Source organism: Aegilops tauschii, chromosome 5 (genome assembly GCF_002575655.3).
Source record: "Aegilops tauschii subsp. strangulata cultivar AL8/78 chromosome 5, Aet v6.0, whole genome shotgun sequence".
Lineage (NCBI taxonomy): Eukaryota > Viridiplantae > Streptophyta > Magnoliopsida > Poales > Poaceae > Aegilops > Aegilops tauschii.
In genome coordinates this window covers 479,779,369-479,843,364 of record NC_053039.3, presented here as the reverse complement: position 1 = coordinate 479,843,364, position 63,996 = coordinate 479,779,369, and the positions used below count along the sequence as shown (strand labels likewise).

At 47.1% G+C, this 63,996-nt stretch overlaps 4 protein-coding genes across 5 annotated transcripts; 2 read left to right on the top strand and 2 right to left on the bottom strand.

The window, feature by feature from the left end:
• Positions 1 to 19,023: 19,023 nt before the first annotated feature.
• On the top strand, positions 19,024 to 32,863 carry LOC109734274 (serine/threonine-protein kinase TOUSLED). The gene is made up of 17 exons (XM_020293483.4): positions 19,024 to 19,044; positions 22,145 to 22,807; positions 23,068 to 23,157; positions 23,278 to 23,484; positions 24,389 to 24,439; positions 25,002 to 25,109; positions 25,192 to 25,236; positions 25,467 to 25,579; positions 25,890 to 25,956; positions 26,512 to 26,581; positions 26,957 to 27,054; positions 27,131 to 27,310; positions 28,943 to 29,153; positions 29,939 to 30,203; positions 30,605 to 30,659; positions 31,894 to 32,055; positions 32,356 to 32,863. Exons 2-17 carry the CDS (start codon positions 22,169 to 22,171, stop codon positions 32,449 to 32,451), a joined length of 2,457 nt encoding a protein of 818 aa, XP_020149072.2. The 5' UTR covers positions 19,024 to 19,044; positions 22,145 to 22,168; the 3' UTR covers positions 32,452 to 32,863.
• LOC109734263 (uncharacterized) lies at positions 19,071 to 20,103 on the top strand. 2 transcript variants are annotated; one of them, XM_040390889.2, is made up of 3 exons: positions 19,071 to 19,389; positions 19,479 to 19,707; positions 19,815 to 20,103. In XM_040390889.2, exons 1-3 carry the CDS (start codon positions 19,086 to 19,088, stop codon positions 19,906 to 19,908), a joined length of 627 nt encoding a protein of 208 aa, XP_040246823.1. In that variant the 5' UTR covers positions 19,071 to 19,085; the 3' UTR covers positions 19,909 to 20,103. The 2 variants fall into 2 exon arrangements, with proteins under 2 accessions (XP_040246823.1, XP_020149061.2); XM_020293472.4 differs by having other exon boundaries at positions 19,090 to 19,389; positions 19,482 to 19,707.
• On the bottom strand, positions 20,047 to 22,015 carry LOC109734262 (uncharacterized). The gene is made up of 3 exons (XM_020293471.4): positions 21,457 to 22,015; positions 21,266 to 21,347; positions 20,047 to 20,509 (listed from the first exon to the last, which is right to left on the bottom strand). The coding sequence occupies exons 1-3, from the start codon at positions 21,955 to 21,957 to the stop codon at positions 20,346 to 20,348; spliced, it is 747 nt and encodes a 248-aa protein (XP_020149060.1). The 5' UTR covers positions 21,958 to 22,015; the 3' UTR covers positions 20,047 to 20,345.
• A 5,881-nt stretch (positions 32,864 to 38,744) lies between the features above and the next one.
• LOC109734276 (uncharacterized) lies at positions 38,745 to 41,574 on the bottom strand. The gene is made up of 6 exons (XM_020293489.4): positions 40,871 to 41,574; positions 40,631 to 40,776; positions 40,301 to 40,544; positions 40,084 to 40,188; positions 39,818 to 40,000; positions 38,745 to 39,702 (listed from the first exon to the last, which is right to left on the bottom strand). Exons 1-6 carry the CDS (start codon positions 41,390 to 41,392, stop codon positions 38,986 to 38,988), a joined length of 1,917 nt encoding a protein of 638 aa, XP_020149078.1. The 5' UTR covers positions 41,393 to 41,574; the 3' UTR covers positions 38,745 to 38,985.
• Between the last annotated feature and the right edge of the window lie 22,422 nt (positions 41,575 to 63,996).

Below are 63,996 nucleotides of genomic sequence, written 5' to 3'. Positions count from 1 at the left end.
ACCCTAGCGTCACCGGACCTTAAGTGTGTAGACCCTACGGGTTCGGGAGACATGCAGACATGACCGAGACGCCTCTCCGGTCAATAACCACCAGCGGGATCTGGATACCCATGTTGGCTCCCACATGTTCCACGATGATATCATCGGATGAACCACGGTGTCGAGGATTCAATCAATCCGTATGCAATTCCCTTTGTCAATCGGTATGTTACTTGCCCGATATTCGATCGTCGGTATCCCAATACCTAGTTCAATCTCGTTACCGGCAAGTCTCTTTACTCGTACCGCAATGCATGATCCCGTGACTAACGCCTTAGTCACATTGAGCTCATTATGATGATGCATTACCGAGTGGGCCCAGAGATACCTCTCCGTCACACGGAGTGACAAATCCCAGTCTCGATCCGTGCCAACCCAACAGACACTTTCGGAGATACCCGTAATGCACCTTTATAGTCACCCAGTTAAGTTGTGACGTTTGGCACACCCAAAGCACTCCTACGGTATCCGGGAGTTGCACGATCTCATGGTCTAAGGAAAAGATACTTGACATTGGAAAAGCTCTAGCAAACGAAACTACACGATCTTTTATGCTATGCTTAAGTTGGGTCTTGTCCATCACATCATTCTCCTAATGATGTGATCCCGTTATCAATGACATCCAATGTCCATAGTCAGGAAACCATGACTATCTGTTGATCAACGAGCTAGTCAACTAGAGGCTTACTAGGGACAGGTTGTGGTCTATGTATTCACACATGTATTACGATTTCCGGACAATACAATTATAGCATGAATAATAGACAATTACCATGAACAAAGAAATATAATAATAACCATTTATTATTGCCTCTAGGGCATATTTCCAACAGTCTCCCACTTGCACTAGAGTCAATAATCTAGTTCACATCACCATGTGATTAACATTCACTGGTCACATCACCATGTGACCAACATCTAAAGAGTTTACTAGAGTCAACAATCTAGTTCACATCACTATGTGATTATCACTCAATGTGTTCTGGTTTGGTCATGTTATGCTTGTGAGAGAGGTTCTTAGTCAACGGGTCTGAACCTTTCAGAACCGTGTGCTTTACGAATATTTATGTCATCTTGTGGATGCTACCACGCGCTATTTGGAGCCATTTCAAATAATTGCTCTACTATACGAATCCGGTTTACTACTCAGAGTCATCCGGATTAGTGTCAAAGTTCGCATCGACGTAACCCTTTACGACGAACTCCTTTCCACCTCCATAATCGAGAAAATTCCTTAATCCACTAGGTACTAAGGATAAGTTCGACCGCTGTCATGAGATCCTTTCCCGGATCACCATTGTACCCTCTTGACCAACTCAAGGCACACTACATGTGCGGTACACAGCATAGCATACTATAGAGCCTATGTCTAAAGCATAGGGGACGGCCTTCGTCCTTTCTCTATCTTCCGCTGTGGTCAGGTCTTGAGTCTTACTCAATACTCACACCTTGTAACACAGCCAAGAACTCCTTCTTTGCTGATCTATTTTGAACTCTTTCAAAATCATGTCAAGGTGTGCTGTCTTTTGAAAGTATCATCAGGCGTCTTGATCTATCTCTATGGATATTGATGCCCAATATGTAAGTAGCTTTATCCAGGTCTTCCTTTGAAAAACTCCTTTCAAACAACCCTTTATGCTTTCCAGAAATTTTACATCATTTCGGATCATCAATATGTCATTCACATATACTTACCAGAAATGTTGTAGCGCTCCCACTCACTTTATTGTAAATACAAGTTTCTAACAAACTTTGTATAAACCCAAAAACTTTGATCACCCCATCAAAGCGTATATTCTGACTCCGAGATGCTTGCTCTGATCCATGGAAGGATCGCTGGAGCTAGCATACCTTTTAGCATCCTTAGGATCGACAAAACCTTTCTGATTGTATCACATACAACCTTTCCTTACGAAAACTGGTAAGGAAACTTGTTTTGACATCCATCTGCCAGATTTCATAAATGTAGCTAATGCTAACATGATTCCGACGGACCTAAGCATCGCTACGGATGAGAAAAACTCATCGTAGTCAACTCCTTGAACTTGTGAAAATACTCTTTGCCACAAGTCGAGCTTCATAGACGGTAACATTACCGTCCATGTCCATCTTCTTCTTAAAGATCCATTTATCTCAATGGCTTGCCGATCATCGGGCAAGTTCACCAAAGTCCATGCTTTGTTCTGATACATGGATTCTATCTCGGATTTCATGGCCTCGAGCCATTCGTCGGAATATGGGCCCACCATCGCTTCTCCATAGCTCGTAGGTTCATTGTTGTCTAGCAACATGACTTCCAAGACAGGATCACGCATTACTCTGAAGTAGTGCGCATCCTCGTCGTCCTACGAGGTTTGGTAGTGACTTGATCCGAAGTTTCATGATCACTTTCATAAGCTTCCCCTTCAATTGGTGTAGGTGCCACAGGAACAACTTCCTGTGCCCTGCTACACACTAGTTGAAGCGACGGTTCAATAACCTTATCAAGTCTCCACCATCCTCCCACTCAATTCTTTCGAGAGAAACTTTTCCTCGAGAAAGGACTCGTTTCTAGAAGTAATTACTTTTGCTTCCAGATCTGAAATAGGAGGTATACCCAACTGTTTTTGGGTTTTCTATGAAGATGCATTTATCCGCTTTGGGTTCGAGCTTATCAGCCTGAAACTTTTTCACATAAGCATCGCAGCCCCAAACTTTTAAGAAACGACAACTTAGGTTTCTATAAACGGTGTCGTCTCAACGGAATTGCGTGGTGCCCCTTTTAAAGTGAATGCGGTTGTCTCTAATGCCTAACCCATAAACGATAGTGGTAATTTGATAAGAAACATCATGGTATGCACCATATCCAATAGGGTGCAGTTATGATGTTCGGACACACCATCACACTATGGTGTTCCAGGCGGTATTAATTGTGGAACACTTTCCACAATGTCTCAATTGTGTGCCAAACTCGTAACTCAGATACTCATCTCTATGATCATATCACAGCCATTTTATCCTCTTGTCACGATGATCTTCAACTTCACTCTGAAATTACTTGAACATTTCAATAATTCAGACTTGTGTTTCATCAAGTAAATACACTCAGCATCTACTCAAATCATCTGTGAAGTAAGAACACAACGATATCCACTGCATGCCTCAACACTCATTGGACTGCATACATCAAAATGTATTACTTCCAATAAGTTGCTCTCTTGTTCCATCTTACTGAAACGAGGCCTTTCAGTCATCTTGCCCATGTGGTATGATTTGCATGTCTCAAGTGATTCAAAATCAAGTGAGTCCAAACGATCCATCTGCATGGAGTTTCTTCATGCACATATACCAATAGACATGGTTCGCATGTCTCAATCTTTTCAAAAATGAGTGAGTCCAAAGATCCATCTACATGGAGCTTCTTCATGCGTTCTACACCAATATGATTCAAGTTGCAGTGCCACAAGTATGTGGTACTATCATTACTATTTTATATCTTTTGGCATGAACATGTGTATCACTACGATCGAGATTCATTTTAGGTGCAAGACCATTGAAGGTATTATTCAAATAAACAGAGTAACCATTATTCTCCTTAAATGAATAACCGTTTTGCGATAAACATAATCCAATCATGTTCAACGCAAACACCAAATCTCAATAGTAGAGGGAGCATGCGATGCTTGATCACATCAACCTTGGAAACACTTCCAATACATATCGTCATCTCACCTTTAGCTAGTCTCCATTTATTCCGCAGCTTTTATTTCGAGTTACTAACACTTAGCAACCGAACCGGTATCTAATACCCTGGTGCTGCTAGGAGTACTAGTAAAGTACACATTCATATAATGTATATCCAATATACTTCTGTCGACCTTGCCTGCCTTCTCATCTACCAAGTATCTAGGGTAGTTCCGCTTCAGTGACCGTTCCCCTCATTACAGAAGCACTTAGTCTCGGGTTTGGGTTCAACCTTGGGATTCTTCACTAGAGCAGCAAACGACTTGCTGTTTCATGAAGTATCCCTTTTGCCCTTGCCCTTCTTAAACTAGTGGTTTTACTAACCATCAAAAATTGATGCTCCTTCTTGATTTCTACTCTCGCGGTGTCAAACATCGCGAATAGCTCAAGGATCATCATAATTATCCTTGATATGTTATAGTTCATCACGAAGCTCTACTAGCTTGGTGGCAGTGACTATGGAGAACTATCACTATCTCATCTGGGAGATTAACTCCCACTCGATTCAAGCGATTGTGGCACTCAGACAATTTGAGCACACGCTCAACGATTGATCTTTTCTCCCTTAGTTTGCAGGTTTAAGAAACTTGTCAGAGGTCTCATACCTCTTGACGTGGGCACTAGTCTGAAAACCCAATTTCAGTCTTCGGAACATCTCACATGTTCTGCGACGTTTCAAAAACGTCTTTGGTGCCACAATTCTAAACCGCACTGAACTATCACGTAGTCATCAAAATGTGTATGTCAGATGTTTCGTAACATCTACAGACGACGCTGAGGTTCAGCACACCGAGCGGTGCATTAAGGACATAAGCCTTCTGTGTAGCAATGAGGACAATCCTCAGTTTACGGACCCAGTCCGCATAATTGCTACTACCAACTTTCAACTAAATTTTCTCTAGGAACATATCTTAACCAGTAGAACTAAAGCGCAAGCTATGACATAATTTGCAAATACCTATTTGACTATGTTCATGATAATGAAGTTCATCTGATTATGAACTCCCACTCAGATAGACATCCCTCTAGTCATCTAAGTGAAACATGATCCGAGTTCAACTAGGCCGTGTCCGATCATCACGTGAGACGGACTAGTCAAGATCGGTGAACATCTCCATGTTGATCGTATCTTCTATACGACTCATGCTCGACCTTTCGGTCCTCCGTGTTCCGAGGCCATGTCTGTACATGCTAGGCTCGTCAAGTCAACCTAAGTGTATTGCGTGTGTTCCGAGGCCATGTCTGTACATGCTAGGCTCGTCAACACCCGTTGTATTCGAACGTAAGAATCTATCACACCCGATCATCACGTGGTGCTTCGAAACGACGAACCTTCGCAACGGTGCACAGTTAGGGTGAACACTTTCTTGAAATTATTATAAGGGATCATCCTACTTGCTACCGTCGTTCTAAGCAAATAAGATGCAAAAACATGATAAACATCACATGCAATCAAATAGTGACATGATATGGCCAATATCATTATGCTCCTTTGATCTCCATCTTCGGGGCACCATGATCATCTTCGTCACCGGCATGACACCATGATCTCCATCATCATGATCTCCATCATTGTGTCTTCATGAAGTCGTCACGCCAACGATTACTTCTACTTCTATGGCTAACGCGTTTAGCAACAAAGTAAAGTAATTTACATGGCGTTATTCAATGACACGCAGGTCATACAAAATAATAAAGACAACTCCTATCGCTCTTGCCGGTTGTCATACTCATCGACATGCAAGTCGTGATTCCTATTACAAGAATATGATCAATCTCATACATCATATATATTATTCATCACATCTTCTGGCCATATCACATCACATAGCACTTGCTGCAAAAACAAGTTAGACGTCCTCTATTGTTGTTGCAAGTTTTTACGTGGTTTGTAGGTTTCTAGCAAGAACGTTTCTTACCTACGTATGACCACAACGTGATTTGCCAATTTCTATTTACCCTTCATAAGGACCCTTTTCATCGAATCCGTTCCGACTAAAGTAGGAGAGACAGACACCCGCTAGCCACCTTATGCAACTTGTGCATGTCAGTCGGTGGAACCTGTCTCACGTAAAAGTACGTGTAAGGTCGGTCCGGGCCGCTTCATCCTACAATGCCGCCGAAACAAGAAAAGACTAGTAGCGGCAAGAAGAATTCGCAAACTCAACGCCCACAACTACTTTGTGTTCTACTCGTGCATAGTAACTACGCATAGACCTGGCTCATGATGCCACTATTGGGAATCGTAGCATAATTTAAAATTTTCCTACGCTCACCAAGATGCATCTATGGAGTCTACTAGCAACGAGGGGAAAGGAGTGGATCTACATACCCTTGTAGATCGCGAGCGGAAGCGTTCCAATGAACGTGGATGACGGAGTCGTACTCGCCGTGATCCAGATCACCGATGATCGAGTGCCGAACGTACGGCACCTCCGCGTTCAACACACGTACGGTGCAGCGACGTCTCCTCCTTCTTGATCCAACAAGGGGGGAGGAGAGGTTGATGGAGATCCAACAGCACGACGACGTGGTGGTGGATGTAGCGGGTCTCCGGCAGGGCTTCGCAAAGCTTCTGCGAGAGAGAGAGAGGTGTTGCAGGGGAGGAGGGAGGCACCCAAGGCTTAGATGATGCTGCCCTCCCTTCCCCCCACTATATATAGGGCCAAGGGAGAGGGGGGGGGCAGCCTTGCCCCTTCCTCCAAGGAAGGGTGCGGCCAGGGGGGAGTCCTTCCCCCCCAAGGCACCTCGGAGGTGCCTTCCCCCTTTAGGACTCTCCCTTTTTCTTATCTCTTGCGTATGGGCCTCTTGGGGCTGGTGCCCTTGGCCCATATAGGCCAAGGCGCACCCCTTACAGCCCATGTGGCCCCCCGGGGCTGGTGGGCCCCTTTGGTGGACCCCCGGACCCCTTTCGGCACTCCCGGTACAATACCGATAAAGCGCGAAACTTTTCCGGCGACCAAAATAAGACTTCCCATATATAGATCTTTACCTCCGGACCATTCCGGAACCTCTCGTGACGTCCGGGATCTCATCCGGGACTCTGAACAACTTTCGGGTTTCCGCATACATATATCTCTACAACCCTAGCGTCACCGGACCTTAAGTGTGTAGACCCTACGGGTTCGGGAGACATGCAGACATGACCGAGACGCCTCTCCGGTCAATAACCACCAGCGGGATCTGGATACCCATGTTGGCTCCCACATGTTCCACGATGATATCATCGGATGAACCACGGTGTCGAGGATTCAATCAATCCGTATGCAATTCCCTTTGTCAATCGGTATGTTACTTGCCCGATATTCGATCGTCGGTATCCCAATACCTAGTTCAATCTCGTTACCGGCAAGTCTCTTTACTCGTACCGCAATGCATGATCCCGTGACTAACGCCTTAGTCACATTGAGCTCATTATGATGATGCATTACCGAGTGGGCCCAGAGATACCTCTCCGTCACACGGAGTGACAAATCCCAGTCTCGATCCGTGCCAACCCAACAGACACTTTCGGAGATACCCGTAATGCACCTTTATAGTCACCCAGTTAAGTTGTGACGTTTGGCACACCCAAAGCACTCCTACGGTATCCGGGAGTTGCACGATCTCATGGTCTAAGGAAAAGATACTTGACATTGGAAAAGCTCTAGCAAACGAAACTACACGATCTTTTATGCTATGCTTAAGTTGGGTCTTGTCCATCACATCATTCTCCTAATGATGTGATCCCGTTATCAATGACATCCAATGTCCATAGTCAGGAAACCATGACTATCTGTTGATCAACGAGCTAGTCAACTAGAGGCTTACTAGGGACAGGTTGTGGTCTATGTATTCACACATGTATTACGATTTCCGGACAATACAATTATAGCATGAATAATAGACAATTACCATGAACAAAGAAATATAATAATAACCATTTATTATTGCCTCTAGGGCATATTTCCAACACAATATTCATGTGTGTGCTGATGTGTCTTTGTTTTCTTCCTACCAGGTCGCATGAGATTGTTCCGTCCTGATGGGGAATGGCTCGCATGCTTCTGTTCATGGTGTTGGCACGATAGATCTGAAGTTTACTTCGGGAAAGATCGTGCAACTGAAGAACATGCAGCATGTCCCCGCCATAAAGAAGAATCTCGTTAGTGGCTCCCTTCTATGTAAAAAAGGGTTTAAGTTAGTATTTGAGTCTAACAAAGTAGTCATATCTCGGTATGGACTATTTGTTGGAAAAGGATATGATTGTGGTGGTTTGTTCCGCCTTTCCCTGGAGGATTTCTGTAATAAAGTCGTGAACCAAATTCATTCTAATGTGAACGAATCTGAGGTTTGGCATTCCCATCTTTGTCACATAAATTTCGGTTGTATGACGCGGCTAGCTAAGATGGATTTAATCCCGAGTTTCACTTTAGCCAAAGGCTCTAAGTGCCATGCGTGTGTGCAAGCTAAGCAACCTCGTAAGCCTCACAAGCCTGCGAAGGAGAGACACCTGGCACTTCTAGAGCTCATACATTCAGATCTCTGTGAGATGAATGGTGTGTTGACTAAAGGTGGAAAGAAATACTTCATGACTCTGATTGATGATTCCACTAGATTCTGCTATGTGTATTTGTTAAATACTAAGGATGAGGCTCTACACTATTTTAAAGTCTATAAGGCTGAAGTTGAGAACCAACTTGAGAAGAAAATAAAACGAGTCCGGTCTGATCGTGGTGGAGAGTACTTTTCTAATGAGTTTGATTTATTCTGTGCGGAACATGGTATTATTCATGAGAGGACGCCTCCCTACTCACCCCAGTCAAACGGGGTTGCCGAACGGAAAAACCGTACTCTAACTGATTTGGTTAATGCCATGTTAGATACATCGGGTTTATCCAAGGCATGGTGGGGGGAGGCTGTATTGACATCTTGTCATGTCCTGAATAAAAGTTCCCACAAAGGATAAAGAGACTACTCCCTATGAGCAATGAGAAAAGAAAAGAACTACACTCTCTTACTTGTGCACTTGGGGCTGTTTGGCGAAAGTCAACGTGCCGATAATCAAAAAGCGCAAGTTGGGACCAAAGACTGTGGACTGTGTTTTTCTTGGCTATGCCAAGCATAGCGTTGGCTATAGATTTCTAGTGGTGAAATCTGAGGTACCTGACCAGAAGGTCGGTACAATTATAGAATCTAGGGATGCTACATTCTTTGAGGATATTTTCTTCATGAGAGATATGCAAAGCAATTCTAGACTGGAATCTGATGAGACTCCTGAACCTGCTATTCCGATGGAATATTATGAACATAAAAGTGATAAGAGTTCCACGGAGGATGACGAGGAAGCTCCTGTTAGGAGCAAGAGACAGAGGACTGCAAAGTCCTTTGGTGATGATTTCCTCGTGTACCTCGTGGATGATGATACTCCCAGCTCCATTTCAGAAGCTTATGCATCTCCGGATGCTGACTACTGGAAGGATTCGGTCCGTAGTGAGATGGAATCCATCTTGGCTAACGGGACATGGGAGATCACTGATCGTCCTTATGGTTGTTGACCATTAGGATGTAAGTGGGTGTTCAAAAAGAAGCTTAGGCCCGATGGTACTATGGAGAAGTACAAGGCTAGGCTTGTGGCCAAGGGTTATACTCAGAAAGAAGAAGAGGATTTCTTTGACACTTATTCACCTGTGGCTAGACTGACAACCATTCGAGTGTTACTCGCTTTGGCTGCCTCGCATGGTCTTCTCGTTCATTAGATGGACGTTAAGACGGCTTTCCTTAACGGAGAGCTAGACGAGGAAATTTACATGCAACAGCCGGATGGCTTTGTAGTAAATGGTCAGGAAAGAAAGGTGTGTAAGCTAGTGAAATCTTTGTATGGCCTGAAACAAGCGCCTAAGCAATGGCATGAGAAGTTCAACACTACTCTGACATCTGTTGGCTTTGTTGTGAACGAAGCTGACAAATGTGTATACTATCGCTATGGTGGGGGCGAAGGAGTTATGCTGTGTCTGTATGTCGATGACATACTGATATTTGGGACCCACCTCAAGGTCATTGAGGAGGTCAAGTCTTTTCTATCTCACAACTTTGAGATGAAGGACCTGGGTGTGGTTGATGTTATCCTGAACATCAAGCTACTGAGAAATTGTGAGGGTGGAATTACACTTTTGCAATCCCACTATGTTGAGAAGATTTTGAGCCGTTTTGGATATTCGGACTGCAAACCTTCTGCAACACCATATGATCCTAGCGTGCGGATTCGAAAGTTCGAAGGCACGGCTGTAGATCAATTGAGATATTCTCAAGTGGTTGGTTCACTGATGTACCTAGCATGTGCTGCTCGTCCTGACATCTCATTTGCTGTGTGCAAACTGAGCCGGTTTGTTTCCAATCCGGGAGATGTGCATTGGCATGCTGTTGAGCGAGTGATGCGTTATTTGCAAGGTACTGCGAACTATGGAATTCACTATTCTGGGTACCCGACGGTACTTGAGGGGTATAGTGATTCGAATTGGATATCTGATGCTGATGAGATGAAAGTCACAAGTAGACATGTCTTCACACTTGGTGGTGGTGCTGTTTCCTGGAAGTCTTGCAAGCAGACGATCTTAACCAGATCGACTATGGAAGCAGAACTCACAGCATTAGACACATCATGCGTCGAAGCAGAATGGCTTCGAGAGCTTTTGATGGATTTGCCGGTGGTTGATAAACCAGTGCCGGCTGTCCTTATGAACTGTGACAATCAAACAGTGATTGCCAAGGCTTAGAGTTCAAAGGACAACATGAAATTCACAAAGCACATAAGAAGAAGATTGAAATCTATCAGAAAATCAAGAAACTCTGGAGTAATAGCGTTGGATTATATCCAGACGGCTAAGAATCTGGCAGACCCTTTTACGAAAGGGCTATCACGGATTTTGATAGAAAATGCATCGAGGGAGATGGGTATGAGACCCACGTAAGTTGCCATGGGGGTAACCCAACCTATGTGATCGGAGATCCCGTGAATTAGGACCTGGGAAAACAATCCAACGGTCAACTGAGGAGAGTATTCTTAATAAACCCACTCCGTTGGAGATGCAATAATACTCTCAATTCTATAAGGCAGGCTGACTTTTGTCTTAATGTGTTCCAAAGCTTATGTAAGCAAGATGCTAACCTACAGAGCATTTTTTGGAGGAACACACCTATGTGAGCCCGACTGCTGGTCACAGTCTATGAGATTGGGTAATCTCTAGTAAGCTCATGAGAAGGTACGGAGTATGACTAATAAGCTCCACCCGTGGGGTTTAGCCTACGGCAGCCATGTATCAGCTGACAATAGGCGAAACTTCTGCACGCCAAACTGACAATTCAAGGCATAGTCCATTGTTCAGTTGTGAAGAAGTCTAATCCTGTTGCTCTAGGTGGAAGTTCAACTTAACAGTCTCCATTGAAAATTCTGGTATATCAAACATTGTTTGGAACAGTTAACAAACTTATGTGCCTCGAGATCTGGTGGGGGATTGTTGGATTATGGATGGGCTTAGGCCCATATAAGACACTAATCCCTGGTTAATCTTGAGGCCCATGTATGAGATGGCAGGTGGTGGGAAGTTTAGTCCCACCTTGCTAGTTGAGGAGAGTTGAGACCCCTTTACAAGGGCTGCTCTACCACTTGCCATTGGGAGCTTGAGAATAGGAGTGGTACACGCGCGCTCCTCCTGCTACGCCGCCCGCCTCGCCTCGCCACGCCACGCCACAACGCGCGCGCGCCGCGGGTTGCGGGAATGAGCCGAAGCTTATTTTTGCCGCTCAGGAACGAATTAATTAATCAGGGATTAATTAACGAGTCGCTAACATGTGGGCCACTGTCCAAGACATTGGACTGTGGGCTGACTTGCGTTGCCGAGATTCGTCGACTCCCTTGCCGGGAGTGCGACCCTTGCCGGGACCCGCGTTGCCAGGATTCGTCGACTCCCTTGCCGGGAGTGCGACCCTTGCCGGGAACAACGACTCCCTTGCCGGGAGTGGGTCGACTCGGTCGTGGGCCTTGGCAAGGCCCACGACTTTCTTCCTTACGGACTATATAAGAAGGCTCTGATCAGTGAAGTAACGCAGTTCGGTTCACTCACTCCCTCTCGCGTGACCTAGCCGTCATCCACTGTTCCTCACTCTGTGCTGCCTCCGGCGATCCCATCCCGACAACCGCGTGCACGGCTGGTCGGGAGAGCAGGTGCCTCCGGAACCCTGTCGTTTGAGATCCTGCCCGGGAGAACGACAATAAGGTTTCGGGGAGCGTCTCGACGCGACTGCTCCCGATCCGTCCCCAACTCCGTTCGCCTCTGCTTCCACTACTTCCTCTGCATCGACACCATGGCCGACGACGCCGCCGCTAAGAAGAAGGCCACGGACGACGCCGAGGCTGCTGCTGCCGCCGCCGCATTGGCCTGGCCAACCGGAGGGTATGATCTGTTCATCCCTCGTTTACTCGTACTTATGCTAGCCGTATATGTGCTGCTCATAGAAGGTTCGATTCTATTTTCTGTACGTGCTAGTATGCTTAGGTATCGCTATGAGATGCATACCTTTTATGTCTGTAACACCCCGGATGTAACTTTCCATATTTGTAACTCCAACTCTTGCCATTTTCGGCTATGTGTTATGTTATTCCCTTCGTGGTCGGGTTTTGTCTTTCGTTTTGTATTTTGTTCATGTCATGCATCTCATATCATGTCATCATGTGCATTGCATTTGCATACGTGTTCGTCTCATGCATCCGAGCATTTTTCCCGTTGTCCGTTTTGCAATCCGGTGCTCCCACCTCCTCCGGCGCACCCCCTCTTGTTTCTTTTCGTGAGCGGGTGTTGAACGTTCTCGGAATGGACTGAGGCTTGTCAAGTGGCCTTGGTATACCACCGGTCAAGTTTCGTTCCATTTGGAGGTCGTTTGGTACTCCAACCGTTAACCGGGCAACCGCAAAGTCCGTTTGTGTGTGCAGCAAAAACCCCTCTCTAAACAGCCCAAAACCCCTCCAAGTCATCTCCATGCTCTAGGTCGTTCGATCACGATCGTGTGGGCGAAAACCGCACTCAATTTGGAGCCTCCTAGCTCCCTCTACCTATAAATATGTGTCTCTCCCGAAACTCTCGCGCAGATCAACCCTAGCCCCGCTCCCTCTCCGCCGCCGGACGTGTCCAGTCCGGCCGGACGAAATCCGCCGCCGCGCCCGACCAATCAGAGGGCGCCACGTCAGCCTCCGCCGGCGCTCTCTCTCTCCTCCGCGCCGCGGCCCGCCAGGCCCGCCGCCGGCCCCCGAGCCCGCTCCTCCAGCCCGCGCGCGCCCCGCCTCCTTGCGCCTCCGCCTCCGCGCGCCGCCGCCTTCCTCTCCGCCGGCGCCGCCGCACTCGCCGCCGCCTCGCGCCTCACCCCGCCGCCTCGCCGTCGCGCCCCGCCGCCGCGGACGCCGCCCGCGCGCCCGACGCCCCTCCCCGTCCGGCGCCTCCTCCTCTCCACGTCGCCGGCCGCCGTCTCCCCGCAGCTCCGGCGAGTTCGGCCGCCTCGATCCCGATCCGATCTGGGAAAGAGCCCACGGTTGACTTTTCTCTTCTCCCCAAAAATCAGTCTTTATATTTTTACAGTATATTGCTATGTTCATCGCATCATAACTCTCTGCATATAGCTCCGTTTCACGCGTGTAATATATCAAATTGTTCGTCTCATGATACTCTTCATTTTGTTTCATTGCACCATGTTCATTTGAGGCCATCTTGATGCCCAAATCTCTGGTGCAAGAGTGCTAGTTGCTGTTATCTGCTGTTACTTATCAGAACTTGAGGATTTGTTATTTTTGTATCATTTAATCTGTGCATCTTATGGGCATGAGCTCTACATGTGTTTTGTTGTATGCCATGCCATCTTTACAGAGGTGTATGTCATGTATTTTTGTGATCTCTGTGGTGACTAGCACAAGCATGCAAACTAGGCTTCGTAATGTTTCTGATTTCAGGGACTCCGTAGTTTCTCTAAGTTTTTGTCTGCTGTTATTTTGTTGCTATGTATCCATGTGGCTACAGAGAGATCCATGCTTATTTTCGAGATGTTCAGTAAGGATGTTTTGTAGATATTGTTGTAATTGATCCATTCATGCCCTTGTTTGCAATTATGGAGTGCCATAGCATGACTCAATCTTGCTCTACTTTTACTATAAAATATTTCTGGCAGATTCTTAACATGATAGTCAATTTTGCTAAGCTTGTTGTAGTTGTTTCATCCATGCTATGCATTTGATCTTGCCATGGATAGCTTCATAAACATGCCTTCTTGCTGTAGGTATGCTTGTTTTGTCATGCATTGCCTTGTGGTGAGTGCATCAAGATCACCAAGATGCCTTCATATTATTGTTTCTGCCATGCTTTGTTTTCTGCCAAGTCTGAAACCTATTAACGAAACTTTCTATGTTTACATGGTTGCCATCCTATCTTCGGGTCCTTTTTGGCTTATGGTCAGTAAGGGACTTTTGTCATATGCATTTAGTAGAATACTGTGATGCCTTGTTTTTCCATGTTAAGTTCCTGTAGCATGTTGATTTCGTGCTCTGAACATTGCTACCGGATGCTGTTTCAGGCATGTCCAGTAATTTCACGAAGTCTGTGAACCTAATATCTTTTGCACTTTTGCCATGCCTGTTTGAACCTGCTGTGGTGTGAACTAGCCGTAGCTCAGTGTTCATCTTTTGTCAAGCATCTCCTGTAGATTACTTCCATATGCTTTGTTGCTACGTTGGAGTGCTGTAACATTGTTACTTGTTGCATTCTAAGTGCTATCATGCTGTTAATCGCAGATTCAAGTCATTCTTGTTTTGCTTGCCATTTGCAAACCGTGCATCCGTTTCCGGTGATCTTTATATCGATTTCGACCGAAATCATCTCATCTTTCCAGTGGCATGCTTGGTTTGCCAAGTTACTGCCTTGTTCATCATTTTTCTTCCGGAGCACGCATATGCATCGCATATCATATCTTGCATATCATTCATGTATTGCATCATGTTGCTTGTGCATTTCCCGTGGTTGATTGTGGTTCCGTTGCTTGTGCTCTTGTTTTGGGTAGAGCCGGGAGACGAGCTCGTGAACGAGGAATCTGTTGAGTACGCTTACGAGGATCAACCTTTCGACAACTCTGAGAACCTTGCAGGCAAGATGACCACCCCTCGAAATCACTTCTATCTTTGCTTTGCTAGTTGTTCGTTCTATTGCCATGCTGCGCTACCTACTTCTTGCTATATCATGCCTCCCATATTGCCATGTCAGCCTCTAACCATCCTTTCCTAGCAAACCGTTGTTTGACTAAGTTACCGCTTTTGCTCAGCCCTTCTTATAGCGTTGCTAGTTGCAGGTGAAGTTAAAGTTTGTGCCATGTTGGACATGGATATGTTGGGATATCACAATATCTCTTATTTAATTAATGCATCTATATATTTGGTAAAGGGTGGAAGGCTCGGCCTTATGCCTGGTGTTTTGTTCCACTCTTGCCGCTCTAGTTTCTGTCATACCGGTATTATGTTCCTTGAGTTTGCGTTCCTTACGCGGTTGGGTGATTTATGGGACCCCCTTGACAGTTCGCCTTGAATAAAACTCCTCCAGCAAGGCCCAACTTTGGTTTTACCATTTTCCACCTAAGCCTTTTCCCCCGGGTTTTCGCGAGCCCGAGGGTCATCTTTATTTAAACCCCCGGGCCAGTGTTCCTCTGAGTGCTGGTCCAAACTAGAGCCCTTTGCAGCGCCACCTTGGGGAAACTCGAGGATTGGTTTTAGTTGTACGGACTGCTCATCCGGTGTGCCCTGAGAACGAGATATGTGCAGCTCCTATCGGGATTTGTCGGCACATTCGGGCGGCTTTGCTGGTCTTGTTTTACCATTGTCGAAATGTCTTGTAAACCGGGATTCCGAGACTGATCGGGTTTTTCCGGGAGAAGGTTTATCCTTCGTTGACCGTGAGAGCTTATGATGGGCTAAGTTGGGACACCCCTGCAGGGTATTATCTTTCGAAAGCCGTGCCCGCGGTTATGAGGCAAATGGGAATTTGTTAATGTCCGGTTGTAGAGAACTTGTCACTTGACCCAATTAAAATACATCAACTGTGTGTGTAGCCGTGATGGTCTCTTCTCGGCGGAGTCCGGGAAGTGAACACGATTTGAGTTATGAATGACATAAATAGGAGTTCAGGATCACTTCTTGGTCATTGCTAGTTGACGACCGTTCCGTTGCTTCTCTTCTCGCTCTCAGTTGCGTATGTTAGCCACCATATATGCTTAGTGCCTGCTGCAGCTCCACCTCTTTACACCATACTTTCCTATAAGCTTAAATAGTCTTGATCTTGCGGGTGTGAGATTGCTGAGTCCTCGTGACTCACAGATTCTACCAAAACAGTTGCAGGTGCCGACGATGCCAGTGCAGATGATGGGATCGACCTCAAGTGGGAGTTCGATGAGGAACGTGGTCGTTATTATGTGTCTTTTCCTGATGATCAGTAGTGGAGCCCAGTTGGGACGATCGGGGATCTAGCATTTGGGGTTATCTTATTTTCATTTGGTCTTGACCGTAGTCGGTCTATGTGTGGATTTTGGATAATGTATGAATTATATTTATGTATTGTGTGAAGTGGCGATTGTAAGCCAACTCTCGTTATCCCATTCTTGTTCATTACATGGGATTGTGTGAAGATGACCCTTCTTGCGACAAAACCACAATGCGGTTATGCCTCTAAGTCGTGCCTCAACACGTGGGAGATATAGCCGCATCGTGGGTGTTATGTCATGCTTACTGTTTACTCGTGGATAAGTCTAATCGAAAAAGTGCTAATATTTCCAACATAATCTTGATTAGTGAAGTTTAATCTTGGCGAAAAACAGGTACATCTCAAAGATACATGACCAATACAAATTCTCTTTGTTGAAGAAGAATATCCCAAAGTTCATATTCATCGCATGTAATGAACGACATGCCACTGCCATGAGCAAACTAGTGTTCAGAAGCAATGCCGTGATATAACTTCCTCCAGGTCCAAAATTTCATCCGTAGGGTTTTCAATGTTTTTTTTTTCTGTTTTCGAAAAGGATGCATACGGTAATTTTGTTAAAGTTGATGCAAAGCAACCATCAACAAATTGAGTACAAGACTTGAATAACTATGAGGGACACATGATATGAAATCAACACCTTTGACCAAATCGATTTCTTCAGCAACAACGCCTTCAAGAAGGGATATACACCCTAATGCCGCTGCCACCATATCCAACCGGAGACGGCAAGGATTAGTATTTTCATCCTGATTGCCGAGACCAATCAATGAAGGACAGTACAATAGCAAGTAGACAACGCCTTCAACAAGGTAAACACACAAGTTTGTCGTTGTTGAACCCAAACATGAAGGCCGGAATAGGAGTTTTTACCCCGGAGAGGAAGTTGTATTTCAATCACCGTCTTGAAAATGGATCTTCCGCTAGTTGCGTCAGCCAACACTACAGGCTAGACCAGATCGGCACTCGGACGCGTGTCGCGTGAGACGTCTTCCCACCTTAAGCAAAGACCGTCAGTAGGCCGCTCATGATGGGAGCGCGGAACTAACCGATGCCACTCCACACCGTCGTGAATGAACCAACATCGGATGTTGCCGCTAACATCCATAAAGCTTGACATGTTGCAAAGTGTTTTCGACAAGTTTAAGGAGTCGACTACAATGAAATAATCACATCGTAGCGATGCTTAGAGCATCTATAGTCGGACGCCCCAAACCTGCCTCAAACGCGCGGGCGAATGACCCAGTCACGAAAATTCGACCCAGACGGGCTCCTCAAACGCCGGGGCTGACCGGCACCCCTCATATCCAGCCCAAATATGGGGTGGATATGGGGGCGCCTGGGCGTGTTCGCCACGTCATGCTGAAGTCGGGGTCCCACGGGGAATCGCCCGGAAACCGGCGGTCCGACGAACGTCTCCTCCGATGGGGGGGGGGGGGGTGTGAACACTGCATGACGCCGGTCCGGCTCGCCGCCCGAGGCCAAATCCGGCTATTTAAGCCGACCGGCGTCCCCCAAACCTAGCCCATCGACCTCCTCCCTCTCCGCACCGCCAACCCAAGCCCATCCACCTCCTCTCTCCCGCTTCGGCGCTCTTCCCATGCTCTCCGGTTTTGCCATGGTCCGAAGAAGATAACCAACTACGTTATGCTCATGCTGGAACGCCGGTACCAGATCGAGAAGGAGATCCAGGCGAGGCGCGCCGCCCGCATCGTTGTCGGGCTGCCTTCGGACTCGCCGGAGCTGGAGAAGGAGGAGGAGAAGGCGGAGGAGGAGGAGGAAGAAGAGGAGCAACAGCCGGCTCCGATGGAGATGGTGGAGCCGAAGGACGAGGAGGAGGCGGAGCAAGAGCTGGCGCTGGCTTCGGGCTTCAACATGGAGGACGCGGAGGCAGAGTTTGCCGTCGCCCAAGCGGACGAGATGGCGGAGCAGCGGGCCATCCTGGAGTCCATCTAGGATGAGGCCTATGTGGAGGCCATCCGACAGGAATGGGCGGCGACCGACGCCCTCTTTGACCGTGTTGAAGCGGAGATGGATGCGGAAGAGACCAAGGAGCCGGAGTTGCGGCTGCCGCCCATGCACCTGGCGTTGGGCACGGGGATAGTGGACATCTTTGACGAGGACTAAGCTAGTTGATCTATGTAGTATCTAGGATTTTTTTGCATGCTTTTGTATGGACTTAAGATTTCTAGTATGAGGTATCCGGATTCAGATGGGCAAATTTGAAGCTTGACCAGCCAGCGTCCGTGGATGCGCGGGTCCGGATTTGCCTCCTCCGGCTGTAGATGCTCTTAGCCGGCGAACGTTCGCCGTGGAGGATGACAACTGTGAACGTTTTCATGGCAGTTTCGGTTGTAGGGTTTGCAGTTTTTCAACTAGCATAGCAATCTGTGGCAGAGAGCCGGTTGCGAACGTGTTCGCTGGCAATTTCTTCCCGGCGAACGTTGGTTAGTTAGCATTCATTTTTACAAGAAAAATCATTACGGTTTCCGGTGGCCTGACAAGGCTGCTGGTGCTGGGCACTTGTGCGAATCCCGGGGCAGACCGCGAGCAGGGGACGCGCCAAGCTCAACGGCCCGCCCAATGAAGCCAAGATACACCGCCCGACCGCCGGACGCGAGCAGGAGTTGACGAACGCACGGCGGGAGCTACGGACCAAAAGCCACCGCGCCTCGCTCCCCATCCATATCCATCGATCTATCTCGTGCCGTTGATCCTCAAAAAAAAAAAAAAAGCTAGCGTGCGGCGCCGACCCCGCGCGCGCGCATATATACGACGGTGATGTGGTCGATCGAGGCAGTGATCGCTAGGCACGAAGCCGGTCTTGGCATAACCGCAAGCGAGCGCGTCGTCATGGAGGAGAGCACCGAGGCCTCGGCGACGGCGAGGGGCGTGGCGCCTGGAGCCGGAGGTGCGGAGGCCGCCCGGGCGGCGGGCACGATGAAGGTGGTGGTGGCGGTGGACGCGAGCGAGGAGAGCCTGCACGCGCTGTCGTGGGCGCTCGACAACGTCGTCCGGCACCACCCCGGCGCGTCCGTCGTCGTCCTCCACGCCCAGCACCGCGTCGACCACTTCGTCGCCCACGGTAAGCAATTAATCTCGCCGCGCGCTGACCGAGCGAACTCTGTCCCCGCGCGCGGCTCTGAAGGCTGACACACCTGGTGCGTGTCGAAGCAGGCCTGGCCTACGCCCCGCCGACGGCGTTGGACTCCATGAGGAGGGCGCAGGAGGAGAACTCCCGGAGGGTGGTGGCCCGCGCGCTGGACGTGTGCAGGCAGAAGCAGGCGAGCGCCACGGCGGCGGTGGTGGAGGGCGACCCCAAGGAGGCCATCTACCAGGCCGTGGAGGAGATGCGCGCCGACCTGCTCGTCCTCGGCAGCCGCGGCCTGGGCATGATCAAGAGGTACGTATGCACCGACCGCCATGGCCTTCCACATCGAGCTACCACTACTGACCGATTCTCTAACGTGAGCGGCTGTGCTAAAATCAATCGTGCTTGTGACTCTGCAGGGCGTTGCTGGGCAGCGTGAGCGACTACCTCGCCCATCACGCCTGCTGCCCCGTCCTCATCGTCAAGCCACCCAACAAGGCGCACCACAAGTGAAAGAAGCTCTACACAGGCTACGTTTTTGGGTCGTCTGCCAACTAGTAGTACCAGCAGCACCGGCTTGTTAGCGACTAGTGCTTCCAATAAAGATGCAGCGATGGAGCTCCCGTGTAGTATGTTCGGTAGGCAAGCATCTCCATCATGTGTAGCATGTTCAGAAGTTCAATCTCAATCATCAAGTTCTCCCAGGAATGTGGAAACGTTGTGACGAATCGTAGTGCCCCTTCAAGGACATGGGGGCTCAAAACAAGCAGGTTACATTTGCGAAGAATCTGGTTCACCTAATACGTGAGACTACACAGCTGCATCAAACAAAAAACATTACGTGCTAAATTCGTGTTTACCAGACTGAAGGATGCATCATCCGAGAGTATCCATAGGATGAACATCGCTGTCGCATTTCCACAAGCACCATGGACCACCTCATCAGAAGGCTAAATGGTGGCGCCATCGCTCCGATCCCAGCCACCAAGTCTGTCTACCGGGTCATAGTTCGTGAACAGCCGGAACACATTCCCCAGTTTGTTTGAGTGCTGAGGCTTGAAACCGCAGGGGCGCACGTTTAGGAGCTCCAGCGCGCGGTCCTTCTGAACTTCGCCTGGCAGAAGAAGTTTAAACCATATGCATTAGAGAACAAACAAAGTATTCGAAAAGACGAATTTCGGTACATATTGATATCTCACAAAACAACACTAGTAATGTTCTCAGCAAAGTTACAATCACGCTTACGAGGCATCACGGGTTCTTAAATTGTAAACTAGCGAGGATTACACATTCTGATGCTAATCACACATAAGTATACAATTGCATACAATTTTCAAGAGAGACCATTCGCATACAAGAAGAGGCACATCATGCATGGTTTCGAAAGATGAAAATAAACTGCTGAAGTTGTGCTAAATGCCAGAGTACTTGCAAGTTGCAACTACACTTGATCTACTGAGATGTAATACCGACTGTTCAAGCTTTTTTTGCCCACGAATACACAAAAGCTTTGCGTATCATTGCATTGATAAAGAGGAGTTTCACATAGGTCCTGTTACAATGCAAAGTGGGTTTGGTTTGTCAACAACAACACACCCAACCTACGAACACCTATGGCTATTCTCCGGGTATGACGAATGTTAAAAGTCTTATGAGTACTACTAGCACATGGATTGTTGATAGTAAGAGGTGATACCCTAAATCATACTGTTTTCCCTTGATTGCAAAACAGAATCCAACCAGCAAGCATACACAGTCGACACCCCTTTTTACAATGCCATGAAGTATCAAACAAGAAGGGATGCATTGGATTCTAGTTAGATCCAAGACAACGCTGATCCGAGGGTTCAGTTCACTTGAATTGAGTTACCTGTGAGTAACAGCAGGAATGAGCCTTCAGGCCGCGCGAGGAAGGAGACCGTCTTGGCAACCTTCTCCAAGCACTCCTGACTCTGCACCAACGACGAATCACCACAATTCATCCCCACAATTTAGTCAAATCTGTAACCTTGTTACCCCAGAAGCAGAACTAAGCAAATCAAAGGAGGTTGGAGACCATACCAGGTACGGAGGGTCGGCGACGACGATGCTGAAGGCGTGCTTCATGGCGGGCGGCAGCGCCTCCGGCTGGTTGTAGTCGTAGAAGGCGAAGTCGTCGCCGTACTGCCCGAACCGCTCGTCGTACTCGAGCAGCCGCGCGGGCACATCCGGGCTGCTCTTCCTGAGATAGGCGTAGAGCGTGGGGCAGGCGACGCAGGCCACGGCGGCGCCGGCGCCGGCAGGCAGGCCGGAGGCGAGGCGGGCGACCTCCTCGGCCAGCCCCCGGGCGGTGCGCTCGTCGTACCAGAACTGGCTCAGCCGCCAGTCCTCCGCGACCAGCTCCACCCATTCTGCTCCCCCCTTTTCCCCTTCGTCCCGCCCGTGCCGTCGCTGCTCCTCCAGGAAGTCCCGCAGCGCCCCCGCCGCCGCCGCGCTCAGCTGCGGCCGCTCGTCGTCTTCTTCCTCCTCCTCCTCCCCGGCCTCCCGCCACGCTCCCTCCTCCTCCTCCGCGCCGCTCGCCATTGTTCGCTCCGCTCTCTAGAGGAGGCGGCGCACCAGGGAAACTCTCACCGAGCAAACACAGTCGTCTCTCACACGAAGAGCCCAAGGCCGGTTTCCGGGCCTCGGTGGATACGGGCCGAGACGTCTGGGCCACGGTGGATGCGGGATTGCGGGCCGAGACGTCGGGGCCCAGTGGAAGCGGGAGCAGGGAAAATAAAAGCAGAGAGTGGCAATGGAATCGCAGGGGGGGACTGTGAGGGAAGCGAGGGGGGAGGTGGTGCGCCTGCCTGCGCCTCCGTTCCCGGTCGGGCGAGCTGCGAAACCCCAATCGCCTCCACATCTCGCGGCGGCGCCGCCCCGGCCCGCCGCCCTCAGCGTCCGCCGCGGCGGCCAGCGGGCCACCGGGTCGAGGGAGGAGAAGGGCGGCGGTTGCTGCGTCGGCCGCTCGCTTCCCGAGGTAGCATTCGCGCCCGCCGGCTCCCGTCCCGCGCGAGGCCACGGTAGATCGACCCGCGAGCTCTCCTTGGACGCGCCTGCTCCGTGCTCGCGCAGCCGCGGCGAGGAGGCGCTGACCGGCGCGTGCGTGCGGCGGCGGTTGCTTCTCCGGGAAGCTTCGGGGGCACGGCCCGATCCGGTTTGGGCAGAAGCAGAGGCAATGTCGGCCGCGGGGGAGGACATAGTGCAGCACCTCTCGTCGAATTCCAACCCGTCCTCGTCCAAGCTCGCCAAGCTCGAGGCGCGCATGGCCGGCAAGGCCGTCTCGGTGCCGCCCCCGTCGCCGCCGCACCACCCGGTGGTCTCCGCCGCCTCGGCCCCCACCTTCATGGACCAGGAGGAGCTGCCCGAGTCCTCCTCCTCTTCGGATGATGATGTCAGCCCTAAACCTCGTACTCCCCCTGTTCTTTCTCCCCCCCCCTCCCCCCTTTACTGCTCAAGCATTACATAATGTTTATCTACCTTCGATTACCTTGCCTGTATATTACCTATGCTGCTACAATCATCCTGGTTAGAACTATTTGTAATGTCTCTTTTGGTAAACCTGTATTGTAGCTAATTACAGGTTACTGATATTCCCATTCTTAATTTCATTTCATCTAACCTAGACTAATGTTTGCTGTATTTGCTGACCAGAATGGCGAGGAGTTCTTGATACAGAAGAACACACTGAAGCGTCCGAGATCCCCGGATGATGACCACGGCCTAGCTCTTGGAAATTTTGAGGTGTGATCTTCTGACATTAATTGACTAGAATTAAACACGGGCAATTCTATTTTCCACTTGCTTTCCATTCCTTGTAGCATAATTCTGTCTGGTGCATTCTTTCATGCTTGTGAATTCCAGGGATCAGCTAATGCGGCAGCAAAAGTATTAGATGTCACGGACACACGACTCCCTTCGGAAAACCCAAGCAGAAAAAGGCAGGGCCGTGGAAGGGGACGTGGTGGAACAGGACGAGGGCGTGGCTCAAAGACGGTTGATCAAACACGCCATACTTCGGCTTCTTCAGTAACTGTCTCAAATGGTCAACATGACAAATTAACCAACATGGTATGCTGTGCAATTTTATTCTCAAGATCTTGATCTATCTTCTACTCCCTCCGTTCCAAAATAGATGACCCAACTTTATACTAACCCATCAATGGGCAGTGGTGGGTAATGTACTATCTTGCACTTGAATGATCACGTCATTGCCTGCGCTCTTCTTGAAGAACTTTTTTAAGGCCATTGATCGGTGCAAGAAATAATTAATAGTGTAGAAATTGCTACAGCTTAGTTTGGTATTGATCAAATTATTAGATGTGTCAATGATAAAGAGCAACTAGCTTCTTTGATACAGATAAATTCTATCAATTGGAGAATGTTGAAATAGAGCCATTAGATTTTTGCTCAGTTGGGGTGCGGATTGCTGAAATAAGGGCACATCGCACAATAAGCACTTCAAGGAATTGAGTTTTACTAACTGACACAACTTATATTGGCAAATAAGGTTCACGTTCCATAACATATTAAAATTCCACATTAGGGCATCACTTTTTTTTTTGACTATGAATTAGGGCATCGCTTCATCACCAGGGATCTGGTAATCTTGTAGACTGGAACAAAATTGATTAAATGGCTGCAATCCTTGGCTGTATGATAATCTCCTAAGGCCATGTTCGTTTAATCCTCTCGCCACAGGGATTGAAGGGGATTGGGGAGGTTTGAGGGAGATTTTGACTTGCAAGGGATTTAATCCCCTTCAATCCCTTTCAAACCTCTCCAAACCCTGTCAAACTGAACAAGGCCTAAAGGATTGTACATTGCATGAATCAAGTGATACAAGGCTTGGTCGATATCGATGCATTTGAGGGCTTCATTTGTTGTAATCTCATACACATGTGTATACAATACCAGTACGCTATTTCCTTATCTGCTAAATTATCAGCTTACATGCCATTTACTCCATATACAGGATTCCCGAACAAGTGTTCTACCTGGGAATGATGACAGGACTGCTTTACACGTAAGACTTATTTATTTGCACCATTTTTAATGAGATGCGCATCATCTTGGTCTGCTAATGCTAATGCATCCTTTTATTTTCCTTACATACCATTTCCTGCCTGCTTCCGAATGTGTTTGTGGGCTTTGCTTGTACATACACTTGAAAATACTTCTGAGGGTGTTTGTACATGCACCCACGACCTTTTCTTCAAGAAAAAGTGTCTCTGTTAGTTCAATACTTCCACTTGAGTCTAGAATCTAGGCATCTTAACTAAATAAGTAATATTTCTGATGGCTTTCATATATGCATCCAGGCCCTTTCCTTCAAGGAGAAGTGTTTATGTTTGGTTCAGTACTTCTGTTCGAGTCTAGCACCTAGGCAACTTAACTACATAAAGTAATATGATGTGATTAAGATATCGTTGTGAAAGCATGAACAGCTTTGGTGAATGCTGTACTGGACAAGCCATATAGGGTATCAGTCAATCTGAGATATGAAGTATAGTGTACCATACAAACATGTTCTAGGATACTTTCTTTCCTTTTCAAATTTACATTCTTAAGCACTCCCAATTGAATAGGAAGAATTATCACTGTTACGTGGTAAAGTTGCATTTTTGGAGGAGGAGCTTAATAAATCGCGTCAAGAAGCAACGGAGCATCACCAACTTAGTGATAGGTTAGCTAAGGTAAGGATATACTCACTGCAAGCTTTCTTTGATCCTGACTTCCCTAGGTCACTGACTTGTTGCCTTTGCATCATTCTGCCAGGAATTGAAGGATTTCAAGGATCAAGATCAACAAAAGAAACCAAAGGTGTCACTTAGAAACCATTATTTATTACCAACCATATGTTTTGGCTACCCTTCATTGTTATTTATACATTGGACCATTTTTGTTCTGAAGATTTGGAACTTACTACTTAAGCCTATCATTATTGATAAAAGGAAACAACTCGCTTCTTGCATATGCAGGGATCCTGAAATAATAGCCATTATTATAATTATGCAGTATATATGCTTACGTGTCTATTCTCATTGATACAGCAAATGAAGGTCCTGTCTGATCTGCTCATAGCAGTATCAAAAGCAGAAAGGCAAGAAGCACGGATGAAGTTAAAGCAGGAATCTTTCAGACTCGGGAACATTGGTGTTATGAGGTAATCTTTCAATGATCCGAGTTTCAAACACTTTAAATGCGGAATAGAGGAAGGATATGTCTAGATTTCCTATTACCTGAAGAATAATACTTTGTATATGGGTCGTTGTTATACTGGCATGTATGCTGCGATATTGTCTTCCAGAAATAGGCCTAGTGGCATGACCTGTCAGTTACTTCATATATCCAGTATGCCTTCTAGTATTGGCAACTTCTCTGCAGTTTGCATGTTTTTTTCTCTAATATTTCCTGTTTTGAGTATGGACCATTTATTGCAACCTTTTCTTTGACTGTTCTCTGTCATAACTCAGAGCTGGGACTGTCATATCTGAAACATGGGAGGATGGTCAGGCAATAAAGGACCTTAATGCGCATCTTGTGAGTTTCTGCTGCTCGATAGATCTGTTTATTTCAATAAACTATTAGGCATAGTATATGCCATTGTAAAAGCTGATCATAATGTTAAGAACTTACTGTGGAACTGTGATCTGGGTGACCTGTCCAGTTGTTGATACCCAACCATTAACAGCTTTACTTCAGAAGGCATACCTGATGCTCTTATTAGACAACTTCTATTTCATTTGTCTTGTTTGCGATTTTGATGACATATTTGCAGGTCACCCAGATCTTGGTTTTTTACCTGATGCTCTTAAGTCATTACCATCCTAGCATCTTATATGACATCTTGATCTTGTTTAGTTGAGCATCATGTTCAAAAGGGAAACTTTGTTGTTCCTACTTTATTTTTATTGATCTGGCTTGGCTTGGACATGTAGTTTACATTTCATAAGCTTTGTCTATTAAGGCACATTGCGTAACTGGCAGCTCTGGTCACATGTTTTGCCTCTCATCTATATAATTCCAATTCTTGACATTCACATTAACATACCGTCCCTTTGTTGAATTGCTCATGTATGTTGGACCTTTATGTAGAAATCATTGCTGGAAACTAAAGAGGCTGTTGAAAGACATCGTAAATCTCTAAAGAAAAGACAATCATCTGGTAAGAGCTACTCTTTAAAAACAAAAATTGTGCTAGCTCAAATTCTTTATAAGTTGCTGATTGAACTATCTTGCACACTGAAGAAGATTTGATGTATGGGTATAGAACTTAAGTTCATTATCATTACTCCCTCCGTCCCAAAATAAGTGTCTCATGTCTCAACTTTGTATTAACTTTAGTATAAAGTTGTACTAGAGTTGAGAGTTGAGACACTTATTTTGTAAAGTTAGTACAAAGTTGAGACAGTTATTTTGGGACGGAGGGAATATTTTATATGAGGGAAAGCTCTTTCACATAAGCAAGAGATAAACAAACACACACGATACTTTTGTTGTCACTATTCTACACTCACTGCTTGATGTTCTACTATTGTAGATAAGGGTGACGGAAGTGATGCTGAAACTAGCATGTCCGAGGAAGATTTCCTCTTACAGGACGAGATATGTAAATCTCGGTTAACAAGTATCAAGCGGGTAAGTGGTTTCCTTTACTTGGTTATTAAATACACCCTCTTCCCGTCTTAACCTACTTTCCACAATTGAATTGCAGGAGGAAGAACAGTATCTGCGAGAAAGAGATCGATATGAATTAGAAAAGGGTAGGCTTATACGTGAAATGAAGCGTCTCAGAGATGAGGATGGATCCCGTTTTAATAACTTTCAAATTCTTCACCATCGATATGCTCTGTTAAATCTTCTTGGAAAGGGAGGGTTTAGTGAGGTGTACAAGGTATATTCTTTCTTCAGTTATATATTTCTTTTTAAAAGGAGGCTCTGAACCATTGTTTATCAATAATGCATCTTGAAATACAAATGCATTTTGCGTTAATAAGGTAAAAGAAGCGCTCAACTTTGCCATCATTAATTTAGATTTGTCTCTATATATGCTCTTATGAAGAGCTTCATTTTGGGTGGGCAGGGAGGCTGGGATCCTGGCCTATCCAAAATGGGCTTAAAAGGATAAAGAAGTATGCAAACCTAGTATTTAAATAGTACTCCCTCTGTTCACAAATATAATATGTTTTGGATATTTTAATATAAACTACATACAAACTGAAATGAATGAACAAACACACTAAAATGCTTCTGTATACATCCGAATCAGAAAAAAGTTAGAACATCTTTTAATAGTGAACGGAGGGAGTAGGTGAGAGAATCTGTATGGAAACAATTGGAGCAACACATCTGGCATTGAAATGTCCTTTGGCTTATGTTACATGGGAAAATCAGTACACCAGGTGCAATGCGGCAGCAGCCAGTGCAAGTGGCTGAGAACTGGATTTAATTTCCAGCTGCTTATCAGGTCCTAGTCTGTAGTTGGTTAGGGAAGGAATAAATTAGGTAGGTTAATTCAATTAGGAAAGGGAAGAATTAGGTGAGTTAAGATGAGTCTGATTCTTTTTAGGAAGTTGTTAGTTGGCCCAGTCTGTGTATCAGGCAATGCTATAAAAGCATGCCAACAATGAGATCTTTCTCTAATCCCTGCACTCTTTTCTCTCTCCTCCCTATCCATTGATCTCCTACTGAGCTGCTATTTACTCTACTGAAATCCTACCACGATGCCGTCCAAGCCTTGCAAAGGTGCTTCTTACCTTACCACAACTATAACCTTCGTTTTCTGATCCTTGCCTGTGGCAACTTAGGCCCTGTTCGGATCTAAGGGAGGAAAACCAAAGGATTGGGAGGAAATGAGGGAAAAGGAAAGGAAACAGGGTATCAAACACATGAATACATAGACCATGTAGGAACAATGGCTTAGGTGTACGGAATGCAGGAAAATGGAGTACAGGGGATCTAGATAAGTTGGTCCCACCTGATGATTTTTTCTATGTAAAAAAACTAACATGCTGGTTGAGAGTTTAGGTTAATGGGTCCCAGCATGCACAGATCCATCTCATTCTGAACTTGATGTTGGTCCCAACGTGTATGGTTGAGGTGCTCTGCCTCGGGCCAACGCAGAAAAAAAGAGCTGGGAGTGGATTCTTGGTTTTCTTCAAAAGCACAGGCCTAGAAAACTTTACAAAGGATTGGAAATCAGTGATTCCTGTGCTCCGAACGCAGCTACAGTGAAAAAACCTGTAGGAAACGATTCCTTTCAAGTTTCCTAAACTTTTCACAGGCTCTTATGTTCCTTTTCTGTTGAAAAATGTAAGGTGTTATAAAATAAATGCAGGGTATACCATCTTGTACCAGCTTCAGTGTTGTATTAATTTTGTTGCCAGAATATTACCTAGTTTTTTTGGCCTTCCTTTTGTGACGTCATTTCAATGTGTTTTGATATAGCATTCACATCTGTTCTGTAGAAATTTGAGTTTGGTTTGGTGGAATACCAGTAGTAACATGCAACTGTTCCTCTGTGCAGGCTTTTGACTTGGTGGAATACAAGTACGTGGCCTGTAAGCTTCATGGTTTGAATGCTCAGTGGAGTGAGGAGAAAAAGCAAAGCTACATACGGCATGCGATTCGTGAATATAATATCCATAAGACTCTGGTGCATACAAACATTGTCAGGCTATGGGACATATTCGAGATTGATCACAACACATTCTGCACTGTCCTAGAATATTGCAGCGGTATACTGATTTCTTAAATTTCTTTGACATTTTGACTGTCTAAATTTGGTTCTGTCATTTTTGTTTTGCTTGGAGTCTTACGTCACTCTGATGATGCCCAGTGCCTCATGTTTCCTTCAGTTTTGTAATGCGGAAAATGCTACTCCCTCCGATCCATATTACTTGTCTTAGACGTCTTAGATTTGTCTAAGACAAGTAATATGGATCGGAGGGAGTAGTTAGGTTTTGTGCCAGTCATGCATGGTGTAACCCAGATACATCTATCTATGATGAGCTCTTACTACATTAAACTTATTCCGGTTTTTACTATTTAGTCATAGTCGCCTGTAGGTGTCCTGGAGTTGACAGTGATATAAATGTTTAAATTTGGGAACTAAAAGGGACATCTAAACCATGGTTTCTTACAGTTACAGTCCACATTGCCATTTATAATCTTGTAACATATGGATCACCCATACCATATTATGAGCTTAAGAGGTATGGAAAACAACTGCCATATTTGATCACTACGTAAGAAGCATACATAATGCTATGGCCTATGATGATGACATGGAATTTGAGCTAGATTATTAGCAATTCTAGTGATCTATGGACTGATAGATCATGTCTCATATAGTAGATCAAAGTTTCTTCATTTCTGCTGTTCTCTTCTCAGTAGGCGCACAGTCCATTCTAGTTTTACATAAGTAGTTATTCATAATGATTTTACAACTGAAATCTAAAACTCTCATATTAGGAGGTTGCGGCATCTAATAATGTTATCTCCTTGCTCATCTTTTACCTAGGCAAGGATCTCGATGCAGTCCTTAAAGCAACACCAATTCTTCCAGAAAAGGAAGCAAGGATCATAATTGTTCAAGTGTTTCAGGGCCTTGTTTATCTTAACAAAAAGGCTCAAAAGATCATCCACTATGACCTCAAACCAGGCAACGTTCTCTTCGACGAAGTTGGTGTTACAAAAGTCACAGACTTTGGCCTCAGCAAGATAGTGGAGGATGACGTTGGGTCTCAGGGAATGGAACTCACTTCTCAGGGAGCTGGAACCTATTGGTGAGCGACTGAGTGCATTCACTTTCAAAGTTGATTTTTACGAGTCCAGATCATGTTTCTATGGAATGTTTTAGTTGCCGCCATTGATTTGCTGTACATGTGTACAATTGTATAACCTTCAAAATAAATACTCCCTCCGATCCATATTACTTGTCGCTCAAACAGATGTATCTAGTACGTCTAGATACATCCGTTTGAGCGACAAGTAATATGGATCGGAGGGAGTACTATTTGTTGCATGCAGCGCAACTGTTCTTGTGTTATCGCTATGTAAGCAGGTTGGATTATATATTTAATTCTTGTTCGTGTTATTGTGAATGCTGCACCAATGTTATTTCTTAATGACAGATATTTCTGTTTTAAAAATTCTTTCTTCCTTTCTGTTTTTTTTCCTTCTCCAGGTATCTGCCACCAGAATGCTTTGATCTCAGCAGAACACCATTTATTTCATCTAAGGTACTGATATTTGCCAGCATGTTTTACCTTCTAGTAAACAATAGTTGGTTCATCCTAATTCGGCGGTCTTCTATATTTGCTTTAAATGTGCCCTCAGCCACCAGGGATATATTTGTTTTAAATATGCCCTCAGCTGCCAGGGATGCATGTTCACCTGCTAAATATTTTAAAACGTCCTTCCTGATACAAGTGTTTGCATCTTGAATTTTGGCACAAGAATGGGTGAAAACTTTGGATCTGGAGTGAGCAAGAGTCCACTAGAGAGAGAGAGGGCGCTGCTGGCGTGGCCGATTTGCTCTCAGACAGAGGAGACGCAGAGTGGGGCTGCTGCTGGAGCTTGCCGAAGCTCACTGATTAGGAGGCTGCTGAATCTCCACGCGGCTGCTGGACCGGCGGTAGGGGTGGGGTTGGTTTTTGGGAAAGAGAAGGCTGATAGGGGTGACATGGTAGGAACATACAAGGGGAGAGATTGAGCTAGGCGGCACCGTACAAGGGAGCTGGGTGGGAGAGAGGCTGTGAGTGATGATTTAGAGCTGCTAGGGTTTCTGTTTTTTTTTGTTGAGAAACCGCTAGGGTTTCTGTTGGGTCATATAGGCCAGGCTGTTGGATCTAATGGGCTGGCTCAGGGATTCCTGTTGATCCTAAAATTGTCACATAAGGTCGGAATTTGATGCCGGGGGTATAATTTTTTGCTGTATCAGTATCATCTATTCTTATTTTCCCTCAACTCCTATTTGTCGCCATGACGGGTGCCATGTCGACATAGGGCCCTGGGCTCGAACTCGACTCAGCGACATGGAATCTTTGGCTGTTGGGAGGCTGGGTAATTGGGTCACCAGATGTGATGAGGATACTGGTCTGCTGGCGGAGTGGAGGTGAAGCAGTGGATTGATGTGCCGATTGTCAGTGATAGAGTTAGCTGGGGATTGCTGCCGAGGGTGGGGTTGAGGAGTATGGCTCCGGCAAACAGGTGGTGGAGGTGCCCATCCATGGGTTGGGAGGATGCAGCAGTAGGTCTGAAGTGGGAAGTGAAGGGTGACACTGAGAGGGGGAAGTGGTCGGGCAGATATGCATTTTTGGACAAAATTGGGGACATGATCCCTAGTTAACCCACTTTCTTCAAGTTTTGAACTCACTTATGAGCTTCCCAAACTTCTGGTTTAAATACCCAGTTATGGTAACTGTAGCTTCATTCTGATTGGTGTGTAAACTTTTTGTTGTTGCATTTATGCAGGTGGATGTTTGGTCAGCCGGTGTGATGTTTTATCAGATGCTATATGGGAGGCGTCCTTTTGGCCATGACCAGACCCAAGAGAGAATACTTCGAGAAGATACAATTATCAATGCACGCAAGGTGGAATTCCCTCCGAAGCCAACTGTATCAAACGAGGCAAAGGTATGCTTCCTGTTTGTTCATATGGCATATTTTACCTTCTGAGCCATCACTTGTAGTTCTAGTGATCCCCTTGCTAGATTATGTACATGTGACAGGAGACCACGAGTTTCATTTCAAGTTTGTTCTGTAGACTGCCATGAATTGTGTATAAACTGACGTGGGAATGTTGCTAATTTGGAAATATTTTGATCTTGCAATACAAATAACCACACATCAAACTTCTGTTGTATTAATGCGAAGCATTATTGCTCCCATCTCTTGTGAGTCAATTTGTGATTTTTTTACTTCCAACTTATGCAGGAACTGATACGCCGTTGCTTGACATACAATCAATCGGAGAGGCCAGACGTTCTATCAATAGCTCAAGATCCTTATCTCTCTTATGCAAAGAGGTAGACACTACACGTCTACACTACAAGACGAAGGATTTTTTGGAGGTTGGGCAGCCACTCCCAAATGGTGTAACTGTACATATTGTAAATTTCGGGTTGGTCTCGTAAACTGCGATGATCCAATGTCTGCTCTTTTCAGTTTAGAGGAAGTAGGGCATCGGTTTTGAGGGGCATGCACTTCTCTTGATGCTCTTGTGCCGCCCCTCCTTGCGTAATGTGATGTTTGTTTTTGCTAGACCCTGCTGATGGTTCCTTTAAAGGCTGTATTTATTCGTACGGTCCACTAGGGAATGTGCTCTGCCAATTCATCAGAGATAGGAGCCGTCGATGTTCACAAAAACCTTTGTGATGCACTATGTCCGCCCGGATATGCACGTTCTATCTCAGTTGTCTAAATTGGGTGTGGTCAGTTAAAAGCTTTGATCAACAACTACTTCCTCAGTTCGGGTTTACTGGGCCTCCTCTTATTCCGGTCAAAGTCTAACCATTAATTTAAGGATTTTTATCATTTATGCTACTGGTTATGTTTCGCTATTTGAACTGCTAAAAAATGCCATCACTTCGTTAGGCGTATTCTCAAAAATGCAACTAGCACTATTACTGTCAGCTTGAATCTCGTTTGCCATGTTACTGACCAGAAATGCCTATGGACAAACATGTCTGCTCTCCCTCTATCTCACAACAATAAAGCATGGGTCTCACTTGATCCCAATAGGGTTTTTATTTTTCTCTAAAATTATTTGCTTGCTTACTCCTGACAAGCGAGGCTCACACTTATCATTATGAGATAGAGAAAGCTAACATTTGGGTCTATGGGTATTTTTGTTATAATACACGGCCAACGGGTTTGACCTGACAATAACGATGGCTAATGACATTTTTGAGCAAACATCTAATGTAAAGATGGCATTTCTGAGCAAGCATCTCATGGAACGATGACATTTTTTAGCAGTTGTAACTTTTAATGCCAAAACTGAGCAGTGGGACACAAATAGTGACACAAATGATAAAAACCCTTAATTTAACTAATGAAATATAAATTATGTGTCACAAGTGGAAATCCCTTTTTGAATACAAATACAAATTCAATAGTATAATTTTCATAGCATATACCTTATATTTCATTAGTCATATAGATGATCAAAGTTTGACCAAAAATACGAGGGACTTGATAAACATGGATGGAGGAAGTGACTAAATAAGAGTGGCAAGTTCAAATTAAATGTTTCTAACTCTTAAACTGTGAATGTATTTTACGAAATATCTTCACATTTAGTTCAGTTTTGTGATGAGCTTTAAAACTGCATCCTATATAGACTGAACACTAGAATATCTTCGAGTGATTTCTGTTGTCTGAAATGTTACTAGAATATCACTTAATATACTGTATGTTGGTTGGTTTAAGAAATCAATGGATGCGTTTTGTTTTAGCTGTATTCATAGTGGAATCTTCAGCCTGTGTGTACATGTGTAAGAACTAATTGCTTGAAAACACTAGCATGAACACTGCTAAACCTTGTCTTATAACTGAAGTTACCACCATGATGGCGATATCATTACCATACCGTCAGAGCATCTCTAGCGGCTCATATATATGATCCTCTGAAAAAACATGCTCCCATATACTAGTATAAATCAGCCTTGACATACCACATGGCCCATTTGGTAAGCAACCTGAAAACAAACAAATAAATCAGCATTGACATCGTTGAAATCTAGACGATGCATCCACGCACATCGTCCAAACGCCAATTCCCTTTCCTCCCGCCACCATTCGGAGCAGGTGGAGCTCTGAGATGACGCCACATCACTCCGTGCGACTCCAGACAGAAGGGGAGGGGAGAAGCATGGGGCTGGCACGGAGACGAGGAGGGAGAGCAGGGGGCATTTATCCGCGCTGTCGGGGAGGGAAAGAGGAAGAGGCATGTGAGATGGCAAGGTGGGAGCAAGGACATCGACGGTGAGGGGCGAGGAGGACCTAGGACGGAGGATCGTCGCCACTGGCTATAGCCAGAGATACATGATGGTTGCGTTCAATATGCTTATATATGGGCCAGATCACAGTTAAAAAGAAGAAGGGATTCCCAAAGAAAAATCTTAGAGATTCATTGATAATCTTGCCAATCCATTGTAGAAGCTCCATTTTCTCTAAATAAAGATACCACTTTGTGTATAAAGTTCTCGTTGATGGGTCGTGTGGGGGCAGCAAGGTGCATTGTGGGACATGAGGGGAATCGAGTGCGACGTTGAGTTTGACCAGTCGGCGCTGGAGGCGAAGAGGGCGGCGCCCAACCATTGTTAGAGAATCTTCAAATGAACCATCGAAATCGTTCCTATATGTCCAAGTAAACAGGTTGGATAGTGTAAGGGCAAAACAACCTTTCAAACGGAGGCCACCCAAATCCCCTCCATTTATCTGGATTGCTAGCTCCTACGAAGTACTCCCTTTGTAAAGAAATATAGGAATGTTTAGATCACTACTTTAGTGATCTAAACGCTTTTATGTTTCTTTACGAACGGAGTAGATTGAACTCAACCTCATGCAGGTTGATCCATTTGATAGCTATACGAAGGAAGTGCCTGGCGTCTTGTTTAACTTATTGTATAAAATGTTTGTGCCGAAACTGTTGGGGAACGTAGTAATTTCAAAAGAAATTCTACGCACACGCAAGATCATGGTGATGCACATCAACGAGAGGGGAGAGTGTCGTCTACGTACCCTCGTAGACCGTAAGCGGAAGCGTTATGACAACGCGGTTGATGTAATCGTACGTCTTCACGGTCGACCGATCCTCAGTACCGAACGTACGGCACCTCCGCGTTCAACACACGTTCAGCTTGGTGATGTCCCGCGAACTCACGATCCAGTAGAGCTTCGTCAGCACGACGGCGTGGTGACGGTGTTGATGAAGTTACCAACGCAGGGCTTCGCCTAAGCACCGCTACGATATGACCGAGGTGGATTATGGTGAAGGGGGGCACCGCACACGGCTAAAAAAGATCAATGATCAACTTGTGTGTCTATGGGTGCCCCTTGCCTCAGTATATAAAGGAGGAGAGGAGGCGAGGCCGGCCGGCCCTAGAGGCGCGCCCAAGTGTGGAGTCCTACTAGGACTCCAAGTCCTAGTAGGAGTCCACCAAGAGGAAGGGAGGGAGAAGGAAGGAGATGGAGGAAAGGAGGAAAGGGGGGCCGGCCCCCTAGTCCAATTCGGTTTGGGCTAGGGGGGCCGCGCGCCCTGCCTTGTCCTGCCTCCTCTCTTCCACCACTTGGCCCATGAGGCCCAATACTTCTTCCCCCGTATTCCCGTAACTCCCCGGTACTCCGAAAAATACCCGAATCACTCGGAACCTTTCCGATGTCCGAATATAGTCGTCCAATATATCGATCTTTACGTCTCGACCATTTCGAGACTCCTCGTCATGTCCCCGATCTCATCCGGGACTCCGAACTACCTTCGGTACATCAAAACACATAAACTCATAATACCGATCGTCACCGAACGTTAAGCGTGCGGACCCTACGGGTTCGAGAACTATGTAGACATGACCGAGACACGTCTCCGGTCAATAACCAATAGCGGAACCTGGATGCTCATATTGGCTCCTACATATTCTATGAAGATCTTTATCGGTCAAACCGCATAACAACATACGTTGTTCCCTTTGTCATCGGTATGTTATTTGCCCGAGATTCGATCGTCGGTATCTCAATACCTAGTTTAATCTCGTTACCGGCAAGTCTCTTTACTCGTTCCGTAATGCATCATCCCGTAACTAACTCATTAGTCACATTGCTTGCAAGGCTTATAGTGACGTGCATTACCGAGAGGGCCCAGAGATACCTCTCCGACAATCGGAGTGACAAATCCTAATCTCAATCTATGCCAACTCAACAAGTACCATCGAAGACACCTGTAGAGCACCTTTATAATCACCCAGTTACGTTGTGACGTTTGGTAGCACACAAAGTGTTCCTCCAGTATTCGGGAGTTGCATAATCTCATAGTCATAGGAATATGTATAAGTCATGAAGAAAGCAATAGCAATATACTAAACGATCAAATGCTAAGCTAACGGAATGGGTCAAGTCAACCACATCATTCTTTAATGATGTGATCCCGTTAATCAAATGACAACTCACGTCTATGGCTAGGAAACTTAACCATCTTTGATTCAACGAGCTAGTCAAGTAGAGGCATACTAGTGACACTCTATTTTGTCTATGTATTCACACATGTATCAAGTTTCCGGTTAATACAATTCTAGCATGAATAATAAACATTTATCATGAAATAAGAAAATAAATAATAACTATATTATTGCCTCTAGGGCATATTTCCTTCAGAAACAAGGACACGAGCATTTCCAAAATGAAGTTGAAATGGTAGTTACAAAATATTATTAAAACATCAGAGAGAATATAGAGATGAATGAGTTATTGACCAGGAATCTAAAAAATTTGGAACCAAATATGAACAAGCTGCTCTTAACATTAGTACTATGACACTCGCATTTGCACTTGACGATCTGATAACAGTTATCACTGTAGTAGTACTGTACTTACTAACACTCAATAGCAGCTTTTGGAGACGAGCTCTATTTTTCTTTTCGAAAAGAAGGATAACTCTGTCCCTGCATTGAGCGATGCACACAACAATTTTTATAGAATTATTTAACAAGATCTTACAAAATAAATACATGAATCAACCAAAGACGTTTTTCTAGCGAAAATTGTCGTCCTACCTACAAGGTTGATGGTGTGTCCTGACCTAGCCGGGAGCACTAACTGGTCTAGGAGACCCTCAGCGTGCACCGCATGTGCACATTATAGAATCTGTCACTGCCATCTTTTGTCATCCCATCTTCAGGAGTAATCAATGCATTGACCTTGCCAGACCCTTCTGCCATCGACGCCACCATGATGTCAGACAACATCACTGACCACCCTCCTGCGCGCGCCCATCAAACAGTATCCAACACAGAGACCTCGCTGCACCTTGCCGCAAAGACTCGCCGCCGTCGATAGTGTAGATGGCACACCGCTCCACCTTGGTCACCGCACGAGAAGCATGCGGAGACCTGCGCCCAGCCATCGAATCCAAACACTTGTCCCTCCAGCCGATGTACAACCCCAAAGATGACGCCTCCATGGGGGTGAGGGCGCATCGACCTCACCTTCATCCGATCTGGAATCCAAATCTGGGGTTTCCCCCACGGCGCACAGGAACGCAAATCGCCCCACAACACCTCCAACGAGATAACGACGCCCACGGGCGCCGTCGTCGACAGTTACGGCTGAGGCCGAATCAAGCTTTCACTGGCAACCTCGTGCCCATCACCGGCTGGTCCACCAGATCCTCCTCCACCGTCATCCAACACACCCCATGGGGACGTCCCTGCCGCCGAAAACCGCCCACGACCGGAGCCGCAGCGGTGTCACGACCCAGAACCGCCGCCCCGCCTGGGTGAGTCATCGACGACGGAAGAATCTGCATCGTTGTGCCACCAACGCCGGAGGACGCCACGTCAAAGCAGGACACCCGTGCGAATATCCACCGCGACTGCGAAAGGAAGCCCGTCCCCTCCCCGCCAGCATCATCCGCTGCCTGGCTTTGCTCCGCGTCGCTCCGGCGGCGACAAGGAAAGGGGCTGCGGCAGCCCCTAGATTGGATTGGGAGGGAGGGAGGAGACGGAGCTTGTTTTTTGAAAAAATTGAAAAACATATTTTTAAGTGCCAAGAAATTCTGAAAAAATCATACACGTTCATATTAATGTGTTTAACATGTGTGTAAAGTATGATGATGGAATACATTATGGTAAGAGCTACACAAAAAAGACAAATTCATGCATTTTCATAGCAAACATAATGTATATCATCTTCTAATTTTACACACATATACTATACATCTGTATGAATGTGTGTGATCCTTCAAGATTTTTTTTGAACTTGAAAATGAGGTATTAAATTTAAAAAAAATAAAGGGCTCCATGGAGCTCGTCCTCCATTTAGCATTTTCACTTGTAACAATATACTCTCTCCATTCCTAAATATAAGTCTTTTTAGGCATTTCAAATGGACTACAACGTACGGATGTATGTAGACATATTTTAGAGTGCAGATTCACTCATTTTGCTTCGTATGTAGTCACTTGTTGAAATATCTAAAATGACTTATATTTGGGAACGAAGGGAGTATGACCCTAAGTTTTATGATGGTAGTATTTTCTTTTTGCGGGAATGGTAGTAACTAATTGTCATGATTTTTAGTATCATCATACTACTAGTAATGAGGATACATTTACCATAGCTTCAGTATATTTTAGTATTATCATAATAGTGAGGATACATTTGCCACAGCTTGCGTATGTTTTAGTACCATCATATAATAGTGAGGATACATTTACCACACCGCTCCGTCTGGTGAAAAGTGATGAATATTACCACCATGGTAACTTGTTCTATAAAGAATGGTAACTCGCGCAGTGCCACGGTAGAGCCATGGCGCGCAGGAAGCAAGGTCCACGGTTCTTGACCGCCATCACATGCTGCTGTGTAGCGCCACCCCGTCCCCTTGCGAGGTCCCCTCGGTGGTGAGGCCGAATCCGAGCGGGAAGAGCGGGTCGTAGTGCGCGTCGCCGACGTTCATCGGCAGCTGGTCCACCGACTTGAACCACGTCCGCGCCAGCCTCCCGGTGAACCCGTAGTCGCCGAACAGCGCGTCGGTGACGCCCTGACCCTCCGAGCCGGGGAGCCACGCCGCCACCAGCGCGTCCGATGCGGCCAGGAGCGGCTGCGCCACCATTGGCCGGCCGCTGATGAGCACCGTCGCGCACCGCACGGCGCCGCACACCGCCTGCACGGTGCTCTGCCCGGGCTCCGGGATGGTCAGGTTCAGGTTGTCGCCCGCTGTCTCCGTGTACGGGTGCTCGCCCACCGCCACGATCGCGTAGGAGAAGCCGCCGTTCCTGACGAACTCCGCGTCCGGGTTCTCCGCGAACACCACGGTGGTCGACGGGTCCACGGCCGCCCTCACGGCGTCGAGGATGGTGATGCCCACCGTGATGCGCCCGGAGTCGCCCTGCCACTCGATCGTCCAGCCGCCGCACTGGTAGCCCAGGTTGTCGGCGTGGCTGCCGGCAACGAGGATCTTGGGCGCCTTCTTGGACAGCGGCAGCATCGGCGCGTCGCTCGTCTTGCCATTCTTCAGGAGCACCAGCGACTTCCTCACCGCCTCCCTCGCCAAATCTCTGTGCTCCTGCATATACCAAGTAGCAGCACACCATAAATCAAGAATTCAGGAGCTCAAGCAAAAAATTCTGAAGTCGGCAGCAACTTTCTGAATTCAGTACCAGAGTTTCATCAGTCAGTACCTGCTTGCCTAGCTGCTCAGCCATGGCGGGATCGGCGTAAGGGTTCTCGAACAGGCCCATGGCGAACTTGACGCGCAGGATCCGGGTGACGGCGTCGTCGATCCTGCTCATCGGGACTACTCCGCTGTTGACGTAGCCAGTCAGGATGCTGATGAACTGCGTGTAGTTCTTAGGCACCATGATCTGCAACATCAGGAGAAACATCAACCTCAGCAAGCAACACTACATTCACATCACAGAGTCAGTCTCCCGTCTGTCTTGCTCACCATGTCAAGGCCAGCAAGAACAGAAGCCTTGACCGAGTAGGGGTAGTCCGCCCCATAAGGGGTCGTGAGCTTGTCAATGCCCATCCAATCTGAGATCACGAAGCCCTGCAGTCAAGATGCGACAACGGCAATGAACATCTGAAAATCTGAAGACTAGGAGCAAGAATCCAACGGGTGAAGAACACCACGAGTGCAATTGTTTTCCCTTCTTTTCTACCTGGAATTTGAGCGTGTCCTTGAGGTATCCAGTGACCAGATCTTGGTTGGCGTGCATCTTGACCCCGTTCCAGCTGGAGTAGGAGATCATGACGGTGGAGACGCCCTTGGCGAGGGCGTCGAAGTAGGCCGGCATGTGGATGTTCATCAGGCCCTCGCGGTTGATGACCGTGTTGTCCTCGTTGATGCCGTTCACCGTGCCGCCGTCGCCGACGAAGTGCTTTGCGCAGGCCACCACCTTGTTCCTGCAGTTCCCACAAGTATCTGTACTGAATTCTTTCTACATAGTGTGATGGTGGCAGTTCCAAAGTGTTCGTGGACTGGATCTTACTTCCCGGCGACGAAAGGCATGCCGCTGGTGAAGTTCTTGGGGACGTCGCCCTGAAGGCCCGGGATGAGCTCCGTCATGGACTGCACGATCCGGCGGTCCTCGCTGTAGCTCTCGTAGCACCGGCCCCACCTCGGATCTCTGCACACCTGTTCATGATAAGGGAAGCAGCAGGTGAGTGAGTGATGGTGTCGGCAAACGCAATTCAAAACTCACAAAGTGTTGCTCAGAGATTTAGTTTACCGCGATGCACGGCGCGAAGGCGTACTGGATGCCGGTGGCTCTGACTTCGAGCGCCGTGGCCTCGCCGATCCTCTTCACCAGGCCGGGGTCCCGGGTGGCGCCGAGGCCGACGTTGTGGGGGAAGATGGTGGCGCCGTAGACGTTGTTGTTGCCGTGCACGGCGTCGATGCCGTAGATCATCGGGATGCCGAGCCGCGTCGACATGCAGGCCCTCTGGAAGCCGTCCACCATGTCCGCCCACTCCCGCGCCGTCGCGCCCTTCCGCGGCACGCTCCCGCCGCCGCTCAGCAGGCTGCCGATGAAGTTGTCCCTGAGCACCTCCGGCGTCGCGACCAGCCGCTCGATCTGCGTCATCTGCCCGATCTTCTCCGCGAGCGTCATCCGCCCCAGGAGGTCGGCGACGCGCGCCTCCACGGGCTGCGTGGCGTCCTTGTACAGCGCGTGGTCGGCCCCAGCGCCGAGCACGGCGCAGAAGAGCAGGAGCGCGGCGAGCGCAACGCCGGGGTGGCCGCCGTCTGCCATGGCGTGTGATGGAGGCAGGACGCGTTCCACGGCGAGAGGAGCCGAGGACGGTGCAACAATTTATAGAGAAGGGCGGGGCAGGTGACGGCGAGAGGAGCCATGGCCGTCGTGCGTCGCCTGCCGTTCTCCGCGTTCGAGAGATGCGTGATTTTTCGGATCAAGTTGCATGAATTATTGACAACGGCGCATCTGTCGGGTCAGATTAGATATTCAAACATATCTATGCACATGCGGGACCCGGCAGCCGCTACTTTGGGTAACCCATGCCGGACAAGCAAGCAAGACCCCAAACTGAATAATGGAGTGCTCCATGGGGGTGTGCGAAGGGCGTGGCACCGACCCCCGAGGGGAAATTTTCTTTTCTCTTCTTTTCTTGAATTCTCGGATGTGAATAAAGAGCGCCTCCAAGGGTGCGTTCGGTTCACATTTCTGTGTAGGGCATTTTGCATGCTTGTCCCGGTTGGACCTGTTTGAACTAATGCATGCTTAGAAAAATAACATTTGCATGTAGTTTGGTTGTTTGCATTAGGCTTCGTGCATGAGGGGAGTAATTAGTTAGCACGCTGTTTGGTTGTCTGCGTCGCTGTTGTTAGACAAACAACATGTTGTTTGATTGCAAACGGCTAAAAATGTGATCATCATTTTTCACAAATGGTGACCTCACCACACGCACACCGAACATTGTCTTGTCCTAGCTAGGAAACAAATGTCAGTTTATCCTAACCACTAGCAAATGACAGTCAAGTTATTAAGAGCCAATATGGTTGAATAGGGGAAAGTTGAACGATGCTAACTAGGTGGAAGTTCATCATCATCATCTTCTTCTTCTTCTTCTTTAGATCCTTGTCTGACCTCTGATATCGCACATTGTCTGAGCCCACTCCAACCTTTTGTTCTTCCATGCTTCATTGTCAAACGCCTCCATACCATGGCCGGAGCTGATCACCTCATCAGGAGTCGCCTCTTCCTCCTCCGACACGAGTTCATCAATTCCCCATTACAGGATCCAGTTGTGAATGATGTAACATGCAAGAACAAGGTTGACCTGGGTAGGGTAAGGGTGGAATGGCTTCTGATCCAGGATCTTAAACCTATTCTTCAGAGCTCCAAATGCCCTCTCAACCGTTACTCTAAGGTTGGAGTGTCTGAGGTTGAACAGTTTTGAAGGAGTCCTAAGATAGTTCCTACCAGAGAACTCGTTCAGATGGTACCTGGTTTTCCTGAAGGGTGGAAGAACACCTGGACGACATGCATAGCCAACATCTCCTAGGTAGAACTTGCCATCGGGGATATTGATGCCATCATGATGACTTATGTTGTCACTGAGAATGTTAGAATTATGTGCGGATCCTTCCCAGCCAGCCAGCACATGTGTGAACTTCAGATCAAAGTCAACAACAGCAAGCACATTTTGACTTGTGTAGTGCTTCCTCCCTCTATATGCTACAACTTGTGACCTCGGCGTACTGGCAGTGACATGAGTACCATCTATTGCCCCTATGCAATCCTAGAATGGCACTACAAGATGGTGTTATGGCTACAACAGAACAATAACAACATATGAATGCATGAACTACATACTGCCAGTGCTCACCTTGAAGTATGGATACCATCTTGGGCTAGTGCGAATCTTGGTTGCAGTCCGGCTAGTTGGTGACACGATCATCTCTCCTCTGAGTTCCCCAATAGCATACACCACTTGCTTGAAGTACCTGGAGATGATCTCCATTGATCTCCTGAAGGTGTTGTGTACAACCCTGAACCTCTGGCTATGACCAATAACATGGAGGAACATGACTACTTGTTCTTCCATAGTGGTGTGGATACTATCTTCTAGCAGTCCCCTGCTCCTGAACATCTGCACAAGACTGGCGAAAGGTGCTCTTTTCATTCGAAGCATCCACAGAGCCTCAGTGTTGTTGCAATTGTAGATGTACTTCAGATTGGCTATCCTCTCCGATCCTGGATTAACATCGGACCATATCGGATGAGAGGTTTGTCACTCCGACGAGCAGCTCTCTTATGGACCAACGGGATCCAGGCCTGAACCGCAACTATTAGCGTTGCTGCCTGAACTAGAAGTTTTTTCTGTTCATCCACAACCTAAGCGACATCCATATGCGGTGAGCAATGGCGCAACCGAACCTAAACACTCCTACCAAACGACCTAACAGAGGAGGGGGGGGGTAGCTTACCAGCTTCGGGGTCGGGGGAGACATGGCCGAGACGAGGACACTCGGGCGGAGTCGAAGAAGAAGGGGATAAGAAGCTGCCGCTGCCGGGGAGTGATGATGCCGCCACCAACGCCGACTCCGCCGTTGCAGCCGTAGATCTGAGTCATCGCCGCCGCTGGTGCCAATAACAGAGGAGGGCTTTTCCTAGAGCCAGGGTGAGCGAGTAAAAGGGGTGGTGAGAGTATATTTCGCGCCATCCCGCCTCCGCCAATTTACCCTCCTGCCATCTCCAACCGAACCCCCCTGCATCGCGCCCTACGCCGCGTCTTCCTTTTGTGGCCGAGTCAGCCTGGCGCTAGAAACGGCCGATTTGAGCGTTCCCAGCGAGCCAGGCTCTGGGGTGCTTTAAGTTTCGTGCCTATGTGAGCCATGCCTGCTTGCACGCAACCAAATGGCCCATTTTCATCCGGCCCAGGCTTGGTTGGGCTGTATGCGGCCTACCAAACGCATCCCAAGCAATTCCCTTTCCCTATTTTTTTGCCGGTATAGGGTGAGTTAGATAAAAAGATCATGCTCCAGCAATCCTTTTTCTTGAAAAAGGGCATCGGCGTGCGAGAGTGTCCTCCGTGCCTGTCATTGTGCGTGTGCCTCCCACCAATGCCTCCTTGGCATGCTCTGCACCGTCTGATCTTTGCAGCTGCTCCGCATCCGATCGGTTTAACTCCAGGGTCCATGACGCATGGACCGCGAGCGCGACCCGGGGCTACCCCTTTGCAAGGCTTTGCGTCGCTCTTGCGTGTCGTCTCATGTGCTACTCCGTGCACACCAGGTAAACCCGAGTTGGCTTGTCAACATCGTTCATGTCCTGCCGGGTTGCTTCGTTAGCGCGAGCCTCGTGCGTGGAGCTTGCCCGGTTACGTGCGTGTGCCGGACGCCTCGGGGCATTGGTCTCGCATCGCGCATGCCGCCTTGCGATGTGTGTCTGGGCTATCTGCCTACCTGGTTGTTTGGTTTCCCATGCGTGGGCTTATTTCTAACTTCTACTGTAGGCTGCCAGGATGCCCTGTTGCCCTCGCCCTGCATGTGTCGCCTCGTCTATTGAAAGGGCGTGTGACCAAGCACCCTTCCTGTGCTTGGCCAGCCTTTATTGGCAGGCCCTGAATGCGTATTGTTTGCCCAGCATTCATCGGGTGCGTGCTTTGCTGAGTCATTCACATGCTCCCAACAATCTGTCCATGTGTGTTTGGTCGGCCTCTCTCGCCGCCTCTGAGACGTGTTCTTGCCAACGTGTTCCCGGGTGTTCAAGTGGACAACTGTTGGTGTGTGTGGGCGGACTGTTGGGAGTCGGATGCTCCGAGCTCGCCTCATAGACAGGTGCCTTCGTCCCTGTGTGTCTAGGGTTGGTAGGCACTGGTGGGTGGGTGCTTGGGGTGTGGTATGTCAGTTTGTTGCGGTGCGTGGGGGTGTTCTGGTATGTAATGGGGCGTGGTCTTCTTCTTCTCCCTTGCTTGCCCCTCACACAATTCTCTTTTCATTAATGAGATGGCTTCTTCGAGTTTTCTCGTCGTTCGTGCTATTTTTATTGTCGGTGGCGATCGATGGCCCATTAGCTTTACGTGCTTTCTATTGACGTCGGTGATGTTCGAGGTGGGTTGTTTCTTCCCTGCGATGCTCGTGTTGTTTTCTCTCTCTTTATGGGTGCTTGTTGCATTTGGTTTCCTTTGAGCTTCTTCTCCTCACTCATCGTCCTTTTTCTTTCCTCCTCTCCATTGCAAGTCCTCTTGGTGGTTGTTTGTTCTTTTTTGTGCCTATTCTTAGGCCCGCATGCTGTTGTTGGAGATTGGCCGCTTCTCCACTGTTTTGGTCCTGTTGTTGTCGGGGTACACAAACATGGTTGTTTATTCCCCCTGACTTGTGCATGGACGAGGAGCCTCCGCCCCGACAGCCGGGGCTTGACGAAGGAATGGCTACACCAATGTGCAAAGCAAGACCAAGCCAGAGAAACCACTCTTCGTGATATCAAGGAGCAGATCAAGAAGACCAAGTCAATATACAAGACAGAATAATGCCACCTTGGGAGGGCCTCCCTTGCCGGGCAGGAGAGCCTGGCTTGGTCGAGGCCACCCCAAGGACAAGTCCAAGATTTCCCCGGCAGGCTTGCCGGGTCCGCCAAGAGCAAGGAATCCCGCCAAGGCACCACCGCTCCACCGCAAAACGACACAAGTCACTTATCGGTGCGGTGTCGAGCCCACAAGTGATTAGGTGGCCTCCACTAAGCACGTGGCAGCCCGTTGGAAGACTAATTACCCTCATATGCCTCCCGTCGAAAGGCGTGTCAAACAGACAAGCAGAAGATGATTAAGCGGCACGGCAGGCTTGCCGGGCTTCGCCCTCAGCACGACACCTAGCAGTTCATTTAATGCACTTTGTCCTAACTGCCAGAGTTAGGTATGATAGCACTGTTAGCTATCTAAATCACTAGATAAAGACTGTTTTGCCACTGTGGTTACCCCTTGAACTATAAAAGGAGGTCTAAGTCTACCTAGAAAGGGATTCGGACCCTTGCACACTTGTACGCGCGTAGCATCTCTCCCCGAGGCCACCTTGCCGGGTTAGAGCGCTGCGTGTTCATCGTGTTCCTCCATCCAATCCACCAAAGCAGGAGTAGTGTTTTACGCTTTTCAGCGGCCCGAACCTGGGTAAAAACCACCAGTGTCACCACCATCATGTTGTTTCATGGCCTCCCCTCTTTGTGCAACGTGATCTTCCCCCTTGCCGAACCACAAGGGGCCGATGGCCCCATAGGTGGTCGTGTTCTCCCACAATATCTTTGGCGCGCCAGGTAGGGGGAATCGCTTGCGCGAACCCGAGGCTGTGAACAGCGCGTCAATCACCATTTTCATCATCACCCTCTTCATCAATGGCTTCAAAGAAAAGAACGATGCTACTCCCTAGCCTCGTCCCCTCCAGATTCCATCGCTCGCCTTCGCCGCGGTGGCGGCGACGACGAGGACGAGGGACGACGGCACTGCGGATGACATGGTTGGCCCGAATGGCATGGCCACTATGCTACCCATGGCCAGAAGAAGGGGCGAGACATGCGGTGGCACCGCCCCTTCTTGTGGCCCCCTGTGAGCGCATCCGATCCCAAAGGGTGTCGTTTGGGCGGCGGACGAGAAAACGGTGTGCAATTGACCCCCCTTCCCTTCCTCGTCACTCACCAATGATTGGGCGCGTTATGGTGAGGCCGCCAACATCGATAAGCCTGCGTGGAGCTCGGTCCTGCATTTATCCCACCAAGGGTAAATCCTGAGTTGAGCGCTGGTGCGAATCTGTTGGTTGGCACTCCCCGCAAGCGAGCCCCGGCAAGGCCTTCTGCGCCAGTGTGTCCTTCGCGCTAGACACCAAGGGATCATTGGAAGTAAAGAGAAAGGAGGGGGAGACCGATTCTTTTCCTTTTCCACCGTATGTCATTAGCTGTAAACGTTTTTTGTTGACTCCCCTAGCTCGTGCTGGGGCTGGGTGCATAACTAATGGACTGCCTAGTCCCTTCCTTTTTGATCCTTTCCATTTTTCATCTTTGCGGAGTGAAAATGGATATGCGAGCACGATCTCCTAGGAGACACACATAGGAGGGGCAACCACGGATGGAAGAGAAGATATTATGCATAACCAAGTGTACTCCCCGGCAGGAGGGGAACATAGACAAAAAGATAAGTTGGCGTGCTTGTTTAACTCTTCTTTGGAGTTTGCACTTGCACATCCCTCGGAGAACCAACGGTTTCGCATGAAAAGTCCTTTGTACGATGGAACCTTACTGTATTTTTCTGCGCCCTCGCCTTGTTTTGGAGCCTACTCAACAAAGTGGGTGGCAGCGTCAAGGACTGTCAAGGAAAAACCCACCGGTAGCGTGTCCTTGCCGGCTGAATGCTAAGGACCCGTTCGTCAAAGCAATCGCGACAGTATGCTATTGGCGGGCAACCAAAGTACGCAAAGGAAACTAACCATACGAATATCAATGGGTAAACACAAGAAGGATAGCGTGCATTAGCATAATAAATATCAGTTCGACAAGCATTGAAGCAAGAACAGTACGGAGCCTAAAAACGAGATACATATTGTGTCTTATTACAGGACACCACGGCAATAAGAATAGTTCAAGGCTGGGCCTGGCGACCTCCGGGAACCCTTGGAACTGAGAGAACCTTGTCGGCAAGGGGACCGGCCTTAGCCGCGACAGCAGAGACATCGGCGCCTGGCGGCAGCTTCTTGAAGCCATCGGCAAGATTGAGGTCTGGATGGTAGAAAGCGAGGTTGCTCAAGACCAGAAAGAGGGCGTCGCGAGCAAGCTTCCGGGATTCATCAACAAAGCATGCGGCCCTGTCGTCCTCATACATCTTCAGCCCTTCGATCAGGCCTTCGAAGAAGAGCGTCAGCTTGGCACTTGGGACTTCATGCTTGCTAACAGAGAAGGCCCAACTCTTCATGTCCATATTTGAAATCTGAGCAGTGAGGCGTTCAGCTATATCTACCATGCTCTTGATCCAGAGGTCACGCTGCTGGATTTGGTTCTCAAGCTTCTCTTCTGCGTCCTTCTGGAGAGTGCGAGCCTTGTTCAGATTAGTCATCAGCAATTTCTCGCGGGCACCGGCAGACTCAATTTCCTTTTCCAAGGAGCAATCCTGGCCTTTATGTCAGAAATAACACCGTTGGCGGTATCAAGGTCCTGGATCTTGAAGGAAAGCTGCGATTACACCACCTTCAGGATGGTCTGTGCTTTCTGCGCTTCCTCTTTGAGAGCCGCAAAAATCTCCTTGTCGCTCCCGGCAAGGTCCTCCGTCAACTTGCTCACTTGATTTTCAAGATCAGTCTTGGCAGCAGATGCGGCAGCTAGCTCGTCGGTAACCTTTTTCAGCTGGGTAGAGGATTCAAGGGTGAGCGCGTCAAGCGTGGCCTTGTGACTGTCCTCCAAATCCTTGGTACGCTGCTGGACAAGAACCTCCACTTCCTCATCCTTGCCGCGGAGGGTGGCTTCGAGGTTCCGTTCCCGAGCAGAGATGTCCTTCTCCTTGGCGTTTAGAAGCGCTTCGCGCTCCACCAAGCGGACCTCCCGGGCAGCAATATCTTCCTTGGCCATGGTCAGCACCTCCTCTTGCCGCATGATGGAGTGGGATTGCTTCTTGTACCATTCTCGCAATTCACTGCCCTTGTCCGTCAGTTTCTTATCCATAAGAACAGGAGAATCACGCTGCTCCTTGACTGCCTGCCACTTGAGATCATAGATGTGCTGCGCACCTTTGAGCCCTGCTGCCATGGATTCTAGGAAGGCTAGATCCTTTGCACTATCAGCAGAATAGCCAGCTTCTACAACCCTCCGGGACAACGTCGCCAGTATGCGTCTGATCTCTTCATCAAAATCCACGCCCGCTGCAGCGCACGAGCCAGAAGCTGCGAGCCCGGGTTGGGTAAGGACTAATGCCAACTTGCTTGGGGAAGGATGCGAAGCTGCAGCCAGAGGATAGTTCATGGGGAGAGGGCCCATGGATTGGAGAGGAGCTTTCTCCTCAACGACCATGCCTAGGCCAGAAGTGCTGCCGGGAGTTTTCTCTGTCTCTTTTTGGGACCCCTGGATATCCCCGGCAATCTGTTCATGGCCTTCTGCACCAGCAATCTTGGTTGCTTCCTCGGCATCACTCTTCCCAATACTGGCCACCTCTTCCAAGAGCTCAGGTTCTTCAATAAACGGAGCTACAAGTAAAATCAACAGATGCAGTAATTGAAGGAAATATGCCCTAGAGGCAATGATAAAGTTGTTATTTATATTTCCTTATATCATGATAAATGTTTATTATCCATGCTAGAATTGTATTAACCGGAAACTTGATACATGTGTGGATACATAGACAAAACACCGTGTCCCTAGTAAGCCTCTACTAAACTAGCTCGTTAATCAAAGATGGCTAAGTTTCCTAGCCATAGACATGTGTTCTCATTTGATGAACAGGGTCACATCATTAGGAGAATGATGTGATGGAGAAGACCCATCCGTTAGCTTAGCATAATGATCATTAAGTTTTATTGCTATTGCTTTCTTCATGGCATATACATATTCCTTTGACTATGAGATTACGCAACTCCCGGATACCGGAGGAATACCTTGTGTTATATCAAACGTCACAACTTAATTGGGTGATTATAAAGATGCTCTACAGGTATCTCCGAAGGTGTTTGTTGGGTTGGCATAGATCGAGATTAGGATTTGTCACTCCGAGTATCGGAGAGGTATCTCTGGGCCCTCTTGGTAATGCACATCATAATAAGCCTTGCAAGCAATGTGACTAATGAGTTAGTTACGGGATGATGCATTACGGAACGAGTAAAGATACTTGCCGGTAACGAGATCGAACTAGGTATGAAGACACCGACGATCGAATCTCGGGCAAGTAACATACCGATGACAAAGGGAATTACGTATGTTGTCATTGCGGTACGACCGATAAAGATCTTCGTAGAATATGTAGGAATCAATATGAGCATCCAGGTTCCGCTGTTGGTTATTGACCGGAGAGGTGTCTCGGTCATGTCTACATAGTTCTCGAACCCGTAGGGTCCGCACGCTTAACGTTTGATGATGATTTTGTATTATACGAGTTATGTGATTTGGTGACCAAATGCTGTTCGGAGTCCCAGATGAGATCACGTACATGACGTGGAGTCTTGAAATGGTCGACAGGTAAAGATTCATATATTGGATGATGGTATTCGGACACCAGAAGTGTTCCGGGGGTACCAGGTGCATATCGGGTCACCGGAACGGGTTCCGGGCATCCCCCCGGCAACTACATGGGCCCTAATGGGCCAAGAGGGGGACAGACCAGCCCCTAAGGGGCTGGTGCGCCCCATGTAGGCCAAAATAAGGGGGAAGGAAAGAGGAGAAGGGAGAAAGGAAGGGGAGGGATTCGGCCTCCCCCTTCCTTCCCTCCTCCCTCCTCCTTCCTTCCCTCCTCCCTCCTCCTTCCTTCCCCTCCGGATGGATATGGAAGGGGGAGGCCGAATTGGGAGGCGCCCAAGTAAGATTCCTCCTACTTGGCGCCCCCTTGGCTGCCTCTCCTCCCCTCCAACCTATATATATATATATATATATATGAGGGGGGCACCGCTAGAACACACATCAACAGTTGTTAGCCGTGTGCGGCGCCCCCCTCCATAGTTTACACGTCCGGTCATATTGTCGTAGTTCTTAGGCGAAGCCCTGCACGGATCACTTCACCATCACCGTCACCACGCCGTCGCGCTGACGAAACTCTCCCTCGACACTTTGCTGGATCAAGAGTTCGAGGGAAGTCATCGAGCTGAACGTGTGCAGAACTCGGAGGTGCCGTACGTTCGGTGCTTGATCGGTCGGAACGAGAAGAAGTTCGACTACATCAACCGCGTTGTCAAACGCTTCCGCTTTCGGTCTACAAGGGTACGTAGACACACTCTCCCCCTCTCGTTGCTATGCATCTCCTAGATAGATCTTGCGTGAGCGTAGGAAATTTTGGAAATTGCATGCTACGTTCCCCAACAGTGGCATCCGAGCCAGGTCTATGCGTAGATGATATGCACGAGTAGAACACAAAGAGTTGTGGGCGGTGATAGTCATACTGCTTACCACCAATGTATTATTTTGATTCGGCGGTATTGTTGTATGAAGCGGCCCGGACCAACCTTACATGACCACGTTCATGAGACCGGTTCCACCGACAGACATGCAACTAGTTTTGCATAAAGGTGGTTGGCAGGTGTCTATTTCTCCAACTTTAGTTGAATCGAATTTGACTACGCCCGGTCCTTGTTGAAGGTTAAAACAACACTAACTTGGCGAAATATCATTGTGGTTTTGATGCGTAGGTAAGAACGGTTCTTACTAGAAGCCCGTAGCAGCCACGTAAAACTTGCAACAACAAAGTAGAGGACGTCTAACTTGTTTTTGCAGGGCATGTTGTGATGTGACATGGTCAAGACATGATGTGATATACGTTGTTGTATGAGACTATCATGTTTTGTAAAAGTTATCGGCAACTGGCAGGAGCCGTATGGTTGTCTCTTTATTGTATGAAATGCAAACGCCATGTAATTGCTTTACTTTATCACTATGCGTTAGCGATAGTTGTAGAAGCAATAGTTGGCGAGACGATCACGACGCTACGATGGAGATCAAGGTGTCAAGCCGATGACGATGGAGATCATGACGGTGCTTTGGAGATGGAGATCAAAGGCACTAGATGATGATGGCCATATCATGTCACATATATTGATTGCATGTGATCTTTATCTTTTATGCATCTTATTTATCTTAGTACGGCGGTAGCATTATAAGATGATCCCTTACTAAAATTTCAAGGTATAAGTGTTCTCCCTGAGTATGCACCGTTGCGACAGTTCGTCGTGCCGAGACACCATGTGATGATCGGGTGTGATAAGCTCTATGTTCGCATACAACGGGTGCAAGACAGTTTTGCACATGCGGAATACTCGGGTTAAACTTGACGAGCCTAGCATCTACATACACGGCCTCGGAACACTGGAGACCAAAAGGTCGAACGTGAATCATATAGTAGATATGCTCAACATAGAGATGTTCACCATTCAAAACTACTCCATCTCACGTGATGATCGGACATGGGTTAGTTGATATGGATCACGCGATCATTTAGATGACTCGAGGGATGTCTATCTAAGTGGGAGTTCTTAAGTAATATGATTAATTGAACTTAGTTTATCATGAACTTAGTCCTGATAGTATTTGCATATCTATATTGTAGATCAATAGCTTGCGATGTAGCTCCCCGTTTATTTTTGATATGTTCCTAGAGAAAAATAAGTTGAAAGATGATAGTAGCAATGATGCGGACTGGGTCCGTTATCTGAGGATTATCCTCATTGATGCACAGAAGAATTATGTCCTTGATGCACCGCTAGGTGACGAACCTATTGTAGGAGCAGATGCAGACGTTATGAACGTTTGGCAAGCTCGGTATGATGACTACTTGATAGTTTAGTGAGCCATGCTTTACGGCTTAGAACCGGGACTTCAAAAACATTTTGAACGCCATGGAGCATACAAGATGTTCCAAGAGCTGAAATTGGTATTTCAGACTCATGCCCGAGTCGAGAGGTATGAGACCTCTGACAAGTACTTTGCCTACAAGATGGAGGAGAATAGCTCAACCAGTGATCATGTGCTCAGAATGTCTGAGTACTACAATCGCTTGAATCAAGTAGGAGTTAATCTTCTAGATAAGATAGTGATTGACAGAGTTCTCTAGTCACTATCACCAAGTTATTGGAACTTCGTGATGAACTATAATATGCAAGGGATGACGAAAACGATTCCCGAGCTCTTCGCGATGCAAAAATCGGCAAAGGTAGAAATCAAGAAAGAGCATCAAGTGTTGATGGTTAACAAGACCACCAGTTTAAAGAAAAGGGGCAAAGGAAAATAAAGGGAACTTCAAGAAAGAATGGCAAGCAAGTTGCCACTCCCGTGAAGAAACCCCAAGCTAGACCTAAGCCTGAAACTGAGTGCTTCTACTACAAAGGGAATGGTCACTGGAAGCGGAACTAGCCCAAATACTTGGCGGATAAGAAGGATGGCAAAGTGAACAAAGGTATATTTGATATACATGTTATTGATGTGTACTTTACTCGTGTTCATAGTAGCCCCTGGGTATTTGATACCGGTTCAGTTACTAAGATTTGTAACTCGAGACAGGAGTTGCAAAATGAACATATACTAGTTAAGGGGAAGGTGACGATGTGTGTTGGAAGTGATTCCAAGGTTGATAAGATCACCATCCCACACTCCCTTTACCTTCGGGTTAGTGTCGAACCTAAAATAAATGTTATTTGGTGTTTGCGTTGAGCATGAATATGATTGGATCATGTTTATTGCATTACGGTTATTCATTTAAGTCAAAGAAGAACTGTTGTTCTGTTTACATGAATAAAACCTTCTATGGTCATACACTTAATATAAATGGTTTATTGAATCTCGATTGTAGTGATACACATATTCATAATATTGATGCCAAAAGATACAAAGTTGATAATGATAGTGCAACATACTTGTGGCACTGCCGTTTAGGTCATATTGGTGTAAAGTGCATGAAGGAACTCCATGCAGATGGGCTTTTGGAATCACTTGATTATGAATCATTTGATACTTGCGAACCATGCCTCATGGGCAAGATGACTAAAACTCCGTTCTTCGGAATAATGGAGCGAGCCAATGAGTTATTGGAAATTATACATACCGATGTATGTGGTCCGATGAGTGTTGAGGCACGCGGCGGGTATCGTTATTTTCTGACCTACACAGATGATTTGAGCAGATATGGTTATATCTACTTAATGAAACACAAGTTTGAAACATTTAAAAAAGTTCAAAGAATTTCAGAGTGAAGTGGAGAATCATCGTAACAAGAAAACAAAGTTTCTATGATCTGATCGCGGAGGCAAATATTTGAGTTACGAGCTTGTCCTTCAATTAAAACAATGTGGAATAGTTTCACAACTCACGCCACCTGGAACACCACAGCGTAATGGTGTGTCCGAACGTCATAACCATACTTTATTAGATATGGTGCGATCTATGATGTCTCTTACCGATTTACCACTATCGTTCTGGGGTTATGCATTAGAGACAACCACATTCACATTAAATAGGGCACCATCTAAATCAGTTGAGATGACACCGTATGAACTGTGGTTTGACAAGAAACCTAAGCTGTCATTTCTTAAAGTTTGGGGTTGCGATGCTTATGTGAAAAAATTTCAGCATGATAAACTCGAACCCAAATCGGACAAGTGCGTCTTCATAGGATACCCAAAAGAAACTGTTGGGAACACCTTCTATCATGGATCCGAAGACCAGATCTTTGTTGCTAAGAATGGATCCTTTCTAGAGAAGGAGTTTCTCTCGAAAGAAGTGAGTGGGAGGAAAGTAGAACTTGATGAGGTAATTGTACCTTCTCTCGAATTGGAAAGTAGCTCATCACAGAAAACCGTTCCCGTGATGCCTACACCAACTAGAGAGGAAGCTAATGATAATGATCATCAAACTGCAGCTCAAGTTACTACCAAACCTCATAGGTCAACCAGAGCACGTTCCGCACCAGAGTGATACGGTAATCCTGTTCTGGAAGTCATGTTACTAGACCATGATGAACCTACAAACTATGAGGAAGCGATGATGAGCCCAGATTCCGCAAAATGGCTTGAGGCCATGAAATCTGAGATGTGATCCATGTATGAGAACAAAGTATGGACTTTGATTGACTTGCCCGATGATCGGCAAGCCATAGAGAATAAATGGATCTTCAAGAGGAAGACTGACACTGATGTTAATGTTACTGTCCACAAAGATCGACTTGTCGCAAAAAGGTTTTCGACAAGTTCAAGGAGTTGACTACGGCGAGACTTTCTCACCCGTAGCGATGCTTAAGTCCGTCCGAATCATGTTAGCAATTCCACACTATGAAATCTGGCAAATGGATATCAAAACTGCATTCCTTAATGGATATCTCAAAGAAGAGTTGTATATGATGCAACCAGAAGGTTTTTTCAATCCTAAAGGTGCTAACAAAATGTGCAAACTCCAGCGATCCATCTATGGACTGGTGCAAGCATCTCGGAGTTGGAATATACACTTTGATGAGTTGATCAAAGCATATAGTTTTATACAGACTTGCGGTGAAGCCTGTATTTACAAGAAAGTGAGAGGGAGCACTACAACCTTTCTGATAAGTATATGTGAATGACATATTGTTGATCGGAAATGATGTAGAATTTTCTGGAAAGCGTAAAGGAGTGTTTGAAAGGAGTTTTTCAAAGAAATACCTCGGTGAAGCTACTTACATATTGGGCATCAAGATCTATAAAGATAGATCAAGACGCTTGATAAGACTTTTGATGAGTACATACCTTGATAAGATTTTGAAGGAGTTCAAAATGGATCAGTCAAAGAAGGAGTTCTTGCCTGAGTTGTAAGGTATGAAGTTGAGTAAGACTCAAAACCCAACCACGGCAGAAGATAGAGAGAGAATGAAAGTCATTCCCTATGCCTCAGCCATAGGTTCTATAAAGTATGCCATGCATTATACCAGACCTATTGTGTACCTTGCCATGAGTTTGGCAAAGGGGTACAATAGTGATCCGGGAGTAGATCACTGGACAGCGGTCAAAATTATCCTTAGAGGACTAAGGAAATATTTCTCGGTTATGGAGGTGATAAAGAGTTCATCGTAAAGAGTTACATCGATGCAAGCTTTAACACCAATCTGGATGACTCTGAGTCTCAATCTGGATACATATTGAAAATGGGAGCAATTAGCTAGAGTAGCTCCATGCAGAGCATTGTAGACATAGAAATTTGCAAAATACATACGAATCTAAATGTGGCAGACCCATTGACTAAACTTCTCTCACAAGCAAAACATGATCACACCTGAGTACACTTTGGGTGTTAATCACATGGTGATGTGAACTAGATTATTGACTCTAGTAAACCCTTTGTGTGTTGGTCACATGGCGATGTGAACTATGGGTGTTAATCACATAAAGATGTGAACTATTGGTGTTAAATGACATGGCGATGTGAACTAGATTATTGACTCCAGTGCAAGGGGGAGACTGAAGGAAATATGCCATAGAGGCAATAATAAAGTTGTTATTTATATTTCCTTATATCATGATAAATGTTTATTATCCATGCTAGAATTGTATTAACGGGAAACTTGATACATGTGTGGATACATAGACAAAACACCGTGTCCCTAGTAAGCCTCTACTAGACTAGCTCGTTAATCAAAGATGGTTAAGTTTCCTAGCCATAGACATGTGTTGTCATTTGATGAACGGGGTCACATCATTAGGAGAATGATGTGATGGAAAAGACCCATCCGTTAGCTTAGCATAATTATCGTTAAGTTTTATTGCTATTGCTTTCTTCATGGCATAAACATATACCTTTGACTAAGAGATTATGCAACTCCCGGATACCGGAGGAATACCTTGTGTTCTATCAAACGTCACAACGTAACTGGGTGATTATAAAGATGCTCTACATGTATCTCCGAAGGTGTTTGTTGGGTTGGCATAGATCGAGATTAGGATTTGTCACTCCGAGTATCGGAGAGGTATCTCTGGGCCCTCTCGATAATGCACATCATAATAAGCCTTGCAAGAATTGTGACTAATGAGTTAGTTACGGGATGATGCATTACGGAACGAGTAAAGATACTTGCCGGTAACGAGATTGAACTAGGTATGAAGATACCTACGATCGAATCTCGGGCAAGTAACATACCGATGACAAAGGGAATTATGTATGTTGTCACTGCGGTATGACCAATAAAGATATTCGTAGAATATGTAGGACCCAATATGAGCATCCAGGTTCCACTGTTGGTTATTGACCGGAGAGGTGTCTCGGTCATGTCTACATAGTTCTCGAACCCGTAGGGTCCGCACGCTTAACATTCGATGACGATTTTGTATTATATGAGTTATGTGATTTGGTGATCGAATGTTGTTCGGAGTCCTGGATGAGATCATGGACATGACGACATGTCTCGAAATGGTCGAGAGGTAAATAGTCATATATTGGACGATGGTATTCGGACACCGGAAGTGTTCCGGGGGTACCGGGTGCATATCGGGTCACCGGAAGGGGTTCCGGGCATCCCCCCGACAACTACATGGGCCTTAATGGGCCAAGAAAGGGACAGACCAGCCCCTAAGGGGCTGGTGCGTCGCATATAGGCCAAAATAAGGGGGAAGGAAAGAGGAGAAGGGAGAAAGGAAGGGGAGGGATTCAGCCTCCCCCTTCCTTCCCACCTCCCTCCTCCTTCCTTCCCCCTCCGGATGGATATGGAAGGGGGGAAGGCCGAATTGGGAGGCACCCAAGTAGGATTCCTCCTACTTGGGGCACCCCCTTGGCTGCCTCTCCTCCCCTCCAACCTATATATATGAGGGGGGGGGGGGCACCGCTAGGACACACATCAACAGTTGTTAGCCGTGTGCGGCGCCCCCTCGATAGTTTACGCCTCCGGTCATATTGTCGTTGTGCTTAGGCGAAGCCCTGCGCGGATCACTTCACCATCACCGTCACCACGCCGTCGTGCTGACGAATCTCTCCCTCGACACTTTGCTGGATCAAGAGTTCGAGGGGCGTCATCAAGATGAACGTGTGCAGAACTCGAAGGTGTCGTACGTTCGGTGCTTGGTCGGTCGGAACGAGAAGAAGTTCGACTACATCAACCGCGTTGTCAAACGCTTCCGCTTTCGGTCTACGAGGGTACATAGACGCACTCTCCCCCTCTTGTTGCTATGCATCTCCAGATAGATCTTGCGTGAGCGTAGGAAATTTTTGAAATTGCATGCTACGTTCCCCAACAGTAATAACAAACCAGATACTGCTAAGTCGAAAACCAAGAAGCAAGATAATTCAAGGAACCAGAAACAAAGACAAGTGGATTACCCGGTGGTGTTTGCTGTGGGGGAGCGTCCACCTCCCCAGCAACACCAGTTGCCGGCGTGCGGTCCATATCCGCTCCCTCGGTGGCTGCGACCTCGACACGAAGAGACCCCTCGGAAGAGGCCCTTGCCAGTGATTTCTCCACTTGGACTTTGGTTGGGGTGCACCCCTCTCGGTGGGCCCCACCCTGCTAGATCTCACTTTCTCCCTTGGCGGGGGATGAAGCATGTTCCTCCGCATCTCTCCAGGCGGGCGAAATCTGCCCCATGCCTACGCGCCGGGGGCTGGCCTGGGGGCTGGGCACGGGATCCCCTGTCCTATCCCCCGCCACACCTGTACTCGCCAAAGGATCCGGCGCCGCCGTGAGCTTGCTTCGTTTGGCCAGCTAGGCGAGGGGTTCTTCATCTCTGTCAAGTCAACAAAGAAGATTGAATCAACAACTATCAAGTGCATAGTACCTCAGCAAGAAGCTCAACTGTTCTCCTTACTCTGGGTCTACGAGCATGGAGCCCAGCGCGTACGCCGCAGGTGGCGGGGTCGCCCTGCCCCTCTTTAGAGTTGGAGGAGCAGAGCTTCCCGACAGCCTTGAGCTCTTCAGTGGGGCCGAGGCCTCTAGTGGGATCGACCTTTGCGAAGAAGCTGGGCTTGATTGGGGGCTAGGATCAACTCCTGTAACCGCACGTCGCTTGGCGGGTGGGGTCTTGGCCTCCGACAGGCGAGTGGATTAGCGGCGTACCACCTCTGGTTTGTCGCTCTTAGAGGCGATCTTCTTCACCCTCTTCACGACCGATGAGGAGGCAGGGGCCGTTGTTCTCCGGCCGGCCCGCTTGCGAGGGCGTTGACTCAGATCTGGCTCTGGGGCTTGAGGACTTTTTGCGAGCCATCCTTCCTCCGCCTCAGGTTGCTCTGCCTCCTCTGCAATCCGCTTTGCAATGAACGCCACTTCTGCCTTGGAGGTGCGCTTGATAAGATCGTCTCCACCCTGGAAGCCCTTTCTTCCAAGCTGGAGACCCACTCTACCTCTGCATCCAGTTCAGGCAATTGCCAATCAGCCGCGACTCCATAAGCATTGCAATCAGGCATCCATTTCAGATTTTGGTCCCAAGCAGAGTTAAGATGCAAAGGGACAGTCCCTACCGGCAAATGGAACGGCCCTAGGCTGCCGAATAGTTGTTCGCACAACCAGCCATGGCCGTATATCGAAAAGTTGTTGACGGGACTTGGGTAAAGACAAATCATATCAACGGAATTCCCATATTCACAGTCAAACCTGTCCCTCTTCTGCAGCGGTGCGATGCGGCGCCAGAGGAAGTCAGCCCCCACCCGCTTGATGGTTAGCCCGGCAGCTTTAAGGCGGGTAATCCTGTTCAGCGTCGGGCGAAGCCTGTCGTCGGTAAGGCCTGGCTTACTCCAGTCGTGGCCGTGCGTGACGCATTCAGTCCGCGCCGCGTAGAACTCCGGGGCATCCTTGTCCTGAATCCAGCACCAATCTGCCCTCCATTCTTCCCACCTGCTGCGCTGCGCGCCGGGGAGAAAATCCCATTCGTCCTTCTTGCCCTGGGGAGTCCAACTTATATTTCCCGAGCGGTGAGATTTGTCTTCGATCCGTGGGATGAAAAAGTGCATGAACAAGTCCACATTGAGGGCAACTCCAACAAAGTACTCGCACAGATGGGCAAAGATTGCCATGCACGCCATTGCATTTGGCGTGAAATCCAGAAGATGGAATCCATAAATCGTCATCATGGCGCAGAAGAAATCAGAAAAAGGGGAGGTGAGGCCGCAGAGGAAGTACACGCAAAAGAAGCGGTATGACTCCGATGGAACCTTGGTCCTCTCCGGCAGGACCACGGGCGCTCCATGCCCTTTCAGAACTTCCCTCCCCCGCATATAGGCATACTTCACAATCAAAGCATTTCCATCCAAATTCGACGGAAGGAAAACCACGGCTTCCTGCCGCTTCCTGTCCGGTTCCTTCGCCCACTTCTTCCTCCCCTCCGCTGCGGCATCTTTCACGATGGCTGCTCGCTTCCCCGTCGCAGCAGCCGTCTTTCGCCCCATCCTGTGGGCTCACTAATATGTCTCCAACATATCCACTTTTCCAAACTCTTTTGCCCTTGTTTTGGACTCTAACTTGCATGATTTGAATGGAACTAACCCGGACTGACGCTGTTTTTAGCAGAATTGCCATGGTGTTATTTTTGTGTAGAATAAAAAGTTCTCGGAATGACCTGAAAATCAACGGAGATTATTTTTGGAATTAATAAAAAATATTGGTGAAAGAATTAGCAGCAGGGGGCCCACACCCTAGCCACAAGGGTGGAGGGCGCGCCCACCCCCCTGGGGCGCGCCACCCGACCTTGTGGGCCCCCTAGACCTCCACCGACCTCAACTCCAACTCCATATATTCACTTTCGGGGAGAAAAAAATCACAGGGAAGGATTCTTCGCGTTTTACGATACGGAGCCGCCGCCAAGCCCCGTTCTTCCTCAGGAGGGCAGATCTGGAGTCCGTTCAGGGCTCCAGAGGGGGGAGTCCGTCGCCATCATCATCATCAACCATCCTCCATCACCATTCCATCGTAGGCTTAGAACCGGGACTTCAAAAACATTTTGAACGCCATGGAGCATACAAGATGTTCCAAGAGCTGAAATTGGTATTTCAGACTCATGCCCGAGTCGAGAGGTATGAGACCTCTGACAAGTACTTTGCCTACAAGATGGAGGAGAATAGCTCAACCAGTGATCATGTGCTCAGAATGTCTGAGTACTACAATCACTTGAATCAAGTAGGAGTTAATCTTCTAGATAAGATCGTGATTGACAGAGTTCTCTAGTCACTATCACCAAGTTATTGGAACTTCGTGATGAACTATAATATGCAAGGGATGACGAAAACGATTCCCGAGCTCTTCGCGATGCAAAAATCGGCAAAGGTAGAAATCAAGAAAGAGCATCAAGTGTTGATGGTTAACAAGACCACCAGTTTAAAGAAAAGGGGCAAAGGAAAATAAAGGGAACTTCAAGAAAGAATGGCAAGCAAGTTGCCACTCCCATGAAGAAACCCCAAGCTAGACCTAAGCCTGAAACTGAGTGCTTCTACTACAAAGGGAATGGTCACTGGAAGCGGAACTAGCCCAAATACTTGGCGGATAAGAAGGATGGCAAAGTGAACAAAGGTATATTTGATATACATGTTATTGATGTGTACTTTACTCGTGTTCATAGTAGCCCCTGGGTATTTGATACCGGTTCAGTTACTAAGATTTGTAACTCGAGACAGGAGTTGCAAAATGAACATATACTAGTTAAGGGGAAGGTGACGATGTGTGTTGGAAGTGATTCCAAGGTTGATAAGATCACCATCCCACACTCCCTTTACCTTCGGGTTAGTGTCGAACCTAAAATAAATGTTATTTGGTGTTTGCGTTGAGCATGAATATGATTGGATCATGTTTATTGCATTACGGTTATTCATTTAAGTCAAAGAAGAACTGTTGTTCTGTTTACATGAATAAAACCTTCTATGGTCATACACTTAATATAAATGGTTTATTGAATCTCGATTGTAGTGATACACATATTCATAATATTGATGCCAAAAGATACAAAGTTGATAATGATAGTGCAACATACTTGTGGCACTGCCGTTTAGGTCATATTGGTGTAAAGTGCATGAAGGAACTCCATGCAGATGGGCTTTTGGAATCACTTGATTATGAATCATTTGATACTTGCGAACCATGCCTCATGGGCAAGATGACTAAAACTCCGTTCTTCGGAATAATGGAGCGAGCCAATGAGTTATTGGAAATTATACATACCGATGTATGTGGTCCGATGAGTGTTGAGGCACGCGGCGGGTATCGTTATTTTCTGACCTACACAGATGATTTGAGCAGATATGGTTATATCTACTTAATGAAACACAAGTTTGAAACATTTAAAAAAGTTCAAAGAATTTCAGAGTGAAGTGGAGAATCATCGTAACAAGAAAACAAAGTTTCTATGATCTGATCGCGGAGGCAAATATTTGAGTTACGAGCTTGTCCTTCAATTAAAACAATGTGGAATAGTTTCACAACTCACGCCACCTGGAACACCACAGCGTAATGGTGTGTCCGAACGTCATAACCATACTTTATTAGATATGGTGCGATCTATGATGTCTCTTACCGATTTACCACTATCGTTCTGGGGTTATGCATTAGAGACAACCACATTCACATTAAATAGGGCACCATCTAAATCAGTTGAGATGACACCGTATGAACTGTGGTTTGACAAGAAACCTAAGCTGTCATTTCTTAAAGTTTGGGGTTGCTATGCTTATGTGAAAAAGTTTCAGCATGATAAACTCGAACCCAAATCGGACAAGTGCGTCTTCATAGGATACCCAAAAGAAACTGTTGGGAACACCTTCTATCATGGATCCGAAGACCAGATCTTTGTTGCTAAGAATGGATCCTTTCTAGAGAAGGAGTTTCTCTCGAAAGAAGTGAGTGGGAGGAAAGTAGAACTTGATGAGGTAATTGTACCTTCTCTCGAATTGGAAAGTAGCTCATCACAGAAAACCGTTCCCGTGATGCCTACACCAACTAGAGAGGAAGCTAATGATAATGATCATCAAACTGCAGCTCAAGTTACTACCAAACCTCATAGGTCAACCAGAGCACGTTCCGCACCAGAGTGATACGGTAATCCTGTTCTGGAAGTCATGTTACTAGACCATGATGAACCTACAAACTATGAGGAAGCGATGATGAGCCCAGATTCCGCAAAATGGCTTGAGGCCATGAAATCTGAGATGTGATCCATGTATGAGAACAAAGTATGGACTTTGATTGACTTGCCCGATGATCGGCAAGCCATAGAGAATAAATGGATCTTCAAGAGGAAGACTGACACTGATGTTAATGTTACTGTCCACAAAGATCGACTTGTCGCAAAAAGGTTTTCGACAAGTTCAAGGAGTTGACTACGGCGAGACTTTCTCACCCGTAGCGATGCTTAAGTCCGTCCGAATCATGTTAGCAATTCCACACTATGAAATCTGGCAAATGGATATCAAAACTGCATTCCTTAATGGATATCTCAAAGAAGAGTTGTATATGATGCAACCAGAAGGTTTTTTCAATCCTAAAGGTGCTAACAAAATGTGCAAACTCCAGCGATCCATCTATGGACTGGTGCAAGCATCTCGGAGTTGGAATATACACTTTGATGAGTTGATCAAAGCATATAGTTTTATACAGACTTGCGGTGAAGCCTGTATTTACAAGAAAGTGAGAGGGAGCACTACAACCTTTCTGATAAGTATATGTGAATGACATATTGTTGATCGGAAATGATGTAGAATTTTCTGGAAAGCGTAAAGGAGTGTTTGAAAGGAGTTTTTCAAAGAAATACCTCGGTGAAGCTACTTACATATTGGGCATCAAGATCTATAAAGATAGATCAAGACGCTTGATAAGACTTTTGATGAGTACATACCTTGATAAGATTTTGAAGGAGTTCAAAATGGATCAGTCAAAGAAGGAGTTCTTGCCTGAGTTGTAAGGTATGAAGTTGAGTAAGACTCAAAACCCAACCACGGCAGAAGATAGAGAGAGAATGAAAGTCATTCCCTATGCCTCAGCCATAGGTTCTATAAAGTATGCCATGCATTATACCAGACCTATTGTGTACCTTGCCATGAGTTTGGCAAAGGGGTACAATAGTGATCCGGGAGTAGATCACTGGACAGCGGTCAAAATTATCCTTAGAGGACTAAGGAAATATTTCTCGGTTATGGAGGTGATAAAGAGTTCATCGTAAAGAGTTACATCGATGCAAGCTTTAACACCAATCTGGATGACTCTGAGTCTCAATCTGGATACATATTGAAAATGGGAGCAATTAGCTAGAGTA

Excerpts from the sequence above, each read along its gene's own strand:
- LOC109734262 (XM_020293471.4), bottom strand. The coding sequence starts at position 21,957 with ATGGCGAGCGGCGCGGAGGAGGAGGAGGGAGCGTGGCGGGAGGCCGGG. Across the intron at positions 21,348-21,456 it reads TCGCCGACCCTCCGTACCTG|AGTCAGGAGTGCTTGGAGAA; the intron begins GTATGGTCTCCA and ends TCGTTGGTGCAG. Across the intron at positions 20,510-21,265 it reads ATTCCTGCTGTTACTCACAG|GCGAAGTTCAGAAGGACCGC; the intron begins GTAACTCAATTC and ends TTCTTCTGCCAG.
- LOC109734276 (XM_020293489.4), bottom strand. The coding sequence starts at position 41,392 with ATGGCAGACGGCGGCCACCCCGGCGTTGCGCTCGCCGCGCTCCTGCTC. Across the intron at positions 40,777-40,870 it reads CCTTCGCGCCGTGCATCGCG|GTGTGCAGAGATCCGAGGTG; the intron begins GTAAACTAAATC and ends TATCATGAACAG. Across the intron at positions 40,545-40,630 it reads ATGCCTTTCGTCGCCGGGAA|GAACAAGGTGGTGGCCTGCG; the intron begins GTAAGATCCAGT and ends TGGGAACTGCAG.
- LOC109734274 (XM_020293483.4), top strand. The coding sequence starts at position 22,169 with ATGGAATCGCAGGGGGGGACTGTGAGGGAAGCGAGGGGGGAGGTGGTG. Across the intron at positions 23,485-24,388 it reads ATGACAAATTAACCAACATG|GATTCCCGAACAAGTGTTCT; the intron begins GTATGCTGTGCA and ends CTCCATATACAG. Across the intron at positions 25,957-26,511 it reads AGGACCTTAATGCGCATCTT|AAATCATTGCTGGAAACTAA; the intron begins GTGAGTTTCTGC and ends ACCTTTATGTAG.
- LOC109734263 (XM_040390889.2), top strand. The coding sequence starts at position 19,086 with ATGTGGTCGATCGAGGCAGTGATCGCTAGGCACGAAGCCGGTCTTGGC. Across the intron at positions 19,390-19,478 it reads CGACCACTTCGTCGCCCACG|CAGGCCTGGCCTACGCCCCG; the intron begins GTAAGCAATTAA and ends TGCGTGTCGAAG. Across the intron at positions 19,708-19,814 it reads GGCCTGGGCATGATCAAGAG|GGCGTTGCTGGGCAGCGTGA; the intron begins GTACGTATGCAC and ends GTGACTCTGCAG.